Source organism: Bos grunniens, chromosome 7 (assembly GCF_055505025.1).
Source record: "Bos grunniens cultivar Pamir isolate PY7600 chromosome 7, Bosgru_T2T1.0, whole genome shotgun sequence".
NCBI lineage: Eukaryota > Metazoa > Chordata > Mammalia > Artiodactyla > Bovidae > Bos > Bos grunniens.
The window spans coordinates 27,241,263-27,302,210 of record NC_141171.1 but is presented as its reverse complement, the minus strand read 5'-3'; the positions used below and the strand labels follow the sequence as shown (position 1 = coordinate 27,302,210).

General features: G+C 40.2%; 2 protein-coding genes, 1 long non-coding RNA gene and 1 pseudogene across 4 annotated transcripts in view; 3 read left to right on the top strand and 1 right to left on the bottom strand.

The window, feature by feature from the left end:
• Positions 1-683: 683 nt before the first annotated feature.
• PHAX (phosphorylated adaptor for RNA export) lies at positions 684-14,459 on the top strand. Of its 2 annotated transcripts, none has more exons than XM_086410547.1 (5): positions 684-2,505; positions 4,169-4,782; positions 6,632-6,752; positions 8,008-8,091; positions 13,206-14,459. In XM_086410547.1, exons 1-5 carry the CDS (start codon positions 2,251-2,253, stop codon positions 13,473-13,475), a joined length of 1,344 nt encoding a protein of 447 aa, XP_086266673.1. In that variant the 5' UTR covers positions 684-2,250; the 3' UTR covers positions 13,476-14,459. The 2 variants fall into 2 exon arrangements, with proteins under 2 accessions (XP_086266673.1, XP_086266674.1); XM_086410548.1 differs by having other exon boundaries at positions 2,394-3,656.
• Positions 14,460-15,679: 1,220 nt separating this feature from the next.
• SPMIP10 (sperm microtubule inner protein 10) lies at positions 15,680-21,274 on the top strand. Its single transcript, XM_086410550.1, has 3 exons — positions 15,680-15,793; positions 16,350-16,455; positions 21,065-21,274. Exons 1-3 carry the CDS (start codon positions 15,708-15,710, stop codon positions 21,272-21,274), a joined length of 402 nt encoding a protein of 133 aa, XP_086266676.1. The 5' UTR covers positions 15,680-15,707.
• Positions 21,275-23,382: 2,108 nt separating this feature from the next.
• LOC147368956 (large ribosomal subunit protein uL24 pseudogene) lies at positions 23,383-23,830 on the top strand (annotated as a pseudogene).
• Positions 23,831-60,229: 36,399 nt separating this feature from the next.
• Positions 60,230-60,948, bottom strand: part of LOC147368955 (uncharacterized) — a 4,641-nt gene continuing 3,922 nt past the window's right edge. The window contains exon 2 of the long non-coding RNA XR_015166995.1: positions 60,230-60,907. This is a non-coding gene — a long non-coding RNA (uncharacterized LOC147368955). The remainder of the gene's footprint in view (positions 60,908-60,948) is intronic.

Genomic DNA, 60,948 nt, shown 5'->3' with positions numbered 1-60,948 from the left:
AAAGATAGTTGGCCAGAAGGCAGAGTGATACGAACATGCATGCTTGCCCCAAGGCAGCAGTAAATTGGAGAAACCACCACCACCCAGAATATAATTTCAGCATCTGATTTTTCAGAGCATGAGTGAGTGACACGAACTATTGCTCTGGGCATACTCAGATTAATCAAGCTCACCAAAATATCAAAATATGATTTGCAACTAACATGCTGGCTTATTATTTAATGGGGAAAATTATCCTCAGAAAGGACCAACCATTCACATCCTCTAAATACTGCGTTCTCTCCCAGGATACATTCTACCTATCTAGTGGTTTAGTGAGCCCAGTGTCAGAAGAAGAGTTATTGATTAATAATATTTGATTCCAGCATTCAATGGTATCAGGCTACTACAGTCTCTCAAATGTCCAAATTAACCTATAGATTCAATGCAATCCCAATCAAAATACCAGAATTGGCAAGCATATTTTACAGTTTAAATGGAAAGGCAAATGATCTAGAATAGTCAAAACAGTTTTAAGGGAAAAAAAGAACAAATCTACATTACCTGACTTTAACAATTATTTTAACAATTTTACAATTGTTACAAAGCTACAATAATCAAGAAAATGTCACACTGGTATAAAGACAGAAGTAAAGATCAATGGATCAGAATAGGGTACTCAAAAATAGACTTTCACATGTATAGTCAATTTTTATTTTATTTTGTTTTTTTTTATATAGTCAATTTTTAATGAAGGTGTCAAAGAAATCAAAAGAGAAAGAATAGTCTTTTCAACAAAGAGTGCTATATTATTTGGATATTCAGGTGCAAAAAAAAAACACCTTGATTTCTACTTCATGCTATATACAAGAATTAAGTTAATATGAACCATAGACTTACAAGTAAGAACTAAAACATCTAGTGGAAAACATTGGAGAAAATCTTTAGTGTGCGGGGCTGTTCTATACATTATATGATATTTAGCTGCATCCCATACCACACAGTATAACGTTAATAACAGCATGAAAACGTACTCCTACCTCACACTACACACAAGAACCCATTCAGGGGACCTGTAATTCTATGCAAAAGAAGTAAAATATCCGTTGTCTAAGAGAAGACCTTAGACAACCTAATAGACTTGTCTGTTAGGAGACCTGGAGTCAAGACAGAGGTCTGCAATAGCTTAGCTATGTAATCTCCCTTCAGTTACAAAAATAAAATAGGCCAAGTGACTTCTAAGTTCCTTTATAGGTACTAAATTCATATTTCAAAAATATAAATTCATTTTTTCCCATACAGTCTATACTAAGGAAATAATAAAACAAGTTTGTAAAAAGACATGTTCATTGCAAAACTGGCTACACTTTAAATGTACACCATCAGAAACTAAATAAATGATGCTACCGACACGCAATGGAAAAACTGGAAAGTCATTAAAAAGGAGCTAGACCTTTATATTTTGGTATAGAAAAGCGTCCTGGATAAACAGCTATATTGTTTCTTTTTGAAAGGAGAGTACAGAATAGTAAAAAGGTACAAACAATAAGATCCCCTTTATGCCGAAAAAAATTCAATTAGTATTTCTTCACCATGTTTACATACAAGAAATCACTGGACTGGGCACAGGTAGAAAAAAGTGAATTAAACAGACATTTTGGTGGGGAATTCAGACAAAAAAAAATAAAACAAAATAGGCATATGACTATTGAAGCCATGAAGGAATAAAAAGGGTGCGAGAGTGACTGTAAAGAAAGGACCCTGTTTTAGTGAGAGTGCTTGCAGACCTCTGTGGGAAGGGCGCATTTAATCAGAATTCTGAATCATGGGAGAGCATAATCTCTGGAAGAATGGGGTGTGGGGTATTGGAGGGTCTGCAGGCCGAGGGAACAGTAACTGCAGCGCCCTTGGGCCGAGAAAGGACCACGGATGCCTGAGGAACAACGTGAGAGGCGCCAGCGTGGCTGGAGAGCAGGAGAGGGACCCCAGCCTGAAGCACACACCTCCAGCTCTGTCGGCTGTGCTGAGGTCTGAGCCGGGCGGCGACCTCACCTTCCGTCTGGAAGGCTCCCCAGGAAGCTACTTGCAGAGTGGATCACAGAGGAGCAAGACTGGAAGCAGAAAAGCCTGTCTGGAGCATCCAGGCGAGGACTGTGAGACCGAGGGAGGAATCCCTCACGGCTGCCATGCGTGCATATCTTTAGGTTTGAAGAGAGCAGGTCAGAAGAAAAGGCGCCAGGGTGTTGAGGCAGCTCAAGTGAGCAGTTTGCAATGATGATGCAACAACAGCGAGTCTTGACTCAGGCGTCCGGGCCAGGCCCCGGCGGCTGCCTGGGCGAGAGCGGCCCCCTCGCGGGGGCGCCCGAGCACCCACCGTCCGCCGCCCCGCCGGAAGTGCTCTCCCGGCCCGCCGCGCCGCGCCGGGGGAAGATGGCGCAGGAGGCCGGCGACATGGACGATGGGCAGGTTTCCGACTCGGATTCCGACATGACGGTGGCACCCAGCGACAGGCCGCTGCCGGTGCCGGTGAGTGCGGAGGGCAGGCGGGTGACTCGGAGCCGGCAGCGCGGGGCCCAGGCGTCCTCCTGTCGGGCGCGCGGAGCCCGGCAGGCGGCGGGGAGACAGCGGGCCCTACGAACCTGGCCTGGCATTTAGCTGCGAGGCGGGGTGCGCGAGGCGTGCGGCTCCCAGAGGCGGGCGTGCGGTTGTCTCTTTCCCGCCTCCCGTGCTCCTCTCCTTGTTTTCTAAACCTACGGAATTCCCCACTGGGCGTCCCTGGGTTCTCCTCGAAGGGCAAATTTTCCCGAACATGTAGAACGTGGGGACGTCGGCCCACAACCAGCCTGTGGCGCTCATTTGCGCCCCGAGGAGAAAGGGAGTGAGGATCGGGAATGAAGTTCATCTCTTGCTCAGGGGCCTGTTCTTCCATATTCCCATGGAACCTAGCTTCGTCGTGCCATAATGTGCCACTGGGTTTTATGTTAGCTCCCCAGGTTTCTAAATAGGCGTTTGTCTTGGCCGCCCTACTAAGTAGCAAGGTGTTTTGAGAAGGCTTTAGTGCCAGGCTGCCCGCGTTGGAATTCCAGAGCCGCCACTTTGTGATCGGTGACAAGGTATTCAGCCTAGCGCCCCATCTTTAGAGTGGGAATAACAGTATCACAGTGACAGAGTGGCTGTAAGGATTCAGTGGAGCCCAGATGATGGCTGACAAGTGTTAGTGCAGTTACTGTTTACAGGTACGAAGACTTGTCTTCTAGCTTTAAAATACCCCTCCCCCATTTCTAGCACGGATTAGGAGCTCAACAAATACTTTGATGTTTAGTTGAAAAAGCAAAGGTGATTCCTTTTGCATAGAAGCATCTTGGGAAATCGGTACCAATATATTTTGTTTTTCAATCTTTTTCAGTTTTCCGTAAATTGACTCTTGACTTAGTAAACTTAATGCCATGGACTCTGCAGTTTTACAAGTAATTTGTCAGTGATGTTTACACATAGGATTTTACTCTCTAGTCTAAAAGGAACATAGTCCCAAAACCTTATAAAGGCAGTTGATATATCCACATGCATGACAGGCGCCTTTGGAAAAGAGGAAAACAAGTTCTAACTGCCTGTAACAGTTGTTCAACATGTGATTTTCAAACGTTCTGACAACTGAAAAGATTGAAAATCTTCTGAAGGTGAGAATTAAGAGTTTTGGCAATTTTTTGGAAAGCTGTTTTAGCACTAAGTGCTGCATTAGCTATATAGAAATAAGAATTTGTGACTTTAAAAATGGAAATTCCAGGGAGTTCCCTGGTGGTCTAGTGGTTAGTATGGCCACATTCACCGTGGGGGGCCCAGATTCAATTCCTGGTTAGGGAGTAATCTTCGGAAGATCTCTGAAACCAATTCAGCCCCTTACATGGATTTTTCTTTCTCTCTCCTTTTTTTTTTTTTGGCCGCTTGCAGGATCCTCTAGTGACGCAGGCTAACACTCTCAGGGATCCTACAAGTGGCCAAAAAAAAAAAAGGAAGTTCCATGTAAACCTTTAGAAATTCAGGCACTGAATTGGTTTCAGAGATCTTCAAAGATCACTGCTGCTTTAAAATGGTTCAGCTGAATCCCTAAATAATTTTTTTTTTACATAGCACAGGGTGTGTGGGGGTAATGTCTCTTGTGGAATTGATTGTAATTTTCCTTCACTTGCAGAAAGCACTAGGTGGGGACTGTGGGCTGCGGCCCTTCCAGAGTACTGCAACAGCGTGTGCCCCGGCATCCCATTATCGGACTGTTAAAAGTGTGGATTCAAGTGAAGAGAGCTTTTCAGATTCAGATGATGATAGCTCTGTCTGGAAACGCAAGCGACAGAAATGTTTTAACACCCCTCCCAAACCAGAGCCTTTTCAGTTTGACCAGAGCAGCCAGAAACCACCTATAGCTGGAAGGAAGAAGGTTAACAACATATGGAGTGCTGTGCTGCAAGAACAGAACCAAGATGCAGTGGCCACTGAACTTGGTATCTTGGGAATGGAGGGCACTATTGACAGAAGCCGACAGTCTGAGACCTACAATTATTTACTTGCCAAGAAACTTAAAAGAGAATCTCAAGAACATACAAAAGAATTAGACAAAGAGCTAGAAGAATATATGCATGGTGGCAAAAAAACGGGACCAAAGGAGGAGGAGAATGGGCAAGGCCATCCCAAAAGGAAACGACCTGTCAAAGACAGAGTAGGAGACAGACTAGAAATGAACTATAAAGGCCGCTACGAGATCACAGAGGACGATTCTCAAGAGAGGGTGGCTGATGAAATTTCTTTCAGGTGAGCATTTAAATATTTCTACAAGTGAACACTTGACCAATTATCTTCCATGTATAAGATACACTATAGAGTCCAAATACGTTGATGGTGGTGTTCCTTTCTGAGATTTTTAAATCCAAGGCAAGAACTGGGCTTATGTGCTTATATGAATATGAATATGGTTGGCTGTTCTTAAATTTGGGCAGACCTGATAGAATACTTTTGTAGATTTTTGTGAACTTTTGAGCAACTGTTTCTATTGAGGCCTATAGAACTCTTCAGATAAAAACAGATCCTTTTAAATCATGTGGGTTTCTTGGAGTGTTTTTTTGTTTTTACAACTTTTATTGAGGCTTATTATACATGTAATAAAATTTGTCCTCTTTAAGTGTTGACTTTTTTTTGGTAAATTTATTGGTTGTACAACCATAAAGCACTTTTAAAACATTTCCATCACCCAGTAAGATCCCTCATGCCATATGCCCATTTAAAGTTAGTTCCTATTCCCATTCCCAGGTAACTGCTAATCATTCCATTGCTGTCAAATTGCATTTTTTGAGAATTTCATGTAAATAGAATCACAATATGTAGTCTCTTGTGCCTGGCTATTTTCACGTAGTGCAGTGTTTTTGCTATTCATCCTTGTCGTAGCAGTCATCAACAGCTTATATATTTACACACACACACACATTTGTATTGGCTATTACACTTTTTGGCAATTATGAATAATTCTGTTATGAACTTCCATGTACACATCTTTGGACACATGTTTTAATTTATTTTGGATAGGAGTAGAGTTATTTGATGTATGGTGAATTTACATTTCATGTATTTTTAACATGAAATTTTTAAAGTTGAAATTTTGTTTACATTTTATTAGCTCTAAATCACTAGTGAACAGTGTCACAAGTTTGAAAACATCTTTGGTTCAAAGGTAATATAACTAGTAGGAAAACAAGTATTTACTTTCCAGGCAAGCCTGTCAATAGTAGTACTGGATTTTTTAAGTACTGAGGTTTGGAATTTGAGTGCTGGAAAGAAACCTAGAGATTTTGTAAACCAGTACTTTCACTTTACAAATAGGAAATTGAGGCCTAGTAGTTGTGTGGTTTGCTCAAAGTCACTTATGTGTCAGACCTGGAACTGAAGTCTAATCCCTTTATTCCTAGTCTAGTGCTCTTTCCACAATAGAGAGAAAAAAGAAGCCAGAGCTTGGTAGGGAACTGGAAGGACTTCTGTAATATTAATCCTCCTTCATCTCTGCAGAGTATGGTCTCATGTTAGGTTTGCTGCTTACTTAGGCTTCCTGTATTTTTACCTGTCAGTGGTAAAAATAATTATATCTGCTTTGTAAGATTGTTGAGAGAATTAACTGAAATATAGTGCATATATAGTTCTTAGGATTGTGCTTATCTCATAATAAGCCTTTGGTAAATATTAGCCATATCTTCTGTTCTGAGACAGGGAGCCCATGAGGGAAAAGTCCAATCCATTTTAAAGCTCCTAGACATCTCCAGTTAGGAGAGCTAAATTTTAGAAATCGTGATACATGTTTGTTTTTAGACTTGCATTCATCATGCTGTGTGTGCGTATTTCTTTTGAAATTTGCTGTAATCCCATAAGGCAAAGTGAAGAGGCCAGTATGTAACTTGAGATGGAATCTTGACATTAGTGTCTGCTTGGATGACCCAAGATAAGAATGTTTCCATGTCAGTGATTCCAAGGTTAAATATTGAAGATTTCGGAAAGCAAATGTTACTAGAATGGGATGTTAATTCTGTCTGGGAACTAAATTGGAGACTAAGGTAGATTTCCTCAACTTTATGCAACAAATAAAGAGGTTGATATTACTTCATTTGTTCCTTATCAGGTTGCAGGAACCAAAGAAAGATTTGATAGCCCGAGTAGTGAGAATAATTGGGAACAAAAAGGCAATTGAACTTCTGATGGAAACCGCTGAAGTTGAACAAAACGGTGGCCTTTTTATAATGGTAAGGCTAATAAAATGCCCTTGTCTCTGATTGTTGGTTCTCTTATTTATGGATTATAACCAGTGTGTTTCAGACTTTTAAAAACCTTCATTAATAATGAAAATTGAATTTAAACATTCAGTATGGTCAGTTTTTACAATTAGTACTTTTATTAAAAATATATCTAAATTGTAGCTTGTTAGTGTGTAGTCCACAATAAATCTCTAACAGGCTTCATTAAGGCTAGGGGCTGAATTAAGAAAAAAGTCAGGGCAAAAGGACCTGGAAGCTCAAATTTAGTGAGTATGGGTTTTGGAGTTTGGGGTTTCTTGTTTTGAATTTTGGATGTGCAGCATACTAGATGTGACATTTGGCTAAATTATTTGACTTTGGAGACCTGTCTCAGCTATAAAATGGGATTAATCCTCTAATGTAAGGATTAAATAAGATAATGCGTATATAATGCTGATCATAGTGCCCAGAATTCAGTAGTGGTGAAGAGAAGTGTTATTTTTGGTTCATTTAATTCATACATTCTTGGAAACTGGATTTCATGGGTGGTAGGGGTGAATAGGAAACAAAATGTCTATAAAGAGGCTTCTGGGGTTGAGGAAGGGAAAAAAACAAATAATGGTTAAAAAGTACTTTATTGTCCCAGAATGACTGATAAAGCAGTTCTCTTGCTGGGGCCAGATCACAAGCAGTAACAGTTTATGCCGCAGAGTGAGTGGTCTTGCAGATCTCATTTAATTGAGCTTTCGCCACAGGGTGAGGATGAAAGTGGAATGGTTTCCTTCTTATTTGTTCCTCATGAATTTGAGTAATAACATCACAAGAGACTCCATCAATGTTATACTGTGGAAATGGAGAGAAAAGTAACCAATTAGAAGTGATAGCACTGGGTGAGGAAGCAGCCCATGAACATAGATTATAGAAGTTAACAACAAACTGCAATGATCATGAGTGTAGTGGTGCCCCCTGTCTGTGTTGTGGTTTAAGGCGCTGTTTTAGACACAGGAAGCTTATGTTAAAATAGGGGGTGGGAAGGAAGCGGTCTAAAGAATAAATGTAGTATCTTCCAAGTATGCTAGAAAGTGATACCTGCTATGAGAAAAGAAATAAAGCAAATGGGAAGTCTGGAGAGGCGAGAAGGACACTGCAGTTTAACGGAATGGCATAGTAAATCTTAATAGCTCCTTAGGAATGTCTCTGAAAGTTGCTCTGACCATTCATGGTAAGAGTCTACACAGGATAATTTTTCTGTTCCTTTTTGTAGAATGGTAGTCGAAGAAGAACACCAGGTGGAGTTTTCCTGAATCTCCTGAAAAACACTCCTAGTATCAGTGAGGAACAAATTAAGGTAAAAATGATATGTCCTTGACTTTTAAGATCAATCATGATATGACTGCCACTCAGCCTCTAGCTTCATTTTCTATTGATCTCTGTTACCTGCTCTGCCTTACGTTGACTGATTTTTTTAGTTGCTCTTTTTAAGTAAAACTTGAACCTCTTATAAAGCTCTGCCTCCTCTTTTTCTCCCCTTTCAGAGCCAAGGTCATGATTTCCTTTTATGGAAATTTTTCCTGGTGTCTTAGCATGTAATTATTTTTTTCTACTCTCCTATAACTTGGCTTTCAGAATCCTAAGGCTTCCCTGGTGGCCTAGACAGTAAAGAATCTGCCCTGCAATGCGGGAAACTTGGGTTCAATCCCTGGGTCGGGAAGATCCCCTGGAGAAGGGAATGGCAGTATTCTTGCCTGGAGAATCCCGTGGACAGAGGAGCCTGGCAGGCTGTAGTCCATGCAGTCACAAAGAGTCAGACATGACTGAGCAACTAACATACACATAACTTGGCTTTCGGGATCTTAGTTCCTTGACCAGGGATCTAGGCCCTCTGCACTGGAAGCATGGAGTCCTAACCACTGGACCACCAGGGAATTCCCTCTATAACTTTTTATTAATGAAAAATTTCAAATGTGCAGAATAGATGAAAAAAATAACAGCATGTATATCAATATATCCTTTACCTAGTTTTAGAGGTAGTTAATATTTTGACTTTTTTTTTTCTTCTGTACCATTGAGAAATAAGAAGCAAACATTATGACATTCAGCCCTAATTATTTCAACAAGAATCTCGCAATCAGATCAGATCAGTCGTTCACTCGTGTCTGACTCTTTGTGACCCCATGAATCGCAGCATGCCAGGCCTCCCTGTCCATCACCAACTCCCGGAGTTCACTCAGACGCACGTCCATCGAGTCAGTGATTCCATCCAGCCATCTCATCCTCTGTCGTCCCCTTCTCCTCCTGCCCCCAATCCCTCCCAGCATCAGAGTCTTTTCCAATGAGTCAACTCTTCGCATGAGGTGGCCAATGTACTGGAGTTTCGGCTTTAGCATCATTCCTTCCAAAGAAATCCCAGGGCTGATCTCCTTCAGAATGGACTGGTTGGATCTCCTTGCAGTCCAAGGGACTCTCAAGAGTCTTCTCCAACACCACAGTTCAAAAGCATCAATTCTTTGGCGCTTAGCCTTCTTCACAGTCCAACTCTCACATCCATACATGACCACAGGAAAAACCATAGCCTTGACTAGACGGACCTTTGTTGGCAAAGTAATATCTCTGCTTTTGAATATGCTATCTAGGTTGGTCATAACTTTCCTTCCAAGGAGTAAGCGTCTTTTAATTTCATGGCTGTAGTCACCATCTGCAGCAATTTTGGAGCCCAGAAAAATAAAGTCTGACACTGTTTCCCCATCTATTTCCCATGAAGCGATGGGACCGGATGCCATGATCTTTGTTTTCTGAATGTTGAGCTTTAAGCCAGCTTTTTCACTCTCCATTTTCACCTTCATCAAGAGGCTTTTGAGTTCCTCGTCACTTTCTGCCGTAATGGTGGTGTCATCTGCATATCTGAGGTTATTGATATTTCTCCCGGCAATCTGGATTCCAGCTTGTGTTTCTTCCAGTCCAGCGTTTCTCATGATATACTCTGCATATAAGTTAAATAAACAGGATGACAATATACAGCCTTGACGTACTCCTTTTCCTATTTGGAACCAGTCTGTTGTTCCATGTCCAGTTCTAACTGTTGCTTCCTGACCTGCATACAAATTTCTCAAGAGGCAGATCAGGTGGTCTGGTATTCCCATCTCTTTCAGAATTTTCCACAGTTGATTGTGATCCACACAGTCAAAGGCTTTGGCATAGTCAATAAAGTAGAAATAGATGTTTTTCTGGAACTCTCTTGCTTTTTCCATGATCCAGCGGATGTTGGCAATTTGATCTCTGGTTCCTCTGCCTTTTCTAAAACCAGCTTGAACATCAGGAAGTTCACGGTTCACATATTGCTGAAGCCTGGCTTGGAGAATTTTAAGCATTACTTTACTAGCGTGTGAGATGAGTGCAATTGTGCAGTAGTTTGAGCATTCTTTGGCATTGCCTTTCTTTGGGATTGGAATGAAAAGTGACCTTTTCCAGTCCTGTGGCCACTGCTGAATTTTCCAAATTTGCTGGCATATTGAGTGCAGCACTTTCACAGCATCATCTTTCAGGATTTGAAATAGCTCAACTGGAATTCTATCACCTCCACTAGCTTTGTTCGTAGTGATGCTTTCTAAGGCCCACTTGACTTCACATTCCAGGATGTCTGGCTCTAGGTCAGTGATCACACCATCGTGATTATCTGGGTCGTGAAGATCTTTTTTGTACAGTTCTGTGTATTCTTGGCATCTCTTCTTAATATCTTCTGCTTCTGTTAGGTCCAAACCATTTCTGTCCTTTATCGAGCCCATCTTTGCAGGAAATGTTCCTTTGGTATTTCTGATTTTACAGTATCCTCCATAACCACACCTAAGAGAAATAAAAATGATAATTTCATAGCATCATCCCATTATCTATGTAGAACTTATTCTGGTTTAATGAATTGTCCCAAGAATGTATTTTCTAGCTTTTTTCCCCCCGAACCAGGATCCTATCTAACAGATTTCCACATCCTTTTTGTTATATCTCTTTTGATCTTTTTAATCCTACATTTTCCTCTATGATGTAGGCCTTTTGATGAGTCCAGGATTGCTCTTACAGACTGTACCACATTCTGGTGATTGTCTGCTCGTGCATATTTGTTTTGTTTGTTTCTCTATCTCCTGTATTTCTGATAAACAGGAAGCTGGGCACTTTAGTTCTTAATCATTTTTGTATTACTAGAATGTCATATGGAAAAAACTAAACAGTGTGGGTTTTTCATAGCTCAGAATTTGGTATCTTTTAATTTGTTAATTAAAGAACATAACTTGGCATTTAGCACATCTAATCAAAATAAAATACTGGCTTCTTACATAGGAAGGAGGTGGTACTCGTGCAACACAGCTACAGTATTTGAGAAATTTTGTATTCTCTTTATTATACCAGTGGGTGATAAAGGTCATAGAAATGTGCTTTAACTGTTTTAATGTAAGGCTAATGGTGACACAAAATTAAAAGCCTTTTCTCTTTAGCTGATGCTCCATGTGGGCATATTTTGCATCTGCTCAGTTTTTTTTCCCCTCACTATTCACTTTTGGTCATTTTTTTAAAAATATGTTATTGAAATTCCTACAAGAAATGTTCCCATTGTTGCACATTTGGAATCTGTATTCTTTAAGTGCTTTTTTCCCTCATTGGACGGTTATTTTGATAACATGAATTTGTAACGAAGTGCATTTCCTTGGGAACACAACTTTTGAGTGATAGAACAGAGCTTATATTAATACCTTAATGTTCTCCCTCCTCCCCTAATATTACCCCTGGCCAGAGGTGTGTACTTAGAAGGAACATTCTTCTCAAGTTTTGTTTGATAGCAAAATGTCACTCTTTTGAAAGATAAAGTATGATGTGATGAAAAGGATTGTCTAAGATTCAAAGTCTAGGTTTTAATCTTAATTTTGCCATTTAGCACTTGTACACTGTGAGAAGATTGCTTACTGTCTCCCCCAGCCTTGATTTTTTTCATCTATAAAGTGAGGATTTTAATATGCGCCCTGCCTGTTTAATATTACTATAAAAGAGTTAAATAAAATGATATCTAAAAAAGCTTTTTCTTGGTAACTAAATCTGGACAAACAGTTTCCAGAAGGAGAGGAGAAAAGAACATTTATTTACCGTGAGCCTGGCATTAAGGCCAATATTTACAGGACTTACTCTTGACAGCCTGCGATTGGGTGTCACCCTGCTCTGCAGATGAAGGCAGGAAAAGGACAGGTCTGGGATCACACAGGACTCTGCCTTCAGACCCATGTTGTTTCCACTGAATCACCGGTCTTTGAAATTCAGTTCTTCTAACTTGCCGTGGAGAAGGGAATTTAATCTTTGTAGATTTTTATCGTAAACTGTCAGAAACATTGCATTATAATAAACACTGGAAACATTTTTAATAGTATCCAATAATAGAGAAATGTTGACTTAAAACAACTATTGTGTAGCCTCTATTTTTGTGAAGCAATTCTAAGAAAATTAGAAAATAAAATAATAGCTGAAAGGCAGAGTACAGATTTTTAAAGAAAAAGAGTCATGGGACAATAGATTGGTAGTTAAAACACCAAAATGTTACCAGTGCTTTGGTCTATTGTGAGGGGTTAGAAATGTTTTGGCTTTTAAGATTTTTTTCTGTTTTTTCCAAATTTTCTGTTGTATATGGATTGACTACCTTTGTTACTAGAAAGAAAAATCTGAAGGTAGATATAATTTTATTGCAGGTAATTTCATATTTCATTCAAATAATGGTGTTATAATTTTTCTTTTAGTCACTTTTATCGTCACTCTTTAGTCACTCTTATTAACAATCACAGTCTGTAGAATTTGGAAGCCAGAACTGAACTGAGTGGGCTTGTTTTCAACTTTTTCTCATTTGATTTTATTTTAGTTTGTGGCCTTATAATTTTTTTTCTAGAGAATACAAAGTTTGTGAAGATAAAAAGAGTAAGAATAGTTAGAGGTTAATTTGCTATATTTTTTTAAAGTCCATCTGCAGCGATCTCCCTCTTAAAGTAGTATGCACTAGGTTCTTAACTTGTGGATGGGAGAAGAAAAACTTCTCTCAGATTATCTGTTGTCTGCATTTGTTGTAATACTTTAACAATGTGATAAAAAGACATTTCTTTAGGTCATTCCCTGGTTTGTTTTATTTAAGTATATAACCCATGGGAATGACATTTCCTCTTTAATAAGGTTTGCTGTATTTGGAGGGAAAGGGGAGACTTCATAATTTAATTTAGTATTGCCAGGCATTGTACTAGTTAGAATTGTTTTTATCAAGATGTTTGGATGTGTTTTCATATAAAATGAAAATACTGCTACTATGCTCCACTTAAAGGTAAGTAGACACTTGAAAAATTGGGAATTTTCACACTGTTGTGAAGGCAACATAACAGGATTTAAGGATATGGTAGTTTTAATAAATAGTAGTTCTTGTTTACTAAAGTTGTTCCTTTATTGTAGGACATTTTCTACCTTGAAAATCAAAAGGAATATGAAAATAAAAAAGCTGCTAGAAAGAGAAGAATTCAAGTGATGGGGAAAAAGATGAAACAAGCCATTAAAAACCTAAATTTTCAAGAAGATGATGATACATCACGAGAGACGTTTGCAAGTGACACTAATGAGGCCCTGGCCTCTCTCGATGAATCACAGGAAGGACATGGAGAAACAAAGTTGGATGCAGAGGAAGCCATTGAGGTTGATCATTCTCACGATTTGGACATGTTTTAGTACATTTTGAGGAATAGACCTTTCTAAGATAGCATTGTAATAAACCATTTCTACTGAGATTATTTTACTTTGCACTGATAAACACAAAAATCTGGAGAGAACTGTTACCTTGTTTTAAATAAAATTGAATATGTGGGAGATGAATGTGATAAGAACATTTAAAACTTTCTCATGTCTGACAAAATATTTAAAAGTATATAGTGGAAGATTTAATTTCTTAATCTATTGCATGTGCTAATTATTACTAGTTGATAATCAATTTTGTCCAGATCATAATAACATGCCGTTCAAAAGTTTTTCTGATTTGTCTTTGCAATGAACTACGATTGGTTTCAAAACATTCCATTAAAAGATCCTATTAAGACATAGATTGTTAAGCTATTATAAATGCATTCAAGTTTAATTTTTCTGTGTTTTAAGAACTCTTAGGCTTTTAATGATAGAAACTAAAAATAGGTTTATACTAGTGGCTCTTCCCACTTATGTGTTTGTTCCGAAGTAAATAAACATCAGAAGCTTTTCAAAGAAGTATCAGTTCGTAACTTTAACTTTGTTTTTGACTTATTAGTTACTTTGGTCATATATTTAAATGCTGAATATAATCCATACGTGCATAATTACAGTGACATTTAAGAAATTCCCAGTGGTGGCCTGCCTAAGACAGTTTTACCTTATGTTAAGGAAGTTAGGTATTAAAAATGTTTCTTCTGCATGATGTTTAAAATTATTCATTTTTATTTAAGAAAATAAAGGTAGTTTACTTAAGGTGTCCCAAGAGTTGACTACAGTTTACAGAGTAAGCAAAAATATGTAGGAAGCAGTTATTACCTATTCTTTGCAATAATGTACTTGAAGTCTTTCAGTAATTCTTGAAACACATAATCATTGAATTTGGATCTAAGCAGGGAAGGAAGAGGAAAATGGTTATTGGTTACATTTTATTCGTGAAGAATGCAGAAATAAAATTGGAATTCTGGAAGTCAATGAGTTTTGAGTGATTTTATTTTTTAATCTCAAATTTTCTTTCATAAAATTGCCATAACCAAGGAAAGAAGCATTTTAAATAGGTAAGTATTTAAATATTGTCCCTAAAGGTTTTTTTAACCTTTATTTATTTATTTGAAGAATTTTTTTTCTAATTGAAGTATAATTGACTTACAGTATTAAATTAGTTTCGGGTGTACAGGATAGTGGTTCAGTATTTTTATATATTGTAAAATGATCACCGCAGTTCCTGATATTACTTTGTGTGAGGTGATTTTAAAGGTCTGGTATATTAGGTAAGATAACACTCAGAAATCTAAATGTCATGTATCCTTGTAAATATTACCAAGTTTTCTAGTGAAAGTTACAGTTTTTGAAGGATATTAATGTCTCAGGCTACTTCATCTTTAGTGGCTGGCTCGTTTCTCCCCCACCCTGCTTCCTAGCTTGTTTTCCTTATTTTCTTAACATTTGCAAACTACACAGATTTCTGGATTGTATTACATCCTAATGGTATAGAAACCACTGCTTCAGTTTTTAAGGTTTAAAGTTTTGTTTATTAACATTACTCTTCTTTAAACCTTTCTGATTATCCAGATCTAGGAATGTTACAAACTCTTGCTAGAAATGTATTCCCTTAATACTGTCACCATACCAGCGTACATTACAGTCATTCTTCCTGCTCAGCCAAACATTCTTCTACTTGCTGGCTAGTAGGATTAACAGTAATAGCCCTCTGTGTCTCTGGCTTAGTTATTTAGGTGCTCATCCTCACTCATAACCTTTATTAGAATGAGTTTTTTTTACCTAAAATACTCTGTGACTCAACTCAAAACCTAGAAGATAAAATGGGTTAGATTGGTTTGGGTTAAGGCAAGTTTGATTTACACTCACAGGTATCTAAAATCAGCTATGTGCAATATATATATAAAGAGGAAAATACGAAGTGATTATTTGTGAGTAATAATTGCTTAGTCCACTATATTTCCTAGTATCTTTGTCAAAGTTGTAGTAAGTCTGCAAACACTTATTTTTTAAGTGCTCATGATAAGGATGATGGTATACTCAAGGAGTATTTAAAAAACACTGAAAATGGCTCTAAGCCCCACATTCTTAATTAACTGCTGAAGCAATTGCTCTGGGTTGCTATGAAGTTATCAAAACATTGTTACATCTGAGGCAGCACTGTCGTCATAATTAGTAGGCTAGTGAAGTTCTAGATGAGAATTCCTGTCACTACTGGCAGTGATGGCTTCAAGCAAAGACACTTGTCCGATCCTACCTAAACTCACCAACAACTGTTCTGATGAGAATTCAGATAAGCTTGCTAATAAGTGAGGACTTAACGGTTTGGGGTTTTCCGGTGGTTTTGTTTGTTTTCAGTCTGGGAGTTACATTCATGGGGACGCCAATTCTGTGCTTCCCCTTGGTATCTATATAGAAAACTTTATGTTCCAGAACAAAACTGTGTGTGCTAGAGAAAGCAAGACTGTCCTGAGTGTAGAGCATGTACTAAATTCAGAAGCTAAATTAGTTACTGATTTTTGTGACTGGCCAGAGATTCCTTTAGCCAGAGCATAGGCCTGAGCTAAATCATGGTGTGCTGTTTTTTCCCCTTAAAATAAGGCCAAAATGAACATGAGCAAATTGTAAAGGACAGCATGCAGTTAGAGTAATGATATCCAGAGTGGACTCTTGGTGACACTTGGGGATTTAATGGGTCGGTTATCTACTATTAATAGGTGAGTCTCAAGGCAGTGACAGCTCTGTCCTGCAGATGCAGGGGTCCAAACCTCACAGACACAACTGCTTCCATTCCCTCAAATGATGCTAAAACAATTGTATTTAGTTCACAAGATACCCTTTTCTTCTTGCTTTCTTAATCTTCAGGTGTGAGATTCATTTGCCACGATTTTCCTTAAAGCAAGGGATGATCCCAAGACATTATGTAATGCCTTGGAAACAGAACATGAAATTCAGGAATGTGAATCTGAAGGTATTTTCCTATAAATATTCATAATTTTTAGAAAATCTATAGTATGTAATATATCTGTGAATAAGCATACAGCTGTACAGTGTTTTGAAATTTATTTTTCATTTGTTCAGCTTTATTGAGGAACAATAGACAAATATGATTGTGTATATTTAAAGTATACAACATAGGACTTCCCTGGTAGTCTAGTGGTTAAGAGTCGTGCTTCCACTGCAAGAGGCACAGGTTTGATCCCTGGTTGGGGAAGTTCCTCATGCCGTGTGGTGTGGCCGAAAAAAACTGGAAAATTGTGAATCACTATGTTGTACAGCAAAAACTTACGTAATATTGTACATCAACTATACCTCAACAACAACAACAAAATTTGAGGGCAACTCGGGGAAATATTTATAGCATATACAGCAAAGGGCTGCTGCTGCTGCTGCTGCTGCTGCCGCCAAGTCACTTCAGTTGTGTCCAACTCTGTACGACCCCATAGATGGCAGCCCACAGGCTCCGCCGTCCCTGGGATTCTCCAGGCAAGAACACTGGAGTGGGTTGCCATTTCCTTCTCCAGTGCATGAAAGTGAAAAGTGAAAGTGAAGTCGCTCAGTCGTGTCTGACTCTTTGCGACCCCATGGACTGCAGCCCACCAGGCTCCTCCGTCCATGGGATTCTCCAGGCAAGAGTACTGGACTGGGTTGCCATTGCAAAGGGCTAGTTTATTTTAAAAAATCTAAAAATAGGAGCTTCCCTCTAGTGGTTAGGAATCTGCCTGCCTGTGAATGGGACACAGTTTGGATCACCGGTCCAAGATGATTCCATATGCCATGGGGCAGCTCAGCCCACGCACCTAGAGCCGGTACCTGCAACAAGAAAAGCCACCACAGTAAGTCCACACACTGCAACTGGAGAAAGTCCACATGAGCAAGGAAGACCTAGTGCTGCCCAAAATAAATAAAATTGTTAAGTGTACAGCCCGAAGCTTCTAGTGGAGGTGATGGAATTCCAGTTGAGCTATTCCAAATCCTGAAAGATGATGCTATGAAAGTGTTGCACTCAATATGCCAGCAAATTTGGAAAACTCAGCAGTGGCCACAGGACTGGAAAAGGTCAGTTTTCACTCCAATCCCAAAGAAAGGCAATGCCAAAGAATGCTCAAACTACCACACAATTGCACTCATCTCACACGCTAGTAAAGTAATGCTCAAAATTCTCCAAGCCAGGCTTCAGCAATATGTAAACCGTGAACTTCCTGATGTTCAAGCTGGTTTTAGAAAAGGCAGAGGAACCAGAGATCAAATTGCCAACATCCGCTGGATCATGGAAAAAGCAAGAGAGTTCCAGAAAAACATCTATTTCTGCTTTATTGACTATGCCAAAGCCTTTGACTGTGTGGATCACAATAAACTGTGGAAAATTCTGAAAGAGATGGGAATACCAGACCACCTGATCTGCCTCTTGAGAAATGTGTATGCGGGTCAGGAAGCAACAGTTAGAACTGGACATGGAACAACAGACTGGTTCCAAATAGGAAAAGGAGTACGTCAAGGCTGTATATTGTCATCCTGCTTATTTAACCTATATGCAGAGTACATCATGAGAAACGCTGGACTGGAAGAAACATAAGCTGGAATCCAGATTGCCGGGAGAAATATCAATAACCTCAGATATGCAGATGACACCACCATTATGGCAGAAAGTGAAGAGGAACTCAAAAGCCTCTTGATGAAGGTGAAAGTGGAGAGTGAAAAAGTTGGCTTAAAGCTCAACATTCAGAAAACAAAGATCATGGCATCCGGTCCCACTACTTCATGGGAAATAGATGGGGAAACAGTGGAAACAGTGTCAGACTTTATTTTTCTGGGCTCCAAAATCACTACAGATGGTGACTACAGCCATGAAATTAAAAGACTCTTACTCCTTGGAAGGAAAGTTATGACCAACCTAGATAGCATATTGAAAAGCAGAGACATTACTTTGCCAACAAAGGTTCGTCTAGTCAAGGCTATGGTTTTTCCAGTGGTCATGTATGGATGTGAGAGTTGGACTGTGAAGAAGGCTGAGCACCGAAGAATTGATGCTTTTGAACTGTGGTGTTGGAGAAGACTCTTGAGAGTCCCTTGGACTGCAAGGAGATCCAAGCAGTCCATTCTGAAGGAGATCAGCCCTGGGATTTCTTTGGAAGGAATGATGCTAAAGCTGAAACTCCAGTACATTGGTCACCTCATGCGAAGAGTTGACTCATTGGAAAAGACTCTGATGCTGGGAGGGATTGGGGGCAGGAGGAGAAGGGGACGACAGAGGATGAGATGGCTGGATGGCATCACTGACTCGATGGACATGAGTCTGGGTGAACTCCGGGAGGTGGTGATGGACAGGGAGGCCTGGCGTGCTGTGATTCATGGGGTCCCAAAGAGTTGGACACGACTGAGTGACTGATCTGATCTGATTACCAAGATCAAGAGAATTAACACATTCATCATCTCCCCTAGCTAACTTTTTTCCTTGTAGTAAGAACGCCTCAGATGTACTCTCAGCAGCTCTCAAGTACACAGTACCATTTTATTAACTATAGTCACTATGTTGAACATTAGACCCTTAGAACTTACTCTTCCTAAAACTGAAAGTTTGTACCCTTTGTCTCATTTCTTCCTCTTCCCAGGCCTTGACAACCACCATTCTAACAAAAGTTGTTTGGTGCACCTGCCACATAAACTTGTAAACAAAAGTTAAATAGCAATATCTTACTCAAATACCCCAATTATAAACTTAAAATAGATAAACCAAAAGATATGAGAAATATATGTCTACACTTGTTCTACATAATGCCAACTCACAGTTGTTAAGTTCATCAGTCGTAGGCACCATTAATTTCAAGGCTGTAGTACAGAGTGTGTATTTTTTTATTGAAGTATATTTCATTTTCAATGTGTTAAATTCTGCTGTACAACAAAGTGATTCAGTTATTTATATATATATATACACACATATATATACACACACACACATATATATATATACACCCACATTCTTTTTTATATTCTTTTCCATTAATGGTTTATTATAGGAGATTGAATATATTTCTCTGTGCCATACTGTAGGACCTTGTTTATCCATTCTATATATTCTAATAGTTTGCATCTGATAATCAAAAACTCCTAATCCAACTCTCCCCTACCTCTCTTCCCCCTTGGCAACCACAAGTCTGTTCTTTGCAGAGAGTGTTTTTACAGCTGTACTGCATACTCAGGTTGAAAGCTATGTGAACAGTTTGGCTAGATTTATAGATAAGACTCCTTGTTCACTCAGTGCTTCTATTCAGTACTCAGCAATTTCAAAACATTTTCCAAATTCAGATTGACCATTCACTTGTGAAAAGGTAAGTTGTTTCTTTAAAAGAGAATATAATATTCTGTAATAATCAGACAACAAGAAGTTTCAAGTTATGATTCCTAGGAAGAAATGCGTGTATGTAACTAATTTCCACATTTCTAATCAATAAGCAATTAATGTCGAATAAGAATATACTTTACCAAAACAGATGATATTATAAAATGTGAATATTATATATGAAACATTTCTATTATTCTTGACCTTACTCTTTAGAGCTATAATTTAGCATAAATTTTTCATTGTTATTTCACTTCTGCAATTTAGTTGACAGTATTCCTAACAGTTTTAAAGTGTAATTAACAACTGGTGTATGGAGCATCTATCTTACAGAGTAAAAGTGAAAACTAAACGAGAATTATAATGAAGTGAATGTGCGCTGAGTAAATGGTAGCTTTGCTTTACTTCCATTGTATGATTTTTCCTATAGGAGATGAAATAGCTATTTAACAACATAAAAACAAGAGCACAGCATAGGAGAGAGGGGGCTGCACCCCAAGACCAGGCCAGACTTTATTCAGCAATATCAGAGAATCAGAAATAGATGTACAATTCAGATAATAACCTCTTACTACAGATAATAAGTAACTGTTACCTATCCAACCGCAGTTGCAGCAGCCTCCGCATACTCTGCAGCTTATTTTACTTTGTGTTGTTGTTTCGTTTCTCAGTGGTGTCAACTCTTTGCAATCCCATGGACTGTAGCCCACCAGGCTCCTCTGTGCATGGGATTTCCCAGGCAAGAATACCTGAGTGAGTTGCCATTTCCTTCTCAGGGATCTTCCTGACATAGGGATGGAACCCAAGTCTCCTGCACTGGCAGGCGGATTCTTTACCATTGAGCCACCAGGGAAGCCCTAAAAAGAGCTTTGAAAGTCAGCAAAAGATTTTTCATTCATATATAATGTTTTATTCAACACTCAAAGAATTGTTTAATAATTCCCATTTTATATTTGAGAAAACTGAGTCCCACAGTGCATAAATGACTTGTACAAGGACACATAAGTGGTGAAGCTAAAGGTCAGTGACCTGACTCCAAGTTTAGAGTCTGCAGCCCACACCACTGGCTCTTCCTGTTGGTTGGAAGACACCAGTTAGCACTGCTTTTTTTAAAAAAAGGGTTATTGCTCTGCCCACAAGAGATTCCTTCTTGACAGTAACAGAAAAACTACTGGGCAACTTCCATCTTAATAAAGTAATTTTTGGTGTGATATACAGCAGATTTTTTTCTTCCTCCTAGCACGCAGAAGCATGTGGGATCCATGCTGGCCCTTTGGAAGACTCTCTGTTTTTGGATCACAGTGAAAGGCTTTGCCATGGGGAAGATCGTAAAGCTGTCTTGAAGAAAGGCCCACCAGAAATAAAAATTGCAGATATGCCTCTGCATTCCCCTCTCTCCAGGTACCAAAGCACTGTGATTTCCCATGGCTTCAGGAGGCGACTGATCTGATCGAAGAATAAAATAATCAAGTAGTTCAGTCTCTCCCTCTCTCTCTTCCATAAATATTTCACCTACAGGTTTAATTTATTCAAAGGCTATAAGGCAACTGCATATTTTTTTACATTATTATAGCCTAGAAAGAAAATAGTCTCTGAGAACACCTGAGATGAAGTAGAGGAGCAAGGAAAACTGTTTCACTGAAATTAATTTCAGAGAAAGTAGTTAAGAAACAGCAGACTGATCCAGAACCACCATCTGTCTTCACCACACTCCTCTACCTTTTTTTCCTCCTCATTCCATCCTTAATATTCATCTCTTCCAAAACTCAATGTCAGGTAAACCAAACTGAGATAGAGTTGGAGGATGTGGGATTATTTTTGCTACTTTTCTGATTGCCCCAACACCTTTCTCTCTGCCTCCCTCACCAACACACATACCCCTAAGGCTAAAAGAGACTGGTAACTAACCAATATGGTTATTAGAAGTGTTTGGTAGACAACTTTATGATGCATCACATAATTTTAGCTGAGATATACTTTCCATATTGGTTCAGTGTATTCAAGTATCAATATCCTACAGCAAAGAATTGATTCACATAACTTAAGAATGACTATGTGTAAAAATGATGCACTGCTGTCTAAGACAGTATAGTGGTTTCTCAAATAATTACACACAGAATTACCTTATGATCCAGCAATTTCAATTCTAGGCATATGCCCCAAAGAATTAAAAGCAGTGACTTCAACAAATATTTGTACACCAATGTTCACAGCAGCATTATTTATTATAGCCCAAAGGTAGAAACAAATGTCCATCAACATTTGTTGGGCAGGAAAAAATTTTCCTCTATTCTTCTAGGTTCTTCTGGTGGGTTTAAGAATTGATTTGACATGAGACAGATTAATAGGAGAAAATCAAACAAAGGTTAAATAACATGTATACATGCGAGAGACCCGGGAAAACTGAGTAACTCACCAAAATGACTGAAACCCTCACTTTATGTATCATCTTCAGCTAAAGACAGAAGAGGATTGGAGAATAGTGGTCTGGGCTTCAAAGAGGAGGAAGGTAATTGACATGGAGACAGAAAAGCAAACGTTCTGCAAATGTTTGTTGGGCCATGCAGAAACAATATGACATAGAGTGGAAAGAGATCTCGAGCGTTTCCCCCACCATACCTTGCTCATGTTTTTGCAGACATCTCTGGCGAAAGCTCTATTCTTATAATAAGCCTTCTATCTAAATTCCTTTAGGCACTTTAGGGTACCTGGCTCAGTGACAGTCTCCTCACCCAACAGTATCAATTATTCTGTTCTACTTAATTTTCTCTAATTTTGTGTGACCCTCTAAATTACATCCTAGTAAGTGATTCTCTTTCAGATTATTCCTCATCTAATTTCACTCTCTTAAATGTAAACTGTAATTTGTGCCTATGGCTTCCTTCTTTAAAAATTCCAGGGACTTCCCTGGTGGCCCAGTGGCTAAGACTCTGAGCTCCTAATGAAGAGGGCCCCCTGGTTCAATCCCTGGTCAGGGAACTAGATCCCACATGCTGCAACTAAGAGCCCACATGCCTCAATAAAAAACGTGGCTCAGCCAAATAAAAAAATATGCTTTAAAAGATTCCCTATTCCACTGTGGTTTAATTTAAAACTCTGAATTTCTCCCCAAGAGAGCAGATTATCATGCTGCATCTTGGCCCAGGTGGGTTAATCCCCATGATTGGTAAATCTCTGAGATTTCCAGGGTCAGAAATGCCAAGGGATATATTTTACACATATTGAAAATATTGAGATCATATTTAACCATTGCTAATTAGCTTCCAGCAGGCTAAGGGGCCGCCAGGAGCAGGTGAATAGGTGTGTCCCACACAGGGGTGTCTGGCAGAGAAGGTGAGCAGTGGCTGGAATGGAGCCAGCACTACACTCCCCAAGCTCTGTGCACTTCAGTGCACAACTGGGGCCCTGGCAATACAGGGGCCAGTTCCAAAGTCTTCACTACGACTTCTCTGGCTTTTCACGTGATTTACCACTAGAAGCCTGCCTGTCAGAAAGCATCTTTCTTCTTTTAAGAATGTGCCCAAAACAATGACCACTGCTGAAGCACCAGCAGCCAAAATGAAGTTCAATTCTTTTGTGGCTTCTCATCAAAGCAAGAACCAGAAAAGTCACATCAGTGCACTTCCCCACGTTCACAGGAAGAGTATGTCTTCCCCTCTTTCCAAAAGAGCTGAGACAGAAGAGCAGTATTCGATCCGTGCTTATCTGAAAGGATGAAAAAGTTCAGATTTTGCAAGGGCCCTGCAAAGAGCAGCAAACTGGCAACACAGCCCGAGCTTATGGGAAGAAGTATGTCACCGACACTGAGTGCAGCAAGAGGAAGCTAATGGCACAGCTGTCCACGTAGGCATTCAGCCCGGCAAGGTGCTTGTCACTAGACAAAAGCCCGACAAAGACCGAAAACGATCCCAAATCTCGCCAAGTAGGAAAAGCAAGGGATAGACATAAGGAAGAAACAATTGAGAAAATGCAAGAATCATTAGCAACTTTCATTAAAAACTGTTAAAATGGGACTGCCCTGGTGGTCCAGCGGTGAGGAATCTGCACCTCCACTGTAGGGGATGCCGGTTTGATCCCTGGTTGCACATGCTGCACAAAAACAAAAAAACTGTTAAAATGAAAAAAAAGGAGAATGTGGCAAAATATGTGGGATAGAAGGCTGGATTAAAAAGTCAGGATGTATCAACTTGTGTGGATAAGAAGAATGCCTATGACCAGATAACAGTGCTGGAAGCCAGAACATCAGAATGTTTACAATATGAGTTCTGAAAGGTGGAGTTATGTTTCTTATTTACATTCTCATATCTTTATAAGTTATCTGCAGCAAACACTGCTGTATTTTACCTTTGCAGACACTGCTCCCCACATGTGGAAGGCTCTCCTTTCTATTCTGCTGTCAAGAGTTTCATATTCAACACAACTGCCAACTCTTCTATGAAACCTATTTCATATTCTTTTTTCTCCAATATCAACTCTCTCCACCTTAACCTTTTCCAAGTTGGTTCTCTGCCTAAGCCTTCTGCTTCTTGACCAGAAGAGGTCTCTCCTGTGTTGCTCAAAAATAAAAAAATAAAAAAAGCTTTTTTTTTTTTTAATGTTTTGTTGGTTTGCACTTTTTAAATAAAGGAAATCTTTGTCATTGCCTATTAGAGATATTGTGATACTATAGAAATCAGAGGTAGAAATTCTTCAATGCTTCTGTAACTAACAAATTTACAGATAGAGCATTTTATTCACAAAAGGGAGCTTAAACCCTTTGGGTCTACCCCTCAGTGCTTTGCACTGAAATTACACCTGATATGTAAAAATTTGAAAACTGAAAAAAAAAGAAACTAAGGGATAACACATTTAGACAGAAAACCATGTCTTTTTCTAGGGACAAATTAAAAACCATCGGTAAAGTGCTTCTTTGGAATTCAAGGAAGGCCTCAGAGGCTACATTTTTTTCTACAGACAAGAGGCAGGCAGAGGACATGTTGTGAGGAGTCTGTTCCAGGAAGGCCCATAGAGTTCTGCTCAGTTACAGATACAGAGCAAAATCAGCAAAGCAAAAAAGCACATGGGGTGAAGTCCAAGGGACAATGAGCACTAATTTCCAAAAGTTCTCTTTCAGTGAAGTCACACAAGATATATTTACTTACCCCTAGCAATGAGCTGTGACAACTCTGTTCTTTCTTTGATCAGGAAAATTAACTTGTGCATTCTTTGGTCTTTTCTGGGGATTTAAGAGAATATCTTGCAAGTACAGCAAGGTTCATTTTCTTCCAGGTATTAGGAGACAAAGGTCATGGGTTTCTCAAGCAATCACAGGTGCATTTTATCCTAAGTGATGACTAGATGATCAGGCCTCAGCTGGTGCTACCCTCCAGAGAAGAGTTAAGCTTTAGAGTGTCAGAGAAATCAGAGCAGATTCCAGCAGGATGCTGGATTTGAGCAATGGGTCAGATGTGAGCCAGTGAGAACTAGAAAGGACTTTCCACACATGGGAAAAGCAGAAACAGAGGCAATGAGGAAAAATCACTATGTTTACAGAATATGTGAGGATATCCTAGGCAGAGAAAAGTTTCCTGCTGGGAAATAAAGGTAATCTTAGGAAAAAGGATCCAGCTTATTGAGGACTTTAAATTCCAAACCAGTAGTTGAAATAGATTACTATTAATGATCATGACAGAGTTTGAGAAAAACTAATCTGGCAATAGTTCAAAGGATGAATTGAAGATTAAGAGATAAATAAACCGGTTTGAACATAAATCCAGGTAAGAAGCCCCAGTTAGGATCAAAGCTATGCAGATGGGGAATAGGGACCTCTATCGAGATGGTTTATATTGGAGTGAATGAAGCACACAAGCAAGGCTTGAACACGTGGTCAACCTATCCTGGAAATGAGTTTAGCTGCACTTGGTAAGTTACCTTTATAAATCAGGTCAGTAAGACACTATTGGAACTTTTTTTTTTCCATGCACAGCTTGTGGGATAATTCCTCAACCAGGGATCAAATCCCAGCCCTTGTGAGTGAAAGGACTGCGTCCTAACCACTGGACCACCAGGGAAGTCCCTATTAGAGCCATTTTAACCTCCAAGAAAAGCTATAAAACACTTTTACTAGAAAGACAGGTGATAACGCAGAAAGGAAATCAGTGTGTGGTGTAGGAGTACCAGGAGGTGCAGTTGTTTTTTATTTTTTATGGTGAAGTGTTTTAAGAAAACCATTTAGTGTGACTAATCTGCTTTCCCTTTCAAAGGTAGTTCATTTAAGTATAGCCTGATTAGAAGGAATAAATAAGCCACGCAAAGTCAAGATTGGATCTGCTGTTGACTTATAAAAATTCATGAAAGCGATGATATTTAAGAGCTCATACATTCATATCTAAGATCTGATACATTTGAAATGAGCTATGAGCTGATGTGGGGGTGTGTATTTTTAATAAAAGCAGGAATGACATTTCTTTAAAAAAAATTTCATTGAAGTGTTAGCTGATTTACAATGTGTTAATTTCTGCTGTATAGCAAAATAATTCAGCTACATATATATATGTGTATATATATCCCCATATATGTACATTCCTTTTCATATTCTTTTCCATTATGGTTTATCACAGAATATTGAATATGGGCCCCTGTGCTGTACAGTAGCACCTTGTTTATCCATTCTCTACACAACAGTTTGCACTGCTAACCCCAAACTCCTAATCCATCCCTCCCCCAGGCCCCCTCCTCCTCTGGCAACCAGAAGTCTGCTCCTTATGTCTGTGACTCTGTTTCGTAAATAAGTTCATTGGTGTCATTTTTAGATTCCTCATATAAGTGATAGCCTATGGTATTTGACTTTCTTTTTCTGACTTTGCTTAGTGCGATAATCTCTAGGTCCATCCATATCGCTGCAAATAGCATTATTTATTTTTTATGGCTGAGTAGTAAGGAATAATGTTTCTAATCACACCGCTCAGATTTTCTCAGTACAAAAACAAATAACATTATTAACACGCCTTAAAGATGTAAAGTGTCTTGAGGAAGCGGTAGTCAGAATAAAGCCCAGCTGCTGCCCGTGTCGTGCTGCTCTGTCAGATTCACAAGGTCAGTCTCTCCAGCCTCGCCTCCGTCACCCCATCCCACTGGCAATGGCCTTTCTGCGCTGCAAACATGCCAAGTTAGTTCTCATCTCAGAAATACCTGGAATGATCTTCCCAAGATTTTCCCGTGGCTGCCTCCTGCTCATCACTCAGATTTGAACCTGTATCATCTCCTCAGGGAGGGACAGAAGATGCTGTTGGAGGCCCTGCCTGTATGCCCCTTCACAGGGTGTGCATCCATCCCCCAGGTGCTGGGGGTGTTGGTTGCTTCTGGCTCAGGCCTTCGTCCTTTCGTGTGGCATTGCCCTTGGCTTTCAGGAGCTTCCTCACCTGGCACTGGTCCAGGAGATAATGGCAGTAACTTACACCTCCCCACCCAGGGGAAGGCCTTGGACAAAGGCTGAGTGATGAAAGGATTAGCAGCCTTCACCTCTGATGGCTCAGATGGCAAAAATTTCGCCTGCGATGAAGGAAACCCCAGTTCGCTCCCTGGGTTGGGAAGATCCCCTGGATGAAGGGAATGGCAACCCACTCCAGTATTCTTACCTGGAGAATTCCATGGACAGAGGAGCCTGGTCCTCTGTCCTCTGTCCACAGGGTCACAAAGAGGTGGACACAACTGAGCGACTAACACATGACATGACGCCTCTGAGTGGAGCAATTCATGATTCAGGGCTTCCCATGGGATCAAGCTGAGACTAACTTCTCCTAAAGCCATATCTTTACTGAACTTCATCCCCTGCTGTCTCCTACTTTTTCCACTCCCTAAAAGGTTTCTCCTTAAGATCTTTTAAGTAAGGAGTCCCACCTCAGATTCCGTTCACAGAGAAAATGATTCAAGACAGCTAGTGAGAGGAATGGTCCTAGGAAGCCAACTGGATGTAGGTTTGGCGTTGGAGTGCTTATCCACTAGATGGCAATGAGAACCCCGTCATCGGTAGTGAGTGAACTGTCGTTACTGCTTGGCTTGCTGTCGTGGTGCCATTGCTAAGGTTTTCACCTGCAGAGAACCAGGACAAAATAAAGGAAGAAGGAGCTGTATTGAATTCTGCAATGGCTCTGGGTATTTAACACGCATGAGGAAAACAGGGGGAAGCTTGGTACACAGGAATGCTTGCTTGTACTGTCTTTGCCACTTCTTGGGAGTCTGTAGTTATTTCAAAATCAAAAGTTGTAAATGAAAACAGATAGCTATTTAGTGGGTGATGAGGAAGTTTACTGGGCTTCCCAGATGGCTCAGTGGTAAAGAATCCGCTTGCCAATGCAGGAGACGGGTTTGATCCCTGGGTCAGAAAGATAGATCCCCTAAAGGAGGAAATGGCAGCCCATTCTACTATCCTTGCCTGGAAAATCCTTTGGGCAGAGGAGCAGGGTGGGCTACAGTCCATGAGGTTGCAAAGAGTTGGACTTGACTGAGCAACTGAGCTTGCAACATGAGGAAGTCTACCAGTTTAGGTGGGACTTAGAATACAAAAGGGCTCTGTAGTGGATCTAGGTTATGGTATAAGAAACACTGCCTTTTGGGCCACATGACCCCCAAAATTCTAGGGTATTTGATGTATCTGTGGTAGATAAAGATGCTGTGTGAAATACTTGAGAACCCTAAATGTGAGAATTGCAGTGCAGATCTCTAGAGTCCTTGGGCAAGGCTGTGTTACCTGTAGCAGAGAACTATACACCATTCACAAAACAGCGTCTGACACGTTATCGCAACCTGGAAGTACCTATCTGATTATGAGACATCAAATCACTATGAAACAAGAGCTTCCCACCACAAGCTGAGTTTGGTCAGACCTACCAAATCATAAGATGGGGTACACCAGCAGCATCCATCAGAAGATGGAAACAGTGCATCTGAAACTAGGCTCGAGCAGTTCCCCAAAGCATAACAAAGCTGTGCAAACAAGTAGATCAGAACAACTACTACTTTTAAACTGAGGACAGCCTGCAACGTCAAAGTTGTAATTTGTTCCAACAATTCTCCTCTTATAAGTACCAGAAATTGCACCAACCAGAATGCTGGAGGACCTGCAACCAGATGGAATGACAATAACATGAGAAACAACTGGCTCTGAGTGGTACGAAGGGTAGATTGTAGCAGATGCTATTGGTGCCTTCCAGGTGGCTCAGGGGTAAATAATCCGCCTGCCGATTCAGGAGACACAAGAGACGTGGGTTTGATCCCTGGGAGGGGAAGATCCCCTGGAGGAAATGGCAACCCACTCCAATATTCTTGCCTGTGAAATTCCATGGACAGAGGAGCTGGGAGGGCTACAGTCCATGGGGTGGCAAAGAGTTACATAACTAAGCAACTGAGCATGCATGAAATCCCCTTTACAAACTGGAGTACCAGTGTTGGGTGCTAATTACACCTGCACTTTTCCTCAGGAGGTTGCATTTGGCTGATTGTTGGGTGCTAATTACACCTGCACTTTTCCCCAGGAGGTTGCATTTAGCTGATTGGAGCTGCCCAAGTCAGAGATGAAGCCTCCTTCCACAGTCTACAGAGGCAGCTGTCCAGCCATGGACTACACTTGCCAGCCTCTCTTGCAACTCGATAGGGCCATGTGAATATTTCTCCCTGAGAACAATTGAGATGTATTCTCTCAAGACCAAGATTAAGAATCTTTCTCCATTTGTTTTTTCCCTATGCTCCTCCTGCATGTAAAGGGTGAAAACCCTGGGAAGGGGAGGCCACAGATAAAAGGCGGCTGAGTTCCTGAGTCACCATGTGGAAGCTGCCGCCAGTCAGGATTGTTAAATGACTGGGGTCACAGTCGCAACAGCTGCATTACTCTAATATCCTCTCTCTGTGAACTCTAATGGGATTCCTGACATACTGGGAAGTGGGGCTGGATGCTTCTGAAAGCTCCTTCTGATACACATTCTCTGGCACATTTCTTCTGAAATTTATAAACTATTGTACTTGAAAGTTATGTTGTCAAATAGGATCATTTAATTATCCTGTAGTAAATATTGCAGAGCTTAAAACCACTGCGTCAGAAGAACTGGTTTCTAGCTCTGGCTCTTCTACAAGCCTGTTATAGAGTCTGGAAAATATAACTTTGCTTCTCTGAGCCTCAGTTTCATCAACTGTAAAATACAAATAAAATGCAGTGTGAACGAGGAGAGACAATATGACCTCTAAATTCCTTTCAAATAAAATCTCTTCGAGGAATGTACAGCAACAGCTCTTTACAGGCAGAGAGAAGTGGGAGCACAGAACTTTAGTGCATTAATGAATATTGCACTAAACTTAACCTATAATAAACTCTTTAATCACAGAGTATCTTTTATTATTGGACTTAAAAAATTGGAGATGAGTCATTAGGCTCTTCGCTTTTGACTCTAGATATAGTCAAATTGTCTTGACCAACTCAGATACTCCATTCAGTTGAGGCAGTAATTGGGGATGATTTGTTTCAGGAGAAGGAAATGGGGCCAGGTGAGTCCAGTGGGAAATGACTGGCATTGCCAAGAAACACTCCAGGGCACCAGGCCATGACCGTCAGTGACACACAAGCCCGCACTGACCATGAATCCCACAGTAAACCACAGGCTGATTGAAGTTCTGTTTTCCTTTACAAACAAATAGGCATGGTGGTGTTCCAATAAAACTTTGTTTACTGGTTTCAGTTATCATTTTTAAAAAATTAACCAACCTAAGGAAGTCATTTAGAAGGCACAAAATTATTACAGAAAAAATTCTGCAAGCTATTAGATAAATCTGTTTCCCTGGTAAACATGAAGCCTTCTGACACTCTGCATCTCTAAATCACATCATATCATTTTGTTTGTGTTGGACAGGGCATTTAACTACTCTCGGTGTTTGTGTAAGGAACTTGGGCTGGCCGTAGATAAGGGAGGGATTGGGCTGCCTTGTGTCTTATCCATTGTAGAAGATGCGTGTTTTCATTGGGTTGATTTTCCTTTAGATGAGCAATTCTCAGAGGTTAGAAGAGTTGTTGGGTTCAATCTAGGCTGTTGGATTATATCTTCCTGAATGGCCACACATGCAAATGTTTGTCAAATTCTAAGGTTAAGATGCAGCTCCAACAATGATATCTGGTAAAGTATCTTGAGGGATGGAAAAAGGAGATAATTTCCTCAGCCTCTTTACCAAGCATCAGTTCAGTCCAACTTCCCACAGACCTGGCTCCTAGTGTTGGGCTGTGTATTCCTTGTGCTCCTAAAAGTAATATAAAGAGAAAGCACTGACTTTCTCTGCTGAGGTCCTGTGGACAAATCTGGTGTCTCCTTGCATACAAATACATCACGCCAGGAAAGGACATACTGAAAAATCCATAGGTATCTGGGACATGCTTTAAGGATTACCTAAACTTAAAATCTTAGCTCTGTCTGCCCCCACCCTGGACTGCCTTTTACTTTCTATAGCCAATCACTTGCCAATTTATGTTTATTCAACATACACAGGGGTTTTCATTTCTTTCTAGGGCTACTCTCACTTCAGAGCCTCTCACTGACACTATAGTATTAGATTCTACACTGCCTTTCGAGACCCAATGCATCTTAGACATGCTAGTAGGCTAAGCGTTTGAAACCTGGTTCCCATCATGTTAATTTCTGCTCGTCCTTCTCAGTGGTTTCCTGTTGCATATATAATTATGTGTAACCTCCTCCTGGCAGCTCTTAAAATTAAGCTCAAATTTGCATTTTCCAGTATTAATCACCTACTTCACACATCCAACTCTAATATAACTACCTGGAAAAGCTGAAACTTTCTTACGTATGTGCTGTTTTTCATATTATGCCTCAATTCTCCTTTGAAACTTTTCCCACATAAGTTGGCTCTGGTTTAGTTTTCCTTCACTACTCCAAGTGCAGAACCATTTACATTGCTGGTTTTCAGTACATTTTTGTGGATCTGAGTTTGAAGGTGAAGTCCTTCAGGTACACTCCAAGATCCATTCTTTCATGGTTATGTGTCAGGCATTGTTCTAGGACTTGGGATAAAAAATCTGAACACACCAACAGGACTAGAAGTATGCCCTCACAAAGCTCAAATGGGGGGAGCTTGGGTAGGAGATGAGATATTAAACAAGTAAGCAAGCAACATACTTAGAATGTCGTAGGAGATGTGAGCTATAAAGAAAAGCAAAGTGGGGAGGGGAAGGGTGAGTACCAGAAGTGGCTGGGATAGGGGGAGAAATTTTAAATAATAGTGATCACAGAGGGTCCTTCTGAGAAAGTGATATTTGAACAAAATCCTTATTGGGGAGGAACTTGCGGCCACTGAGGAAAAAAGCCTTCTAAATAAAGGCATGAGATATGCGGAGGCCCTGAGGCAGGAATTTTGGTGTCCCATTAATAAGTAGCAAAGAAAGCAGAGTGACCCAGGCAACAGATGAGAGGGGAAGGTCTCAGTGGACCATCAGCTGTTGTAAAGACATTGACATTTACCCTAAGTCAAATGCAGAGACTTGGCAGGGCACTGAGCAGAGAAGCTCCATGATCTGTATTATATCTTAAAAAGACCTCTTGCTCCTTGAGAGTGAACTGATAGGCCAGGTGGTAAAAGCAGAGAAATCACTTAGGAGCATCTATGATAAGCTAAGATGGTGACCTGGAGTAGGGTGGTGGTGAAGGGTTTGGAAGGAGGTCAGATTGTAGAAATATTTTTAAAATAGAGCTGATAAGAGTTGCTGATGGTTTGAATGTGGCATGTGAGAGAAAAAGAGAACCAACAATGAGACTTTCCACCTGGTCCACTGGTTAAGAATCTGCCTTCCAGTGCAGGGGACATGGGTTCAGTCCCTGGTCAGGGAACGAAGATTCTACATGCCACAGGGAAACTAAGCCTGAGCACCCCAACTAGAGAAGCCTGCCCACCGCAGCAAAAGAGGCCCACAGGCAGCAACTAGACAAAGCCCGAACACTGAAATGAAGAGCCTGTGTGCTACAAGAAAGACCAGTGCGGCCAAAATTTTTTTTAAATAAAATTTTTAAATTGAAAAAGAGAGAGAGAGAACCAAGGATAAGTCCAAGGTTATCCTTGAGTAAGTAGAAGTAAGTTGGCCTCATCAAGATGGGATAAACTATTAGAGGAACAAATTTTAGAGTTTGGATGGCAGGATGATCAAGATTTTTATTAGGTTATCAGTGATAATTTAAGGTAATTCTGATCTCATCCTAAGTTTTAATTAGAATGTTCCTTTCTAGCAGACCATGAATTTTATCTCAAAGCCTTTTTCTTTTAGTACTCTTATAACACAAATCTGAAACACTGTAGACAACTAAAAATTAAATGATGTTTTAAAAGTTAGCACAGCAAAAACTACCAAAAGCAAAGTCTAAATATAAATGACAAACCATGAAACAGTATCTGTAGCTCATATTATAATCCTAGCTTTCTTAATATATAAAAAACTCTTATAAGTAAATAAGAAATAACAATAAAAACCCAGAAGGAAAAATGGACAATGGATGTGAACAGACAATTCATGGAAAAAGAAAACCCCACTATGAATGCCTCTTAAACATAAGACACTCAATGTCACTCATTTAAAGCTATAATTAGATAGCTTCTTCCCTATCAAATTGATAAAGATCAAAAAGCTTAATAACTCAGGATATTGGTTTAGAGTATAAGGAAATAAGCGTTCTCATATATCAACATCTATAGAGGACAATTTAGCAATATCTGTCAATATTTTAAATGTATACATTCCAACAAAGTAATTTAACTTCTGGCGAGGTATGCTAGAGATGTAGTAACATATTTCAGAGAAGATACACACACAAGGTTAGGTTTTATACCATGGTATGTAATTTTAAAAGATTCAGAACAATGTTCAGTTCAGTTCAGTCTCTCAGTCACGTCTAACTCTTTGCAACTCCATGAACTGCAGCTCGCCAGGCTTCCCTATTCATCATCAACTCCCAGAGCTTACTCAAACTCATGTCCATCAAGTCAGTGATGCCATCCAACCATCTCATCCTCTGTTGTCCCCTTTTTCTCCTGCCTTTAATCTTTCCCAGTATCGGGGTCTTTTCAAATGAGTCAGTTCCTCACATAAGGTGGCCAGAATATTGGAATTTCAGCTTAAGCATCACTCCTTCCAATGAATATTCAGGACTGATTTCCTTTAAGATGGACTGGTTTGATCTCCTTGATGTCCAAGGGACTCTCAAGAGTCTTCTTCAACACCACAGTTCAAAAGCATCAATTCTTTGGCTCTCAGCTTTCTTTATAGTGCAACTCTCACATCCATACATGACTACTGGAAAAACCATAGCTTTGAATAGATGGACCTTTGTTGGCAAAGTAATGTCTCTGCTTTTGAATATGCTGTCTAGGTTGGTCATAACTTTTCTTCCAAGGAGCAAGTGTCTTTTAATTTCACGACTGCAATTACCATCTGTGGTGATTTTGGAGCCCCCAGAAATAAAGTCTCTCACTGTTTCCATTGTTTCCCCATCTATTTGCCACGAAATGATAGGACTGGAGGCCATGATCATAGTTTTTTGAATGTTGAGTTTTAGAGGCCAACTTTTTCACTCTCCTCTTTCACTTTCATCAAGAGGCTCTTTAGTTCTTCTTCACTTTCTGCCATAAGGGTGGTGTCATCTGAATATCTGAGGTTATTGAGATTTCTCCCGGCAATATTGATTCCAGCTTGAGCTTCCTCCAGCCCAACGTTTCTTATGATGTACTCTGCATATAAGTTAAATAAGCAGGGTGACAATATACAGCCTTGACGTACTCCTTTTCCTATTTGGAACCAGTCTGTTGTTCCATGTCCAGTTCTAACTGTTGCTTCCTGACCTGCATACAGATTTCTCAGGAGGCAGGTCAGGTGGTCTGGTATTCCCATCTCTTTCAGAATTTTCCACAGTTTGTTGTGATCCACATAGTCAAAGGCTTTGGCATAGTCAATAAAGCAGAAGTAGATGTTTTTCTGGAACTCTCTTGCTTTTTCGATGATCCAACGGATGTTGGCAATTTGATCTCTGGTTCCTCTGCCTTTTCTAAATCCAGCTTGAACATCTGGAAGTTCACGGTTCACATACTGTTGAAGCCTGGCTTGGAGAATTTTGGGCATTACTTTACTAGCGTGTGAGATGAGTGCAATTGTGTGGTCGTTTGAGCGTTCTTCCAGTGCAGACAGCTCAATATTGTGATAGCTACAGTGCACCTAAGCCAGACGGGGTGGTGGAGGAGGGGTGGGGAAGGCTTTCTGAAAGCCTAAAATAAAATTGTAAGGATGAAAAATGGGTTAGCTAGGTAGTGGCAAAATATTCCAGGTAGGCAGAGGAAGCAAATTTCTCCTTTTACTTGAACTTCCATGGAGGGAAACTGAGAGAAGGGACAGCATGTTTAGGTAGAGATTAATGGTTAAATAAATTGTGGTCTATCTATTGTAAACATCCATTAAAAATAATAAGGCAGATGTACAAAACATATTATTAAGGGCTAACTATATAATTAAATAAATAATTAATTAATTATCTCAGCATTCAGACAACTAAGATCATGGCATCCAGTCCCATCACTTCATGGCAAATAAATGGGGAAACAATGGAAATAGTGACAGACTTTATTTTGGGGGGCTCCAAAATCACTGCAGGTGATGATTGCAGCCATGAAATTAAAAGACTCTTACTCCTTGGAAGAAAAGTTATGACCAACCTAGACAGCATATTCAAAAGCAGAGACATTACTTTACCAACAAAGGTTCATCTATTCAAAGCTATGGCTTTTCCAGTAGTCATGTATGGATGTGAGAGTTGGACTATAAAGAAAGCTGAGAGCCAAAGAATTGATGCTTTTGAACTGTGGTGTTGGAGAAGGTTTTGAGAGTCCCTTGGACATCAAGGAGATCCCACCAGTCCATCCTAAAGTAAATCAGTCCTGAATATTCATCAGTCCTGATGCTTAAATGAAACTCCAATACTTTGGCCACCTGATGTGAAGAACTCACTCATTTGAAAAGACCCTGATGCTGGGAAAGATTGAAGGCAGAAGAAGGGGACAACAGAGGATGAGATGGTTGGATGGCCTCACTGACTTGATGGACATGAATCTGAGTAAGCTCTGGGAGTTGGTGATAGGGAGGCCTGGTGTGTTGCAGTCCATGGGGTCGAAAAGAGTCGGACACGACTGAGCAACTGAACTAAATTGAACTGATATAATTAAAAGAAAAGGCAAAATGAAGAAAGATTTGTGTAGTCACCTACCATAGGTTTTAAAAAAGTACGAGAGAGACAGAATGTACACGTGTATATTTATAACTGCCTGGAGTTTCTCTGCAGGTATTTTGGCAAAGTAATAAATTTGATGGCCTCTGGAAAGCAACTTGGGGGAGCACTCATTTTAAATAGATGACTCTGACATTATACCCCCTGGAGCTACCATCTCATCCAAGAGGATTCTTACGTTCCTTTAAGGCACCCATTTTCCTTCAGGTGGCAGAGGAGGAAAGAGAAATAAGCAAAGTAATCATGACTTGAGAAAGAAATTTACAACTCCATTTTAAATGAAAAGTGCCATATTTTATCTCCTTGTCTAATTCTAGATAGAAAACTTGGCTACATCTAATTTGAAACCATTACATTTTAAAATAGGTTTGGCATCCTTATCTTTTCTTCTGTTTCTTTCTTTTATTATGAAATTAACATATTCACAGAATTCCCTGGTGGCCCAGTGGCTAAGACTCCAAGTTCCCAATGCGGGTGACCTGACTTCAGATCCTGGCAGGGAACTAGATCCCACATGTCACAACTAAGACCCGGTAAGCCAAATAAGTAAATGTTTTAAAAAATAAAATAATATAAAATATTCATGTATTATTTAAATTCATTGGGGAAAAAAATGAAATTGAATGAGACTTAGAGAGGAACTTCGCTGGTGGTCCCATGGTTAAGAATCTGCCTTCCGATGCAAGGGCTGGTTGGGGAACTAAGATCCCATGTGCTGCAGGGCAACTTGTCTGTTCAGGCTGCTGTAACAGAATGTCATTCACAGAGTGAATTAGAAACATGAAAATTTTATTTCCCACAGTTCTGGAGGCTAAGAAGTCCAACAGCAAGGCACCAGCAGATTTGGTGTCTAGTGAGAGCCTGTTTCCTATTTCATGTTAGAAGTATTTTATCTGTGTCCTCACGTTGAGAAAGGGGTGTGGAGTTCACTGGGAATCTGCTTTAGACACTAAGGTCACTCTTGAGAACTCCACCCTCAAGACATAATCACCTCCCCAAGCCTACCCCTTCCCTTCCCCACTCTGGCCAAATACCTTCCATATTGGTTAATTTACATTTAATGCACCAATTTAGGTGGGGTGGGGGCGGTGAGTTCAATTCAGTCGCTCAGTCGTGTCCGACTCTTTGCGACCCCATGGACTGCAGCACGCCAGGCCTCCCTGTCCATTACCAACTCCTGGAGCTTACTCAAACTCATGTCCATTGAGTCGGTAATGCCTTCCAACCATCTCATCCTCTGTTGTCCCCTTCTTCTTCTGCCTTCAATCTTTCCCAGCATCAAGGTCTTTTCCAATGAATCAGTTCTTCACATCAGGTGGCCAAAGTATTGGAGTTTCAGCTTAAGCATCACTCCTTCCAATGAATATTCAGGACTGATTTCCTTTAGGATGGACTGGTTGGATCTCCTTGCAGTCCAAGGGACTCTCAAGAGTCTTCTCCAACACCACAGTTCAAAAGCATCACTTCGTCGGTGCCCAACTTTCCTCAGAGTCCAACTCTCAAATCCATACATGACCACTGGAAAAACCATAACTTTGACTAGACGGACTTTGTTGGCAAAGTAATGTCTCTGCTTTTTAATATGCTGTCTAGGTTGGTCATAACTTTTCTTCCAAGGAGTAAGCGTCTTTTAATTTCATGGCTGCAGTCACCATCTGCAGTGATTTTGGAGCCCCCAAAAATAAAGTCTGTCACTGTTTCCACTGTTTCCCCATCTATTTGCCATGAAGTAATGGGATCAGATGCCATTGGTTGAGGGGAAGGGGGAACGCAAACATTCAGTCTATAGACCTTACTTAAAAAAATATTCTAACTGAAGTTTTAAAAGGTTTTTATTTCTCTTTTTTTTAGTTTCCCAACAAGGGATCAAACTGTGCCCTTTTCAGTGGACATGCAGAGTCCTAACCACTGGACTAATGGGGAATTCCCTAAAAAGGTTTTTAAATAGATGTTTAATATGCTCTCATGACACAAAGTCTGTTGGAAAAAATTAGCTTTAAACTTAATATTTAATTGTAAAGTTTTTGTTTATTACCTCCATATAACTTTTGATGTCAGCTATTTTATTTGCCCAACATCTAAAAACTTCTATTTTCCCAGGTAATGCTTGGCATAGTTTGTGGTATTAATCTTTCCAATACATTATTTTCTTTGCACTTCTTATTATGGAGTGGTATTTCTTTTCATTTAGTAAGACATGTTTAAACAAGCAGCTTTGGTCAACATTCTGCTACTAATGCATTAATTTTTTTTTAAGTAACTCTATTTATGTTTATAAAAGTAAACCATACTCACTGAAAAAAATCAGGGAAAGAGAAAAAAAAAAGACCAGAGAAACAAAAAGTACAAAATAAAGATTACATAAAATTCCAGCTTCCAGAGACAATCACTGACAATATTTGGTGGTCTAATCCTCCAGATTTTATTCTACATATAACATCAGTTTGTCATCACAGTCATAGACAGATATCTGAAAATCAGATGTAGCAAACTAAAATGTGGCCAATTTGCTTTAATGTTTGGAGTAAAATGAACCATGATGGTGACAGACTTTACGAAAACACAGGGCTTTATACTAAAAGCGCATCTTGTGAATCTAGGAACTTAGTGTCAGAATATTTTTTTCCATAATTTACTAAGGCTAAAAAGTTGATGCTACTAATCTCTCTAGATTTTGATCTCAAGGTCATATTCTTCCTCACGGACAAATAAGCCAGAGTTTCCCAGTTTGTTGGCAAGACTATAACTTTGCAAATTATAAGGCCTGAAGAACATCACAGTTTTACACAGATGCTGCAGTAAAAGAAGCATCTGATGAGACTTTCTGAATTAACCAGGTCTGTTCTTGTATGTCTCATTGTTGTTTAGCCTACAGCATTAATTAACCTTTTCATAAATTTACTCTGAAATGTTCATCCAGTTATTCTCTGAACAGATGGTCCCCAGAAGTTACCTCATTCAGAATAGGGTAAATAAGCGTGAAAATTATGATACGAATTATGGTCCCATTTTCCATGGAAAATGCCACAAAATCCTGCAGACAGGGTGGATTTAAAACAGTGTCTTCAGGTATGCTGTACTTAGACCAGACACTGAAAGAGGCCCATACTTGTGTAAAACAGGTTACAAGAAGAATAGGAGCAGTTGTTCCTGTATTTCCAGTTAGTAAGGAAAGAACTTTCAGAGCTCATTGGCTACCCAACAACCCAGGGTTGTCAGTGATAAATCCCTAGTGAATATGTCAGATTTTTCTAGGGCCTGATCTTTCTTTTTTTTTAATATAAAATTTTTTATTTTAATTGGAGGCTAATTACTTTACAATATTGTAGTGGTTTTGCCATACATCAACATGAATCCGCCACGGGTGTACACATGTTCCCCATTCTGAACACCCCTCCCACCTCCCTCCCCGTACCATGCCTCTGGGTCATCCCAGTGCACCAGCCCCGAGCATCCTGTATCCTGCATCGAATCTGGACTGGTGATTCATTTCATATATGATATTATACATGTTCCAATGCCATTCTCCCAAATCATCCCATCCTCACCCTAGGGCCTGATATTTCTGCATGAAGCTTTTGGATTACAAGATAGTTGTGAAGTCCTCACTGCTTTGGCATATTAAATGTCTGGTTTTAAGTCAGACATTTGGAAATTGCTTGAAATCTTCAAGATGCAAAGTTTAGTCCAGCCTAGTGGATGATCTGTATAAAGTGATAGCTAACAGCTAATTCACCAATCATATCCTTCTGATGTGATGCATTATTATAATTCTTAAAAAAATTGATAAGTAAATAAACTGGAAAGGGAGCTACTAGAACTGATTAAATAATTTCCCTTTATAAAGACATTTTAAAAATTCGGTAGGCATCCCAATGTGTCACCTGTAGTAGTGGTGAAATTATGTAATGGCTTGAAAAATCTGTAGATTTGAAAGACTGATAGGCCTGGTGGGGTATGAGTATTAACATCATTTACTTATTCATTTGTAGGAATAACACCCCTCCTCATTTCCTCCATTAACGTAGTATATTGTCTTGGCATATGAGCCTTAAATTTCTTTTTCTAATGTACAAATATAGATCACATTTGTTCCCTGCTATTTTGTTTTTCTGTTTTTCTTCTGATCCTCGTACCCCTCTTAAACCCCTCTTGTTGATTACAAGCAGCTGCAAGGATCTGACTGTTTCATGCATTTCAGTGCTTCACCACTGCTGAAGGTATGGTCGAAGGGCCTCACCTGGGAGCTTGCTGAAACTGCAGAATCTCAGTTCCCTCCAAATCCACTACATTAGGATCTGCGTTTTTTACAAGATCGCCGGGGCATTCAAAGGTACAACTAAAGTTTGAGAAGCACTGTGATAGTGTAACCATGCCCTATGGTTCACTTGTTGAAATAGTGAAAAATTACATAATATTTTATTATAAATTATGTTATGGGCTGAATTGTATCCCCTTAAAATTCACATTGATTTTGAAGCCATAACCCCTTCAGAATGTGACTTTATTTGGAGACAGGGCCTTTACAGAGGTGATTAAGTTAAAATGAGGCCCTTGGCATGAGACTTAATTCAATCTGAGTGGGATCAAAACAATATGATACTGGCCTAAAAACAGACATATTGATCACTGAAACAGAAAGGAGGCCGAGAAGTAAACCCACACATATATGGTAAATTATGACAAAAGAGCCAAGAATATACAAAAGGGAAAAGATATTCTCTTTAATAAATGGTGTTAGGAAAACTGGACAGCTACATGCAAAAGATGAACCTATACCCTTATCTTTTGCCATAAATGAAAATCAACTCAAAATGGATTGAAGACTTGAAACTATAAAACTTCTAGAAGCAAACATAGACGGTGAGTTTCTTGACACTGGTGTATATTGCTTCTACTGGTTTAGAAAATATACTGCAATTTATTTTTCTCATTGGTAATCCCTAAAATACAAATATATTATTTGACAAAGCAAAAACTTGACAATTTTGTTTTCTTCCTGAACAATTCACAAATTTCAGTGTGCTTTAACTTTGAGAGTGCCACTCTCATCTTTACTTCCTTTGGTTGCCTAGTATTTTAGTATATCGCTCTATGGGATATACTATTCTATATCTATATGGGATATACACGACTGCAGTGACTTAGCAGCAGCAGCAGCTTGATCTGAGAATTACATAAGAGAATTTGTTTTCTTTACACATTTGTATAGAAAGGTCTTTACTTTGCGATCATGTTAGTTAGCCTAGTTTCACTGTATTTTGAATAGAGAATGTGGCCTCTATTATTACCAAAGTTCATTCAGTGTTCTGTGGACCAATATATGGTCAATTTTCTATGGACACTTGAAAATGAAGTATATCATTTATCTTCAGGAAACACAGTATACCTACCGTATATTATTGAATCCAGTCACAGTTTCTTTCTTTTATATTTTAAAATCACTGCTTGAGATTCATCTTTCAATTTTAGCATCTCATAGATGCTTTTGGCCAGGTGGCAATCATAAGGCATTGCTGGCACAGGCATATATGTGGTCCCTGCTGTTTACCTCATTGACACTTCAGCTGAGATATGTTTATATTGCTGACTCTGTACATGTGGAGTTTAGTTACCATTTTAAGTGGTAGAAAAAGATTACAGTGTATTTTGGTGTTGAAACTAAAATTTATTGGGTACACAGAGAGGCTTGGAAAGATGTAAATTTTATATTAGTAAAGCAAATATTATTGAATGGCAAACTATACATTTTTTTGCAAGAAACAACCAAAGACTGTACAGAACCTTGAAACAATAAAGGAGAATAACTATGAGTAGATGAATCTGTGTGGTACTTTATTCCTGAGATATGTGCCAGAAGATACCTATTGCCTATCAACTGAAGCAACCAAATCTAGGAGAAATCACAAGATCTCTCAAAGTAGGTGAAATAAATTTCATAACTAGCAGAGGATACTGAGTCTTCTTCATGCATTTTGCAAGCCATAAGACATGTGTCATAGTTTAATTGATCAGATCAGATCAGATCAGATCAGTCGTCTTTGTGACCCCATGAATTGCAGCATGCCAGGCCTCCCTGTCCATCACCAACTCCCGGAGTTCACTCAGACGCACGTCCATCGAGTCAGTGATGCATCCAGCCATCTCATCCTCTATTGTCCCCTTCTCCTCCTGCCCCCAATCCCTCCCAGCATCACAGTCTTTTCCAATGAGTCAACTCTTCACATGAGGTGGCCAAAGTACTGGAGTTTCAGCTTTAGCATCATTCCTTCCAAAGAAATCCCAGGGCTGATCTCCTTGCAGTCCAAGGGACTCTCAAGAGTCTTCTCCAACACCACAGTTCAAAAGCATCAATTATTTGCCACTCAGCTTTCTTCACAGTCCAACTCTCACATCCATACATGACCACAGGAAAAGCCATAGCCTTGACTAGACGAACCTTTGTTGACAAAGTAATGTCTCTGCTTTTGAATATGCTATAACTTTTTTTTTTTTTTTGAGGATAAAAAGGAGCTATTTATTTGTTAATGAAAAGAAAAATAGGTGAAACATATGAACAGATATTTTACCAAGAAGACATATAAATAAACCATGTGGAAAAAGAAAGATCAACATTATGATTCTTTGCTGCTGCTGCTGCTAAGTCGCTTCAGTTGTGTCTGACTCTATGCGACCCCAGAGACGGCAGCCCACCAGGCTCCCCCGTCCCTGGGATTCTCCAGGCAAGAACACTGGAGTGGGTTGCCATTTCCTTCTCCAAAGCATGAAAATGAAAAGTGAAAGCGAAGTTGTTCAGTAGTGTCCGACTCTTCCTGACCCCATGGACTGCAGCCTACCAGGCTCCTTTGTCCATGGGATCTTCCAGGCAAGAGTACTGGAGTGGGATGCCATTGCCATCTCCGGGTAATAACTTTCCTTCCAAGGAGTAAGCATCTTTTAATTTCATGGCTGCAGTCACCATCTGCAGTGATTTTGGAGCCCAGAAAAATAAAGTCTGACACTGTTTCCACTGTTTCCCCATCTCTTTCCCATGAAGTGATGGGACCGGATGCCATGATCTTCATTTTCTGAATGTTGAGCTTTAAGCCAACTTTTTCACTCTCCACTTTCACCTTCATCAAGAGGCTTTTTAGTTCCTCTTCACTTTCTGCCATAAGGGTGGTGTCATCTTCATATCTGAGGTGATTGATATTTCTCCCGGAAATCTTGATTCCAGCTTGTGTTTCTTCCAATCCAGCATTTCTCATGATGTACTCTGCATATAAGTTAAATAAGCAGGGTAACAATATATAGCCTTGACGTACTCCTTTTTCTATTTGGAACCAGTCTGTTGTTCCATGTCCAGTTCTAACTCTTGCTTCCTGACCTGCATACAAATTTCTCAAGAGGCAGATCAGGTGGTCTGGTATTCCCATCTCTTTCAGGATTTTCCACAGTTTGTTGTGATCCACACAGTCAAAGGCTTTGGCATAGTCAATAAAGTAGAAATAGATGTTTTTCTGGAACTCTCTTGCTTTTTCCATGATCCAGCGGATGTTGGCAATTTGATCTCTGGTTCCTCTGCCTTTTCTAAAACCAGCTTGAACATCTGGAAGTTCACGGTTCATGTATTGCTGAAGCCTGGCTTGGAGAATTTTGAGCATTACTTTACTAGCGTGTGAGATGAGTGCAATTGTGCGGTAGTTTGAGCATTCTTTGGCATTGCCTTTCTTTGGGATTGGAATGAAAACTGACCTTTTCCAGTCCTGTGGCCACTGCTGAGTTTTCCAAATTTGCTGGCATACTGAGTGCAGCACTTTCACAGCATCATCTTTCAGGATTTGGAATAGCTCCACTGGAATTCCATCACCTGCACTAGCTTTGTTCGTAGTGATGCTTTCTAAGGCCCACTTGACTTCACGTCAACCCCACGTCCAAGGAGCCGTGGCTGCACGGGTGCAGGAGGGCCTAGAGGAGCTATCCCACATTGAAGGTCAGGAAGGGCAGCGGTGAGGAGATACCCCTTGTCCAAGGTAAGGAGCAGTGGCTGTGCTTTGCTGGAGCAGCCATGAAGAGATACCCCACACCCAAGGTAAGAGAAACCCAAGTATGATGGTAGGTGTTGCAAGAGGGTATCAGAGGGCAGACACACTGAAACCATATTCACAGAAAACTGGTCAATCTAATCACACTAGGACCACAGCCTTGTCTAACTTAATGAAACTAAGCCATGCCCGTGGGGCAACCCAAGATGGGCGGGTCGTGGTGGAGAGGTCTGACAGAATGTGGTCTACTGGAGAAGGGAATGGCAAACCACTTCAGTATTCTTGCCTTGAGAACCCCATGAACAGTATGAAAAGGCAAAATGATAGGATACTGAAAGAGGAACTCCCCAGGTCAGTAGGTGCCCAATATGCTACTGGAGATCAGTGGAGAAATAACTCCAGAAAGAATGAAGGGATGGAGCCAAAGCAAAAAGAATACCCAGCTGTGGATGTGACTGGTGATAGAAGCAAGGTCCGATGCTGTAAAGAGCAGTATTGCACAGGAACCTGGAATGTCAGATCCATGAATCAAGGCAAATTGGAAGTGGTCAAACAAGAGATGGCAAGAGTTTAATTGATAGCACTTATTGTCTTGTGATTATACAGTGGAAGTGAGAAATAGATTTAAGGGACTAGATCTGATAGACAGAGTGCCTGATGAACTATGGATGGAGGTTCGTGACATTGTACAGGAGACAGGGATCAAGACCATCCCCATGGAAAAGAAATGCAAAAAAAGCAAAATGTCTTCCTGGGAAGGCCTTACAAATAGCTGTGAAAAGAAGAGAAGTGAAAAGCCAAGGAGAAAAGGAAAGATATAAGCATCTGAATGCAGAGTTCCAAAGAATAGCAAGGAGAGATAAGAAAGCGTTCCTCAGTGATTAGTGCAAAGAAATAGAGGAAAACAACAGAATGGGAAAGACTAGAGATCTCTTCAAGAAAATTAGAGACACCAAGGGAACAATTTCATGCAAAGATAGGCTCAATAAGGACAGAAATGGTATGGATCTAATAGAAGCAGAAGATATTAAGAAGAGGTGGTAAGAATACACAGAAAAACTGTACAAAAAGATCTTCATGACCCAGATAATCACGATGGTGTGATCACTGACCTAGAGCCAGACATCCTAGAATGTGAAGTCAAGTGGGCCTTAGAAAGCATCACTACGAGCAAAGCTAGTGGAGGTGATGGAATTCCAGTGGAGCTATTCCAAATCCTGAAAGATGATGCTGTGAAAGTGTTGCACTCAATATGCTAGCAAATTTGGAAAACTCAGCAGTGGCCACAGGACTGGAAAAGGTCAGTTTTCATTCCAATCCCAAAGAAAGGCAATGCCAAAGAATGCTCAAACTACCGCACAATTGCACTCATCTCACACTCTAGTAAAGTAATGCTCAAAATTCTCCAAGCCAGGCTTCAGCAATACATGAACCGTGAACTTCCAGATGTTCAAGCTGGTTTTAGAAAAGGCAGAGGAACCAGAGATCAAATTGCCAACATCCGCTGGATCATGGAAAAAGCAAGAGAGTTCCAGAAAAACATCTATTTCTACTTTATTGACTATGCCAAAGCCTTTGACTGTGTGGATCACAATAAACTGTGGAAAATTCTGAAAGAGATGGGAATACCAGACCACCTGACCTGCCTCTTGAGAAACCTATACGCAGGTCAGGAAGCAAGAGTTAGAACTAGACATGGAACAACAGACTGGTTCCAAATAGGAAAAGGAGTTCGTCAAGGCTGTATATTGTCACCCTGCTTCTTTAACTTATATGCAGAGTACATCATGAGAAATGCTGGGTTGGAAGAAACACAAGCTGGAATCAAGATTTCCAGGAGAAATATCAATAACCTCAGATATACAGATGGTACCACCCTTATGGCAGAAAGTGAAGAGGAACTAAAAAGCCTCTTGATGAAAGAGGAGAGTAAAAAAGTTGGCTTAAAGCTCAACATTCAGAAAACCAAGATCATGGCATCTGGTCCCATCACTTCATAGGAAATAGATGGGGAAACAGTGGAAACAGTGTCAGACTTTATTTTGGGGGCTCCAAAATCACTGCAGATGGTGACCGCAGCCATGAAATTAAAAGACGCTTATTCCTTGGAAGGAAAGTTATGACCTACCGAGATAGCATGTTCAAAAGCAGAGACATTACTTTGCCAACAAAGGTCCGTCTAGTCAAGGCTATGGTTTTTCCTGTGGTCATGTATGGATGTGAGAGTTGGACTGTGAAGAAAGCTGAGAGTGAAAGAATTGATGCTTTTGAACTGTGGTGTTGGAGAAGACTCTTGAGAGTCCCTTAGAGTGCAAGGAGATCCAACCAGTCCATTCTAAAGGAGATCAGTCCTGGGTGTTCTTTGGAAGGACTGATGCTAAAGCTAAAACTCTAGTACTTTGGCCACCTGATGCGAAGAGTTGACTCATTGGAAAAGACTCTGATGCTGGGAGGGATTGGGGGCAGGAGGAGAAGGGGACGACAGAGGATGAGATGGCTGGATGGCATCACTGACTCCATGGACATGAGTTTGAGTGAACTCCTGGAGTTGGTGATGGACAGGGAGGCCTGGCGTGCTGCGATTCATGGGGTCTCAAAGAGTCAGACACAACTGAATGACTGAACTGAACTGATTGATATTCTTGTGCTATATTTTTAAAATGACATGTTTTACAGTTGATGGCGTCTTACATTCAAATGAAATGGGATCTATTGACCAGCTTTAGCTTATCATGCTACTTATGTTGTCTATATTCTCACACTCCTTAAACATTTCTTTGATCTACCTTAAATGCAAATGAAATGTCTCCTAAACAAGCACGTCTACTTCCCTTTGTTATCTCCTGTAATGTCTGCTCCTTGAATGTTGCTACCAAGCTCTAAGGGCATGTATACCACAAGTGTTATATTATCATTATCATTTAAATCTTATAATTTAATATTACAAGTAGTCCTACTTGGTCTCATTTTATGGCTTTTTGGTATGAATATCTGTTGCTGATATTAAGATCACAAATCCTGCTTTTTTTTAAATTTGCATTGCCTAGTTTACTTTTGCCCATCCTCTTATTTTCAACCTTTGTGAACCACTTTGTTCTAAGTGTGTTTCTTTTACATACCAAAAAGTTTGGATTCTTGCCTTGTGTTCTAATCTGAAAGTCAGTATATTTCTAAAAGGTAAATAAGCACCTTTAAAAAATGTGACTGACATATTTCTTTTTTGTTATTTTTTATAATTTTTAAATTCCCTCATGATATAACTTATTTTCTTTGCTCTTTTGCTAATCTGATATTTGGAGAAGTTTATGGTTTTTGTGACTTTAATTTTAAATTGTTACTCAAGAAAATATATTCTTTTGCAAATAATATATCTGATAAATGAAATGTAACCAGAATATTTAAATGACTCTTACAAATCAATAATAAAAAGACAAAAACTCAGTTTTAAAATGGACAGAGTATTTGAACAGACATTTCCCCAAAGAAGATAAACATATCAAAAGATGCTCAGCATCATTAGTATTAGGGAAGTACAAGTTCAGATTCACAGAAATACTACTTTATATTCCCTAGGTTACGGACTGAATGCCTGTACTCTAGCAAAATTCAGACATTTTAAGTTCTAACTCCTATGTGGTTAAATTTGGATACAGAGTCTGTGGATGTAGAACCAGGGATAGGAGGAATGGTGGATACAGGTGTATATTTGACTGCAAGGGGCCATGCTGCACCCTCTAATGCCTGTGTTGTTCAAGGCTCAATTGTAGTATTCAGAGAAAATTAAGGAAATGGGGGGAAAAGGTAATTATTAAAGCTAGTGGGTAGTAGAACAGAGGTAGGGCAGGGAGGAATGCTGTACAGGAAAGCGAGAACATTCAGTCATTATATACCACCTGGCTCAGCCGTGAATAGTGTTTACATAGACATAATAATGAAATTCTGATTATTTATATAAGCAATCTTACAGTATAACTGTGGAGACAAGGGGAATGAGAAATGTGTTTGTGTGTGTGTGAGAGAGAGAGAGATACAGAGTTAGAATTCATGTCAGTCTCCCCATAGTGTGAAATCAGTACATAATGCCTACAATTAGCAATTCAAGAAGTGATATTATAAGCACATTATTTACAGATATGGAGGTAAGTATCTAAAAAATGCACAAAAATAGTTAAAAATCATTGCTATGGGAAACAGAAGTGGGATATTGGGGGAGTGTGACCTGTTGGAGAGTGGGGAATAGCTGGGATTTTTAAAGTAATAAACATTATAAATATATTTAACTCTACATATGTATATATAATTTTTGATAAAAAATAAAATAAGAATATGGTCAACTGTGTTGAATGTCACCAAAAAAAAAAACAAAAAAAAAACCCCACCAGATTCACTAACAGGAATTAAAAATAGATAGTGAGGGACTTTCCCAGAGGTCTAGCAGTTAAGACTTCTCCTTCCAATGCAGTCAGGTAGCTAAGATTCCACATGCCTCAGGGTCAGAAAACCAAACCATAAAACAGAAGCAGTATTGTAACAAATTCAATAAAGACTTTAAAAATGGTCCACATCAAAAAAGTCTTCTAAAAAAAAGTTATGTTAATAACACTTGGCAACATTAATTTTTCCAGCAACTGTATATGTTTAACTATCATCTTTTTTACATGCTTTCCCTCATTTTATTTATGTATAGAACCTAGAGGAACTACCCATATGAATATTTTTAGTTCGTTATAAATTACAAGTTATCCATTGCCATAGTCTGTAAAGTCATGTTTGTAGAAAACTTCAAAGGATAAGTAACGTGTAATCTCCATTCCTTCCCACCCAACCAGTTCTCACTGAAATTCTTCACCTGTACCTTAAGGGCCTCTCCCGGCAGCTAGGTACCAGTCATTCTTGTTTTAGGGGATGAGTTTCACTATGAGCATGTTAAAGTTATGAAGACTGAAAAATTAGAGACACATTTACAGTTCCCTGCACCCCTCTCCCCATTCGCGCCTTCTGACTTCTGACCAAATTAAGATTCCATTGGAGGAAAGGAGAGACAGAGGGGACAGACTGCACAGGAAGAAGTGGGTGGAGAATGGCATCGGTGTTCAGCCTGAACAAGGAGGCCCAGTGTCAGCGGCAGGTCAGCTCCCAGAGGCCATCCAGTCGCTAGGCAAGTAAGGATGGGTCACTGCTCTGCAGCGCTGCCATGTTAATTACCCTCATCTGTTCACTCTCCTTCCCTCTCTGACACCCAGAGAGATCAGTAGTCTATTAGGAATGACCAGCCTCTTTCCCAACAGAGGCTTTGCCACCTCCCACCCTACGGGCTCCATGTGCTCAGCTGGCCTTTCTGTGGCCATCATTGACAGCCCTTGTCTGAGCAAGACTGGACCAGACACAAGCAAAGAGGCATCTAACACTGAGGAGGGTGTTGGGGAAACATACTCTCCATTGCGATCCCAAGTGAGGTTGGGCCATCTGGGGGAGGCAGAGCTTAAGGATACAGAAGGATGGAGGGGGTTTGCAATTACTGCTCCGTTCATGCTTCATAGACCACCACCTAACTCTGCAAACTCCACCTCCAGAGATTCGACCCAGGACCCCGGTCTCTGCTAAGGTGGGGAGGAAGGGCCAGTCCTGAATGTACCTTGTCCATCTGCGTGCCAGTGAGTAAAACAGTTGTCTTTTGCAGTGTGACTTATTTAACATCAATAGTTTTGTTCTGTTAGTAATTGTTCAGGTTTTCAAATGAAACCCTTTGCCTTTCTCTACTTTTAGCAAAATGAAATATTTCAAGTAGATAAACACCAAAGCTGGCCCGAGATATTCTGTAACCTTCCCTTTACACCATTACATGTTGGATAAGGTTATGATTATCTTGAGGCCCACTGTGATTTAAAATCCTGAAGAATGATGAAGTATGAAGTAATTTGTTTTGAACTAATGAACGAGTTTCGGCTGAATTATTTGTAAGATTTTTTTCTTTAAATGACCCAAATCGGCTTTTTAAAAACCTAGAAACTTGCATAATTGTAAGAACTTGACAAATTCCACTTCTTATCCTAGACAGATATGTAACCACTGGCAGTTCTGAGATCCATAATTCAGCACTAAGATTGCTCATGTAACATTGATTTGTGAGGTTTTAAACACTTATCAAAGCCAAACTTAGACAAAAGGGCAAAAATTTAGTGCTTTGAAAAATCCTATAAAGTTTTCTAAACATTGCTAACCCTTACTTTAATTTTAATCTTTTTCAATCATTTACAGACTAAAAGCTGAGTTATAATTTTATATTTTGAGTTAAACTTTGTAATCATAAAAGTAGCTATTTCCCTGACAGGATCTCAGAGACTAATCTTTAAGCTTAATACAAATATTCTACTACATTTTCCCAGGAATCTATTGTTTTCAGAACTGAAATAGTAAAGATATTTTAAAATTAAACCTATATTTTATGTGAAAACAAAAAACTGGCTGTAACTCTTATACCATTTCTACATTTGCATAGCAAGTGATAATTGCCAAAAAATTAGAGAAACTGCCATCTTCCCTGGAGTTTTAAAAGGTACTTCTTCATTCTTTTATGAAAAGATAAAACTCGTGACTAAAGACATTGGATTGTTTTGAATCTGGAGGCACAGATTTAATAATATTGGATGGACTATTTCCTCTGCTGCTGGGACTTACCCCAAGGGCATTTAAGTCTCAGAAGAGCACAGCAGCTGCCTTGAGCAAAGCAAGAAGCAGGGTTTAGCTGTAGCTCATGTGAAAATGATTTAGGGAATGCAGGCAGCAGTTGTATCAGTATACACCCATTCTGAGGTTTACACCAAAAAAAAAAATAATAATAATAAAGTGGCAATGATGTTGGTCTGCACTAAGAGAAAAGCAGAGACGACAGTTGCTCTCTCTACTCCAAAAACATAACTTTCAATTCTGGACGTCAGGTCTTATAAGGAAAAGAGACAACCACAAAATACTCAGGGAAATTAGGAGCACGAAGGGCTCAACACATGTCACACAAGAAACAGTTGCACAAACAATTCTGAGTGTCTCAGCTTTGAAAAGTGATGTCTCAGGCTGACTGACTTTACTTTGGTGTTTTGTAGAGGACGGATTAAACTTAGCCCTTACTGCCTCAGGTTATAGAACCCAAGAGTGAACATTACAGAAATTCAGGCTTAATTTTCAAGATACTACTTTATTAATGTTTTCAAACACAGAATGAGGTGCTTCAGAAAAGAGTGAGTTCCAGTCTTAAGAGCTCAGTTGATACAGGCCGGACAACTCCTGGCAAGAAGTTTTTAATGCTGGGTGTGTTGTTAAATGAGACAATCTTTAAAGTTATCTCCAAAGTCCAAAATATAGATTTCAGGACCTCAGCGCAACAGAATAAATGCCCAATTCTCTTCAAAATGTAACTGAGGTTACATATGATTTGGGGTAGAAGCAATGCTTCCCACCTGCACATATCCTCAGATTATCGGCAAGTTGAATTAAAAAAAAATGTATTAGAGTACAGTTGATTTCCAATGTTCTATTAGTTTCAGGTATACAGCTGCAAGTTCAGTTTCTACTCCTCCACCCCCATGTCTCCTCCAATTCCATTATATTTGGGGCCCTCTCAAAGTACTGTTACTGAAACAAGTTTGTTTTGCTTGATGCCCAGCAAGCAAGCAGTTTGCTGCAACGCAAAAATGTGAAGCAAATAGAGGCCTTATTCACAAGGCAGTCAAGCAAGGAGAAGAGAAAAAAGTCTCACATTAGCCTCTCTGAAGACATGGAGATGGGGTACTTATGGGATAAAAATACAGCAGCAGTCTGTGAGGCAAGGGGAATGTGGGGAACGGTGACTGGGAAAAGGGGTGTAATATCTTCCTGCAGAGGTGTAACTCATCTTCAGTTCAGTTCAGTTCAGTTACTCAGTCATGTCCGACTCTTTGCGACCCCATGAATCGCAGCACGCCAGGCCTCCCTGTCCATCACCAACTCCCGGAGTTCACTCAGACTCACGTCCATAGAGTCAGCGATGCCATCCAGCCATCTCATCCTCTGTCGTCCCCTTCTCTTCCTGCCCCCAATCCCTCCCAGCATCAGAGTCTTTTCCAATGAGTCAACTCTTCGCATGAGGTGGCCAAAGTACTAGAGTTGCAGCTTTAGCATCATTCCTTCCAAAGAAATCCCAGGGCTGATCTCCTTCAGAATGTACTGGTTGGATCTCCTTGCAGTCCAAGGGACTCTCAAGAGTCTTCTCCAACACCACAGTTCAAAAGCATCAATTCTTTGGCACTCAGCCTTCTCCACAGTCCAACTCTCACATCCATACATGACCACAGGAAAAACCATAGCCTTGACTAGATGGACCTTTGTTGGCAAAGTTATGTCTCTGCTTTTGAACATGCTATCTAGGTTGGTCATAACTTTCCTTCCAAAGAATAAGCGTCTTTTAATTTCATGGCTGCAGTCACCATCTGCAGTGATTTTGGAGCCCAGAAAAATAAAGTCTGACACTGTTTCCCCATCTATTTCCCATGAAGTGATGGGACTGGATGCCAAGATCTTGGTTTTCTGAATGTTGAGCTTTAAGCCAACTTTTTCACTCTCCACTTTCACTTTCATCAAGAGGCTTTTTGGTTCCTCTTCACTTTCTGCCATAAGAGTGGTGTCATCTGCATATCTGAGGTTATTGCTATTTCTCCCGGCAATCTTGATTCCAGCTTGTGCTTCAGGCCTCCGCAAATTCAAAATGGAGGCACTTAGCACGTTCTGAGGGCGGAGGTTTGGCTCTCTGACATCAAAAGGTCATGGAGCCGACATGTGCGCATGCCCAGTTGGAGGGTTGACATCCTAGCCAGTCTTGAGCAGCTCAGTTCAGCAAATCCATCTTGTCAGACTCTTTGCGACCCGATGGACTGCAGCAGGCCAGGCCTCCCTGTCCATCACCACCTCCCACCTTGCTCAAACTCATGTCCATCAAGTCGTTGATGCCTTCCAATGATCTCATCCTCTGTGTCCCCTTCTCCTCCCGCCTTCAATCTTTCCCAGCATCAGGGTTTTTCCAGTGAGTCAGCTCTTCACATCAGGTGGCCAAAGTATTGGAGTTTCACCTTCAACAGCAGTCCTTCCAATGAACACCCAGGACTGATCTCCTTTAGAATGGACTGGTTGGATCTCTTTGCAGTTCAAAGGACTCTCAAGAGTCTTCTTCAACACCACAGTTCAAAAGCATCAATTCTTTGGTGCTCAGCTTTCTTTATAGTCCAACTCTCACATCCGTATATAAATACTAGAAAAATAGCATTGAATAGATGGACCTTTGTTGGCAAAGAAATGTCTCTGCTTTTGAATATGCTGTCTAGGTTGGTCATTTTCTTCCAAGGAGCAAGTGTCTTTTAATTTCATGGCTGCAGTCACCATCTGCAGTGATTTTGGAGCCCCCCAAAATAAAGTCTGTCACTGTTTCCATTGTTTCCCCATCTATTTGCCATGAAGTGATGGGTCAGATGCCATGACCTTAGTTTCCTGAATGTTGAGTTTTAAGCCAACATTTTCACTCTCCTCTTTCACTTTCATCAAGAGCTGATGAGCTCATTAGTTCACAGCTGACTTTCCACAAGTTCCTGGAAAGCAACTGGGGCAAATGTCTTTAGGCTACATACTGCTTGGCGGACATTGGGGTCTTAAAATGACCTTGCTTAGTGAAATGGACCTGATGCAGGGTTTCAGCGCTTCATTTCAAGGGACGGTCCTCTTTGTTCATGTCTCACTGCTAGAGACTAAACAAAACTCAGATAGCCACCCTCACTTGAGCTTTGGAGACACCAACATCTAGCTTCCTAGAGTAGGAGGAACCTCCATGCTGCTATTGCTGTAACCAGAGGGCAGTGGTAGCCCTGCTGAAACCTAGGTAATCAAAGAACTCTCTACTCACATCTGTTACCATCACATGCCATTGCTCATCGTGTCCAAAGCAACATGACTGAAGCTGCGGTTCACTAACACAGACACTTATCACACTGTTGGCAGTTCTGCAAGGAGTTTCAATGGCTAAGGAGGAGCAGTACTCGCTCTGGTCAGTCACAGCGCCTGAACTCCCAACTGAACAACCTTTTAGACTGAAACCACCCCCTAAATTCTGATCTGTATGTCCCAAGACTTAATCTCTTTAAACTACACTCAGCTGCCAGGAGAAAATTAATCAGGAAATGTGGAAAGACTTGATGCATTTCCATGAAGAGGGTTGGTAAAAGGGCAAGAATTCCCATATTACATTATCAAACCAATTAGGAGAATGGGAGCCACTTTTATCCAAATGACTCGTTGTTAAATTTATTCTGGATTTATTAGCCAACTGGGAAATTGCTGCTTAGTGGTTAGGACTGGGGGTTCTCAGACTGGTCTGCCTGAGTTCACATCCTAGTCACATTATGCCTCAGAGCCTCTGCTTCCTCATCCTTGTATTAGAGATTATAACAGCATCTACCACACTGGGCACCTGTGATGATTAATTAAATGACCCACATAAAAGCAAGGTTAAGAAAATAAATAAATTTTAGCTTTAAAACAGGTGCTTCTGGAGAAGACCCACTGTGCTGGGAATCCTGATTCTGATTCCCAGGTACAATCTGAGAATGCCTGAACAGTAGGCTCTCTGCTAAAAACTTACATTAGTAATTTAGGAGGGCATCCTCTACATTACCTAGTTATCTCCTTTTTCTTACTAACATCTCAGGGACTGTATTTTTTCTGACTTATCTTCAGTATCAGTTCAGTTCAGTTGCTCAGTTGTGTCCAACTCTTTGCGACCCCATGAACTGCAGCACGCCAGGCCTCCCTGTCCATCACCAACTCCCAGAGTTCACTCAAACTCGCATCCATTGAGTGGGTGATGCCATCCAGCCATCTCATCCTCTGTCATCCCCTTCTCCTCCTGCCCCCAATCCCTCCCAGCATCAGAGTCTTTTCCAATGAGTCAACTCAGCATGAGGTGGCCAAAGTACTGGAATTTCAGCTTTAGCATCAGTCCTTCCAAAGAACACCCAGGACTAATCTACCTGTATTCAAATATCCTTGTATCCATAACAAGACTGCTGAACTTACAGGGGAAACAAAGCTTAAGATAGATTATCTTCAAAAACATTTTTGGATTTGATCCAGTACTTGAACCAGACCTCTCTGGTAGGTCACTCCCTGTCCCAATTCCCCTTCATGTGTGCTTTGCGTGCTCTGGAATTCTCTGCCCAAATTGCCTCAAGAAGTTCATTTTCAAGACCTGGCTGACTGGGCCCTGTCCCTAGTCCATTCTCCCAAGAATGGGCCACAGCACTGATGTGCTTGCTCCTGGTCCAGGGGGTTGAGCAAGTATGTGGATACAGCTTGAATAGGAGAATGAGATAGTCTCACAGGTGCACACAGCCCTGTTTAGCCAGAATAGAGCTGGGAGCAGGAAGAAAAAATAAATGGGCCATGAGGGGACCAGAGCTGAAACTGGATCAGCTCTTCCTATTTCTCCAAGCTGGGGTACAGTAGACAGTACTTACTGTCTGAAATTTGAAAATTCTGAATTGATATCTGGAATTTTAGGTGGTTCTGAAGGTAGATGTGTCTGAGTATAAATAATGGTGCCTGAAATATTCTTGCACACAGGTAATTGAAATGTCTCCAAATTCCCTTGCCTTCTGGATTACCCAACCCACTGCAATATTCTTGCCTGGAGAATCCCATGGACAGAGGATCCTGGTGGGCTACAGTTCATGAGGTCACAAAGAGTCAGATCCAACTAACACTTCCACTTTTCATCCCATTCAGAGTAGCCCAAGACCTTCTGTTTTATACTAAAAGGCCTCTTAAGGTGAGAGAGAGGAAAAGGAAGGAAGGAAGGAAGGGTGGGAGGGAGGGAGGGGAGGAAGAAGATGAAAAAGAAGAGGAGGAAGAGGAAAGTCGAGAAAAGAGGAGTTGGAGAAGAGAAGAAGAAAAAGAAAAGTAATTTCCTAATTAAAAGACAGACTGCTTGTTCTCTACTGTGACCAGGTGGAAATTTTATTCCCTTTACACACACACGTCTTTGTTCTTGGCACTGGTTATTTCTTAGGCCAAATCCCCAGAAGTAAACTACTGAGATAAGGGTCTGATTGTTAAGCATTTTAAGATATGTTAAACATATTGTCGAGTTCTGCTGCAGCTGCCATGGCCTGATATGTGGTGTGCTCTTCTTGACTTGATTCAGGCCTCCTAGTGGCCACTCTGGGCTTCCCTGGTGGCTCAGAGGGTAAAGAATCCACCTGCTATGTGGGAGACCTGGGTTTGATCCCTGGATTGGGAAGATCTCCTAGAGGAGGGCATGGCAACCCACTCCAGTATTCTTGCCTGGAGAATCCCATGGACAGAGGCACTTGATGGGCTACAGTCCGTGGTCGTAAAGAGTTGGACATGACTGAGTGACTAAGCACAGCACAGCACTGGCCACTCAGCTTGCGTCGCCCATGACTCGTTCACAAGACTTTCGTGAAGTAAAGGCTGTTCCCTGACACCTTATCCCTAAAACAATCTAGAGAGTCCTGTGCCAGATGAGAACAGAGATCACCTTGCTGTGTTGCTGGCCATAATGAGAATGTTTCCTGGTAAGTTACTGTTGAATAGAATGTTGAGTTTTGGTATAAGATATACACTATAAAGTCAAGAAGATATTTATCTTGGACTAGTCAGGCTTCTTGTTTTCATAATCCCAAACAGAATCTAGGTAACTTAGTGGAAGAAAATATTGGATGCCTCTTTGATAACCCATGGAATCTCTGGGGAAATTGAAGATTCAAACTCAGCTCATAAGAATAAAACAGACTGGGCATCATAAAATTGGAAGTTCTTTTAAAATATGGGGTTTTACTTATTCCCAGACTGAGAAGTATCCAGGAATAAATCTCCAGTTTGCACATATGAATTCTTCTGGTCTGAGTACCATCTGATATTTGAATCATCTTTGCAACATTCCTATAAGGTGCAGATCAATCAGCCTTTGTCTGAATGTCAAGACCAATGCCGGAAATTGGTCTTGCCAATTTCCTTTGACTTCCTATAGCATTTACCCATTGTTACTGGCTTTATGCCTTGAGTCATCGGAATAAACCCAATGCATTCTGTTTGTTCTTCCAAGAATGCTTTTCCCACCTTCAAAAGACACAAAAATACTGATCTTTCAAGCATGAAATGAAATTTTATCAGTTCAAAAAAAAAAAAAAAAAGGCTGGGAAGCCAGACTGCAGATGCCTCTGTCCCAAGAGGCATCTACCGCCCCTGCTGATCCCAAACATTGTCCCATCAAATACTTCTGTTCACCTCTACTTCTCTGCATAACCCACTTGTGACTCAGAGTCCCAGGTGAGGGTCTCTGGTTGACAACGTTAGGGTTGGTGCTTGCACTGTGGCTCCCAAGGTCAGAAAAATCAGTGCCTTGTTTTCCTAGTGGGACCCCATGTCCCACCAAGATTCACACAAACTCCATACCCCAGAATACAAAGCTGATGCTGGATAGCTAAAAATAGAAATGACAGATGTCTACTAGTCATCTATTCTGACTTTACTAAAAATTTCACCAGGACTCAATATTGAATACCTTTTGAGTCTTAGCAATAACCATATGATTTTTTTTTGCTTCAAATCTATTACTATAGTAACTATATTAATAAATATAATGGAACTATTTTTCCAGTTTTGGAATAGCACCCAGTTGGTTGTGATATTGTGTTCTCTTAATGTACAGCTGGATTCTACTTGCTAATATTTTATTCATAATTTTCATGGTTAATTTGTAGGTGAGATTGATATGCATAATCCTTTTCAGGATTTGATATTCATCTTTTGATTCCATCATAAAATACTTTGCATGGTTTCCCTCCCTATTCCCTGGAGCAGTTTAAATACTTGGAAACACTTATATATTACTTACTGTGCACTTTTTAAAAATTTTATTTTTTAAATGATTTACTTATGTAATTTGCCACACCACATGGCCTGAAGAACTTCTCCAACCAGGGACTGAATCTGCACCTCCTGCAATGGAAAAACTCCCTGCAGAGACTTAACCACTGGGCCTCAAGGCAAGTCCACCATGTACTTCTAAGTGTGTTACATGTATTAATTAATCTTTCCAGCAACCATATGAAGTAAGTAATATTATTTCCACTTTACACAAAAAAAATTTGGGAGAGTGGTTTAGTAACTTGTCCAAGGCCACAATGGTAATCAGTATCAGAATGACATGTTCCTTGAAAATTAGAGATATTTTACCTGCAAAATATATCCAGGAATGGTATTTATTTGGATAAAAATCTCTTTGACAATTAAACAAAGAAGTTCCAAAACAGAGGTTCTCAAAGTGTGGTCCTGTGACCAGCAACATCACTTAGAAAGAGACCTGCTTAATCAGAAACAATGTGTTCCCAGTAATCTGTGTTTTAACAAGCTCTCCAGATGTTTCTGATGTACATCAAAGTTCAAGAACCAATGAGCCACAAATATAACCATATTAGTCAAACATTCAATGGAATATGGCTGAACCAAAAGATAAGGGCAGATTTGAAGTTGGACTCTTCAGAATGTCTTTTGGTTCTGTGTATGAAGCTCTTCTTTTGGGGAGCAGGTTCTCTCCAACAGCAATGTAATTGGGTGATTTTGATGGAGCTACTAAACCAGGATCCTGTTCCATAGTGGGCACAGAACACTCCATACATTCCTAATATCCAAATATCCTGGGCTTCCCTGGTAGCTCAGACAATAAAGAATCCATGTGCAATTTAAGAGACCTGGGTTCTATCCCTGGGTTGGAAAGATCCCCTGGAGAAGGAAATGGCAACCCACTCCAATATTCTTGCCTGGAGAGTTGCATGGCCAGAGGAGCCTGGTGGGCTACAGTCCATGGGGTCACAAAGAGTCAGACATGACTGAGCGATTTTCACTTAGTAAGCAAAGGCGTGCAACCCAAGTCAGGCCAATGGAAATCCTTCCTGGGATTTTACATTTGGAGTTGGAGGGGAAAGAACTTTGCTTTTTGTGTTATGGAGGTGGGAGCAAAAAAAAAAAATTAAAAAAAATTTTTTTAATGTGGACCACTTTTTAAGTCTTTATTGAATTTGTTACAATATTGTTTCTCTTTTATGGGTTTTTTTGTTTTTTAGCCACAAGGCATGGCTGATCTTAGTCCCCCAGCAGGGATCAACCTGCACTTCCTGCCTTGGAAGGCAAAGTCTTAACCACTAGACTGCCAGAGAATTCCCAGGGAAAGATATTAACCAGGAAACATTGATAATCTCCCTGCTGCGTGGGAAAAAAGCCTACCTGCATAGAAGAGAATAGGTCCAGAAGGGTTAAAAAAAACAAAGTTGAGAAATCTGACAGTTTCATCTGAGACCCTGGGTCTGTCATCCTGAAACCAGCCACACCCGGAACACCCTGAATTTACCAGTTACACAAAAGGCAGTAAGTTCTCCTGTGTGTGTTAGTCACTCAGTCGTGTCTGAGTCTTTATGACCCTGTGGACTGTAGCCTGACAGGCTCCTCTGTCCATGGGATTCTCCAGGCAAGAATATTGGAGTGGGTAGCCATTCCCTTTTCCAAGGGATTTTCCTGAACCAGGGATCAAACCTCAGACAATTTTGAGTTGGTTTCTGTCACTTGCAAAGGAAAGCATGCTGCTTACTACACTAGAGGTAGGGAGTGTATAGAGGGTGTTAACCTATTTCGTAATCACAGTATTTAAATTTTCCAATCTACAAGTATTTTGGCAACAGCAAAGGGCTTATCTAAATTATGCTTTTATACTACTATTTCACACCTTATGCATTGGGTAACTAAAGTAATTCACTTTTTGTATGTTGTTGGTCCATAAACTTGCAATTTCTTTTTTGAACTCAAGCCATGACTTCCATCTGTCACCAGTGGACTATGTATGATATTTTGCTTCCCTGAAACTGGCAGCTGCCACAAAAAATATCAAGTCTAAACTGCAGTCCCCTCTGAGAGTTTGTTCACTTGGAAGAAAACTGAACTGGGCAAACCTTGGCAGCTCTCTTTGTTCTGTTCAGCTTAACCAAGAAGAAAACACATAGGAAGCCTTCAATGAATGTTTATTGAATACATGAAATACAACATGGGAGAAACATAACAATTAAAAATGAAGAACACTGAGGATTTTATTTCAGCAGCTAACTTCAGTATCCGTGCATGAATTTAGGAAATGTATTCACTTTGGGAAATGTTATGTGTCAGAAATGAGTGTAGTTGCAGGAACAAAAGTTGCGTTACGGTGTCTTGAAGTCTTAGACTGCACAGCTAGGACACCTGTGCCGCACAGCCAGCGTCTGGGCTCATCAGGTGGGAGGTAAACTAAGAACATTTAGCTGGTGCTGCTTATCTCTGACCCAGCTTCACCCTCGTAGCTGTCCAAGTGGATTACTGTATTGTCTTGGCTCCTAGCCAAGGCTGGCTTGGATGTGTATTTTTGAAATGTTTATGGCTGTTGAGATTCCAGCCTGAGTGGTGCTAAGCATTTACTCAGCTGAGATATCATCCCTAATGGGATATAAATTCCAGTGAAAAGGAAGTTCAGGGAGACAATTGATTGCTGCTGGAGTACTAGAAAGATTCTCTTCTCAAGTTGTGGTGTACTGGCCTTTTTGATAATTGACCTTGGCACTTCTCCATGAGGTCCAGTGGTTAAGACTCCATGCTTCCACTGCAGGGGTCTCAGGTTCAATTCCATGTCAGAGAACTAAGATCCCATATGTCCTATGGCAAAGCAGAAAAATAAAAAGAAAGAAAGAAAATTG

Bases quoted from the DNA above. Each gene is read 5' to 3' on its own strand.
- PHAX (XM_086410547.1), top strand. From the start codon at position 2,251: ATGATGATGCAACAACAGCGAGTCTTGACTCAGGCGTCCGGGCCAGGC. The intron at 6,753-8,007 runs GTAAGGCTAATA...TCCTTTTTGTAG, and splicing joins ACGGTGGCCTTTTTATAATG to AATGGTAGTCGAAGAAGAAC. The intron at 8,092-13,205 runs GTAAAAATGATA...CCTTTATTGTAG, and splicing joins TCAGTGAGGAACAAATTAAG to GACATTTTCTACCTTGAAAA.
- SPMIP10 (XM_086410550.1), top strand. From the start codon at position 15,708: ATGGCTTCAAGCAAAGACACTTGTCCGATCCTACCTAAACTCACCAAC. The intron at 15,794-16,349 runs GTGAGGACTTAA...CTTAATCTTCAG, and splicing joins TCAGATAAGCTTGCTAATAA to GTGTGAGATTCATTTGCCAC. The intron at 16,456-21,064 runs GTATTTTCCTAT...TCTTCCTCCTAG, and splicing joins TCAGGAATGTGAATCTGAAG to CACGCAGAAGCATGTGGGAT.